General features: G+C 35.1%; 5 protein-coding genes and 4 pseudogenes across 7 annotated transcripts; 3 read left to right on the plus strand and 6 right to left on the minus strand.

Moving 5' to 3' along the window:
* Positions 1 to 7,985: 7,985 nt before the first annotated feature.
* Positions 7,986 to 9,333, plus strand: LOC143591137 (myb-related protein 330-like; annotated as a pseudogene).
* Positions 9,331 to 11,270, minus strand: LOC143591146 (25.3 kDa vesicle transport protein SEC22-1-like). The gene is made up of 5 exons (XM_077071445.1): positions 11,101 to 11,270; positions 10,856 to 11,016; positions 9,920 to 10,063; positions 9,684 to 9,751; positions 9,331 to 9,546 (listed from the first exon to the last, which is right to left on the minus strand). The coding sequence occupies exons 1-5, from the start codon at positions 11,268 to 11,270 to the stop codon at positions 9,430 to 9,432; spliced, it is 660 nt and encodes a 219-aa protein (XP_076927560.1). The 3' UTR covers positions 9,331 to 9,429.
* Positions 11,271 to 15,505: 4,235 nt separating this feature from the next.
* LOC143591157 (remorin-like) lies at positions 15,506 to 17,977 on the minus strand. The gene is made up of 5 exons (XM_077071455.1): positions 17,726 to 17,977; positions 17,594 to 17,635; positions 17,303 to 17,390; positions 17,125 to 17,206; positions 15,506 to 16,073 (listed from the first exon to the last, which is right to left on the minus strand). Exons 1-5 carry the CDS (start codon positions 17,928 to 17,930, stop codon positions 15,879 to 15,881), a joined length of 612 nt encoding a protein of 203 aa, XP_076927570.1. The 5' UTR covers positions 17,931 to 17,977; the 3' UTR covers positions 15,506 to 15,878.
* Positions 17,978 to 22,363: 4,386 nt separating this feature from the next.
* LOC143592909 (low-temperature-induced 65 kDa protein-like) lies at positions 22,364 to 25,759 on the plus strand. Its single transcript, XM_077072695.1, has 6 exons — positions 22,364 to 22,439; positions 22,540 to 22,737; positions 23,195 to 23,533; positions 23,620 to 23,805; positions 24,817 to 25,599; positions 25,710 to 25,759. The coding sequence occupies exons 1-6, from the start codon at positions 22,376 to 22,378 to the stop codon at positions 25,757 to 25,759; spliced, it is 1,620 nt and encodes a 539-aa protein (XP_076928810.1). The 5' UTR covers positions 22,364 to 22,375.
* Positions 25,760 to 27,182: 1,423 nt separating this feature from the next.
* Positions 27,183 to 27,687, minus strand: LOC143592931 (actin-depolymerizing factor 7-like; annotated as a pseudogene).
* Positions 27,688 to 29,219: 1,532 nt separating this feature from the next.
* Positions 29,220 to 32,388, minus strand: LOC143592920 (uncharacterized). Its single transcript, XM_077072703.1, has 5 exons — positions 31,996 to 32,388; positions 30,801 to 30,942; positions 30,532 to 30,623; positions 30,309 to 30,414; positions 29,220 to 29,549 (listed from the first exon to the last, which is right to left on the minus strand). The coding sequence occupies exons 1-5, from the start codon at positions 32,293 to 32,295 to the stop codon at positions 29,365 to 29,367; spliced, it is 825 nt and encodes a 274-aa protein (XP_076928818.1). The 5' UTR covers positions 32,296 to 32,388; the 3' UTR covers positions 29,220 to 29,364.
* Positions 32,389 to 34,283: 1,895 nt separating this feature from the next.
* On the minus strand, positions 34,284 to 35,614 carry LOC143591168 (uncharacterized). The gene is made up of 3 exons (XM_077071463.1): positions 35,194 to 35,614; positions 34,790 to 35,116; positions 34,284 to 34,695 (listed from the first exon to the last, which is right to left on the minus strand). Exons 1-3 carry the CDS (start codon positions 35,267 to 35,269, stop codon positions 34,499 to 34,501), a joined length of 600 nt encoding a protein of 199 aa, XP_076927578.1. The 5' UTR covers positions 35,270 to 35,614; the 3' UTR covers positions 34,284 to 34,498.
* Positions 35,615 to 41,217: 5,603 nt separating this feature from the next.
* LOC143592940 (pectin acetylesterase 9-like) lies at positions 41,218 to 52,293 on the minus strand (annotated as a pseudogene). Its single transcript, XR_013146013.1, has 11 exons — positions 51,702 to 52,293; positions 51,437 to 51,519; positions 49,598 to 49,727; positions 47,559 to 47,758; positions 47,343 to 47,467; positions 42,285 to 42,345; positions 42,153 to 42,209; positions 41,993 to 42,070; positions 41,792 to 41,897; positions 41,557 to 41,705; positions 41,218 to 41,466 (listed from the first exon to the last, which is right to left on the minus strand). The product of XR_013146013.1 is annotated as a pectin acetylesterase 9-like (transcript).
* A 3,713-nt stretch (positions 52,294 to 56,006) lies between these two features.
* On the plus strand, positions 56,007 to 59,834 carry LOC143591180 (putative prolyl 4-hydroxylase 12; annotated as a pseudogene). Its single transcript, XR_013145611.1, has 7 exons — positions 56,007 to 56,293; positions 57,039 to 57,155; positions 57,231 to 57,288; positions 58,092 to 58,184; positions 58,559 to 58,616; positions 58,868 to 59,040; positions 59,139 to 59,834. The product of XR_013145611.1 is annotated as a putative prolyl 4-hydroxylase 12 (transcript).
* Positions 59,835 to 67,406: the final 7,572 nt, after the last annotated feature.

Here is a 67,406-nt window from a genome sequence, read left to right on the forward strand (position 1 = left end):
TCAAAACCAACTACCCCCATAACTTTTTCACACGTTAATATTTATTTTTAAAAATTGCATCATAAAAACGAACATTTTATTCTCTTTAATTTGAGTAACATATTGTTATATATCTTTAACTTTAAAAAATTAATATATTATGTGATTATTGGTTAGGATCGGCAACAAGTCGAATCAGGTAAGCCTGGGTCATGTGTAAAAACAAATTAGGGCCGGAACGAGTCGATGCAAAAAGAACTAATTTAGTCCAGTTCATGTTGGTTCGGTTTTGAGTCGAAAGGGGCCAAGTCAAAATATGTTTCGGATTAGAACGATGCAATGCGTGAACACCCAGCTAGTTTTATTAAAAACTCCAGCTACTCTACCAAACACGTAAATATTTCTAAAAAACTACAGCTAACAGCTACAGCTTCTAGCCACCAGCTACAGCTACCAGCTAGTTTTGCCAAACATACTCCTCATATATCTTTCTTAAAACCAAGGTAAACTCTTAAGAAAAAGTAATCAGGAAAATCAAGTGGGACGACTTAGTTTTATAAGTTTTGTTTATGTTGCATCTTAAACTTACCATAGGCCCTTTAATATGTTGTTTCCTCAAATTTAGTAATTTACCTTGTACACATCATATCTTTTATTGTTTGGGTTTGAACCCAGTTCTACAAGCCCCCTATCACACCTCTATCTAGGCTTAGGAGTGCGACTCATAAGTTGGTATCGTATTTGTAAATAATTCAGAGCTGCGTTATATTGCGGAAGACTTATAAAACTTTAAGGATCAAAAATGTAATTTATATATACATTCAAAAAGACGGGTATTATAAAATACCTGTTTAAAGTTGTTAACAAAAAATTACTTGTTTATGTTTTACAAACCACCATATTAAACTTATACAAAATGAATCCGAGCCATCGGATATTAGTACTTCGTCATTTCCAAGCTCTAACTTTGTTCACCTGCAAAATGTAATAAAATACGTCAGCAACGAATGCTGGTGAACACGCTTAAGCAAAAATATTTCTTTTACTTTATTACCCCTCGAGACTACGCCTACCTCGGCTCAACGTGGCTTAGGGATAACAAAGTCAAATAACACATTATAAATATGAGCCTCTACGCTAGGTCACCTCAGCAAACACCGCAGCGTTCGACTTAGTTAAGTACCCGTAAATATACACAACGGTCGTACTCCCTGCAGGAGAGCATCCTACGACCAAGGGTGGTGCGATCATGCCCATACATCGCATAGTACCACCTATGTAAGGATCAAGACATACGTATACCACAGCCTAAGGGCTAGGTTCATACCCTTTATTTATAACGGTTTTATGAACACATAGTTCATTGTAAACAATTTCACAAAACAAGTTGACTCATTTTAAAATAAGTAAAAGTTTGGGGGCGTATTCACCTTGTCTCTTTAGGATCGGCTTCACTAACCGTCCAAGGGTCTTTCCCTTTCTTTATCTCGCACCTATAGTACGAGTATAAATATTTGTTAGTCGGATACACGATCCGGCTTAAGACCTTTAGTCTTATATCTCAATCCTCGATTGAACCTTTAATTCAATTCTTATTTACTTGAAAACCTTTAGCATAAAAGTAAATTATAAACCTTTAGTTTATATAAAAACCCGACGTTTCTTCTTCTCCAAGAAACGTAATCTTTTCTTTTATTATTTAAGAATACTCTTTATTCATTAAATAAAATTTCATAACAAAGAATATTTACATATATACGTATTCAACAATATTCAATAATCATACTTTCATCTTTGTTTGTTATGTTTTCTTTTCTTTTCTTTTATCGAGGTATCGAGTATAACTTCGACTTAAGGCTTAAGCCTTGAATATAATACTAAATTATATTGAATTCGATATTACGCCTAACCTTAAGTGGCGTATAGAAACTCTAGGGACTCGAGCAACACTCCAACGCCACTTGAACTCTTTGGTCGTCAATCGATAACGCCAAACTTCAACTCTCGACAACACGCTTAACGAGATTCATTGCCATTAAAACAACACCTTCTTGGTATGTGGGTGAGGGTGGCACAACTTCGAGGAAACGTTATACACAAACGAAGAATCGGGACACGCTTTACGATGAAATATGGTACGTTTATCGAGGTGGATCGTGAGTCGGTTTCTCGGGGTTTAGAGAGAAGCTAGAGAGAAGTGAGAGAGCTGTTTTGGGATGTGAAAATATTAAATCCCGGACTTGCTATTTACAGAGCTCAAATTGATACCCATCGCGATACGCGATGGGTCCCTGAGCAAACCTATCGCGCATCGCGATATAGGTCTGCTGACTCACTGCGTAGACCTGCCATGTGTCGACACGTGGCAGGCACCGCCCCATGTGGCAACACGTGGTAGCAGTGTTGCCACGTGGCGATAACCAGTGCCACCGTGTGCCACGTGGCACACGTGACACACATTGTCAGACACCCCATCGCGATACGCGATGGGAGTCTCTTCTAACTAATCGCGTAGCGCGATGGGTCAGGAAAACCATTTTTTTTATTTTTAACCCTTAAGTTTTGAATTTTGGCAATTTTAGTCCCTAGACTTTGAAAAGTTGATACTTTGAATTCGAAATTGTCACGTTGTTACACCCACAATATGGAAACATTGCCAGTACACTACAAACGCATTATGGGTATATTTGATAAAGAGCTTTTAAAAGCTTTTAGTAGCTTTAAGCTACAAGCTTTTAAGAAAAAACTTAAATTTATTGAAAAATCTTGTTTGGTTAGAGTAGCTTGAAGCTTTTAAGTTAGGATAATAAGCTTGAAGCTAAAAGCTCAAACTAGTAATGTTTAGAAAAAGTTAAAAACTTTTAGTTTTACAAATTTTACAATTTTGGTACTTGAATTTCCATCACATTTTGTTAATTTCATATAATAATTACATATATAACTCATATTCAAACCAACTACCCCCATGACTTTTTAACAAACCATAACTTTTTTCACATGTTAATATTTATTTTTAAAAGTTGCATCATAAAAACGAACATTTTATTCTCTTTAATTTGAGTATCATATTGTTATACTTCTTTAACTTTAAAATTTTTACATATTATGTGATTATTGGTTAGGATCGGCAACAAGTCGAGTCAGGCAAGCCCGGGTCATGTGTAATACCAAATTAGGGTCGGAACGAGTCGATGCAAAAAAGGTTAATTTCGTCCGGTTCATGTTGGTATAGTTTTGAGTTGAAATGAGTCAAGTCAGAATAGGTTTCAGATTACAACGATGCACCGCGTGAGCACCCAACTAGATTTATTAAAAGCTCCAGCTAATCTACCAAACACCTAAATATTTCTAAAAAACTACAGCTAACAGCTACAGCTTCTAGCCACCAGCTAGTTTTGTCAAACATACCCTACGTGTATTTGGAAACATAGTTATTATTTTTTTATTGAGCCCCAAACTGTGGGTCTCGTAGTGGTCACTTACTTTAGCGTGAATACGGGTCAGCCTGGTGTGATGTCTAGGCGGACTATTGATAACAATAGAAAAACTAGTATACATCACATACAACTACGATCACAATGATTTATATTTAGAGATACAGTGGAATGTTAGCAGTAAATATTAGAGTTCACTATAGGTAGTAAATATTAGAGTTCACTAAAGGGAAAATTCTATAGGGTGGCAGTTAGACCTGCAATGCTATATGGAACAGATTGTTGGGCCATCAAGAAGGCACAAGTGCGGAAGATGGAGGTAGCAGAAATGAGAATGCTACGTTGGATGTGTGGGCACACAAGGCTAGACCGAATAAGAAACGTTGAGTTTCGCGAGAGATTAGGGGTGGCGAACATAGCAGACAAGATAAGAGAGTGGAGATTGAGATGGTTTGGACATGTAAAGAGAAGATAGACGACGAATCCTGTTAGATCCGTAGAAAACATTACTATAGAGGGGAGGAGGGGTAGAGGACGACCGAAATTGACTTGGGATGAGAGGATTAGGCATGATTTGATAGACCTAAACCTCTCCGAGGACATGGTTGAGGATAGGAATTCGTGGAGAAGTAGAATTAAAGTTAAGGATTTTTAGAGAGAATTGAATACCTTAGGGCTTAGACTTAACTTATTTAGGTCACATATCATAATGGTATTTCCCTTACATATATTATTATTATTATTATAATTATTATTAGCTTTTATATAGCTGTTAAACTGTGATCTTATTATTAATATTATTATAATTAGTAATAGTTTTTATATAACTGTTAAACTTTGATTTCCTTTATTTTGCTTCATACACATGTACTTAGAGCCGAGGGTCTCTCTGGAAGCCACCTCTTTATTCCTTTGGATAGAGGTACGGTGTGCCTACATCCCACCCTCCCCAGACCCTACTTATAGCTTTGCTGTCGGTGGGATTTTACTGGGTATGATTGATTGATTGATTGATATAGGTAGTGTATCCATCACATAATAATTTTGTGTTATACAGTAGATTAGCATATGATACTTAATCTTTTAATGTGTTATATTATTTACATATTTGATAGTCGAGTGATATCATTAACAAGACATTTTCAATCAGTCATATGAGTTAATTTAAGAGGCTCTTGTGACAATATGGTGATATTTGGTGCGTACCGTCCTAAACTTGCTGATGTACTATTGCTCTTTGTCAAGTTGCTCTTTTTCGTTTGATGTGCTATCATTTTCACATGTCCAAGTCCAACATTTGTAGTTCTTTTTATAGTATCACATTTTTTAATCATTTTTATTTTTTAGATTTTTTAATTTCACATGTTTCATAACTTATATTTTCTTTTTAGTTCACATGTTTCATAGCCTTTTTTATTATTATTTTGCAGTTTCACATTTTTCATAACCATTCTTTATTCTTTAATATTGTGTGGATTAAATTATTATAAGACAATGAGGTCTATGGACTATAAAAAGTAGTAGTCGATGTCTATGGACTATAAAAAGTAGTAGTCGATGTCTATGGACTATAAAAAGAAGTATCTTATTGGAGAGGCAATATGAGCCCAAAAAATTAAATGGATAGAATTCAGAATATCTCACTCAATAAACTTATCATAAGATCGATCTCAAAGAGGTTGATGTATATATGTAAATTATTATCTGGTGAAGACATGTATGTGAGCTAAAAAGAATAAGTTTGTCTTATATTAGATGCAACATGACTAACACTAAAGTAATGAATTAGTGTTTTGAGGTAAGTGAGTTAGAGTTATAAATCAATTGAGACGTTAAACAAATTCAACACGTTAACTTATACCGTTAAATAGGCTATTGGGTCGCATTTACGATACCTTTAGCAAAACAAAGTAGCTAGCCTTTTACCTTATTTATATTTAGTTAATTGTGACTTATTATTTTTAACTCTAAAAAGATGATTTCTTAAGGTGTCTTCCGATTTCTTAGAACATATCAATTAAATCATTAAAACATGACTAGATTTGTACCCATCGTGTTGTGACAGTGCATTAGATATTTTTATGTGTTAAGTTCGTTACGATACCGACACATAATTGATGGAAATCATGCCCAAGGAAACGAACATGAAATTTGATCTCATCCAATATGGAGTCTTTTTTGTTTATTATAATTTTTGGGGCACCAATTACGTAAAATCTAATAATCTATTTATACTAAAACCTTAAATTGAAAAAAAAGACACTATTTCTAGAAAACTGCCCAAATGCTCCTGCCGTACTAAAGAAAAATACCAAAATAAACTTACTAAATGATTCTAGACTCTTTTGCAAAACACCTCGTTTACTTTCACTTTCTTTCATAATGACCCTGTCAAGATTAACTTTCAATATCCGATAACGCTTACAGCAATAATGCTCGTATAGCTTATAATAAAAAGGATTATATTAAAAAAAATATATTATATTTATACTAAATTTGATGTTGGCGAGCTTTGTTACGATATTGCACTATAAACCCAAAAATTATGTTAGTAAATTTATTAGATTATATTATGACTAAATTTGATATAGGCATTATAACTTTTAATTTCTTAAGAGTATGATACTTCAGATTTGTCTAATCTTTTCACTGTCAAATATTCAACTTTGTTCATACGTATATATAGTTTGATCCAATTAAATCAAACGACTACGTCATTTGTTTGTTTCTTGATTTTATTTCTTCACTTTTTTCTCTTATTCTTTAATTTCATTTCCTTTCTTTCGTAATCTTGTGAAATTTAAACCTGCAAATTCAAAGATGAAACAATTAAGTATCATGCTATGCACTGTTTTACAGTTAAAAGTGTCGAATTTGTATGCAAATTGATGTGATATAAAGCATTAGCTCAAACTAATGTGTATTAGATGCTCATGTAGGTTGCCCTGTCATCCGAACGCCGCCCTACCCGTCCAACTTGCTATGCTTAATCCTAAGATACTTTAATTCGTATAATTAACTTTCATGTTTGTTGAGATAACACACTCAAGGTTCTAACTAATTGGTAGTAGAAATTAGTCACTATATATATTTAATTGACACATGAAACTTCACTTGAAATAAACTATGGCATACTTATAATTTAAAAGAAGTTGCAAAACTAAATTCAAATTTAAAAGAAGTTGCAAACTTCACTTGTTATAAAATCTAGTCACTCTATTAAATTGCCTCGTGAATCTTCAATAAAAAGTAGTTCATAAAAAGTAGTTCTTTCTAAAAAGTATATTACAATAGACCTTCAACTTAACGTTCTTTTAAAAGAACTTTTATGTATGTTTTACCCAAGTTCTGGAAATATTTCACTAAATCCATTTTTATTCTATTGCTCAATTTAAAAAAAAACTATAAATGTTCAAATGGGACATACATACTACAAATTTACTATAAAAACTACAAATACAAATTTAAACACTTAACAAGAGTTAAGTTACTCTCAAATGGGACATATAGAAAACTTGATTATATTGAATGAAACGTTTCTTATATCAGAGTACAAAATTGATGGGAATTTGTATACTTCATAGAGAATCATAACAAAAAACCAAAAGATATTTAAAAGGAATGAAAGAACTTTCTCTATTTCCATGTTTATTTTTTTCTCGTTTGAAAATGAAATACAATACCTTATTATTGTACTGCAATTTAAGGATTAGCATATTCGGTACGTGTACTGATTTGGGAAACACCAGTACAAAACATGATGTATCGTTGATACTATGTTTTAAGTTTTCAGTACTGGTACACTACCAGTATATTTTGAATTGTGCTTTCAATTAATACTGGTATCGTCGCATTATGGTACCGTAGTCCTGCCTAAAAAGAGAAAGCATGAAAAAAGCAACTCACAATTACATAAGAGATCATAGAATCTTTACTACATGCATCATGAGCATTCGATCGAACAGGGTTAGGGAGTCTCATCCAATGTTATGAAAAAAAGCGAATTGTATAGCTGAAGACAGAAAGGCTATGACTGAGACACCCGGGTGCGCAAGAACTAAAAGACCACGTATCCGGTCTCGGCAAAAGCCATGTCAACAAGCGATGATCCGCGAAGGGAAAAAAAGAATTCAGTACCGGTATTAAAATTTACGCTCTTCGGTACCGGTCTTTTCGGTGCTAATACCGGTCAATACAGGTACATTACCGATCTCATCCGTTGACTACATTACTACGTGAAAACTACCCTTGTATTATTAATACCAACTTTACTAGCATGTGTAGCATATATTTAATTTACTATTTTAACAAAATAAAATAAAAAAATAAATAAATAAATAAAAACCCGAAAAATGTTGATAAAAGGTCAATGAGTTCCCCGTTGATGCTGAAACGCATAAACAATTTGTATAAGATTTCCAAGAATCCATTCTTATATATATTTTTCAATAACATAGTACGTTGTTAAAATGCATATAAATAATTAATGCATGGCGCAATTATTCCCTTTAAATACCCAATCATCTACGGACTCTCATCATCAAATCATAAAACTTTTGATCTCTCTAGAAAATGAGGTGCAAGCTACCAGAAAAGCGAAAGGCGAAACACAAAAAGGGATTATGGTCACCCGATGAGGACCGAAAGCTAGCATGCTATGTCATGAACCATGGTCATGGTTGCTGGAGTTCTGTTGCCATTAATGCAGGTAAAATAATTACATTACATTAATCATCAAAACAAAATGACTTTAATAATCACATTTCCTTCTTTTAGGTTTGCAAAGGAACGGAAAGAGCTGCAGACTAAGATGGATTAATTATCTTAGACCAGGTTTAAAGCGCGGGCCATTTTCATCACAAGAAGAAGAAACCATTTTATCCCTTCATGGATTGTTAGGCAACAAGTAATTTACCACATTCATTTTAAATATTTTGTTATTGATCAGTTTAGATTTGATGCAAAGTGAAAGCATGAAAACTTGAAAAGATATTACGTACTTGAATAATAAACATTACATTTGGGTTGCTTTCCCAGATATTGTTTAATTTCTAAAATTCAAACTAACTGTTAATTAGCTAGAGAAATTAAAGTAGCAATTAAACACGTAAGTTTTATACAACACTGCACAATTAAGGGGAAAATATTGAATGCTGAAGTAGCTAGGAGCTATAATTTGTCACGTAAATTGGTGTATCGAGACATTTTGGTTCATTTCTTATGGCCCTCGTAACTCCACTCGTAGTGTAACTTGTGCACTTTTATGATGGGGTCTTTTATGCCTTGTTTTCTCCTGTCTAACTAGTCTAAGTAGGGAGTTAGCTAATGTTTGGTTTGGCTCCACATCGAGATTAACTTGATTTGATTTCTAATCAATGTTTTACTATTCAGGTGGTCTCGGATATCACAACATTTACCTGGAAGGACCGATAACGAGATAAAAAACTACTGACATTCTCACCTGAAGAAGAAAGTAGACAAATCGAATCATGTTCAAGTTCATCTTAAACTTGATAATTGCACAACCTCAGACATGACAAGTAAAGAACCATCTTCACCATGCCTAAATACATCCAACTTCACCAATAGTTCATCTAGTGACACGGTTCTGTTGGTTCCTCCAGTTTCCCAGATAAGCAACTTACCAAAACTTTTATTTGCCGATTGGATTAGCCTAGATGAGTTTCAACAGGATTTTGGCTTGTCAAGTGATGATCCACTTGGCCATGGTTCAAACTACCAATTAAGCACCATGGAGCATGAATGGCAACATGATAAAGGATCAACTGAGGACAGCAAGAACCAAGATTGTCTATACATGGGTTCAGATGGAAACGCGTTTCACACTCACATGACAATTGATCAACTTTTTGAACTTAATAATGGTGATTTTGACATAGATAATTTCATATATATGTAAGGTGTACTTCATGAAGAAAGAGTGAAATATCCAAATAGCTAAATACAAAAAGAATAAAGAATTGTTGTATTTCTACATATAAATTTATCTCCTTTCTCATGGTTCCACCATATAGCTGAACTTTACTTTCTCATATGCCTTCAAGCTGCTCCATAAAAGAACAAATGCAACAAAGAAGATGATTGCGATTGGTGTCCATTTCGTTGCAATAACCTGTGAACTCTAAGTTATCAGCTATCTTTGATCCTTGACAAAAATACCATCTTTTTCTACGTAAACTGGCCAGACGTGTCACTAAATGTTTATCTACGACAATGTGCCTAAAAATAATTTTGTTTTTTTTTATTTACCTCAAGAGTCTTCGAATCCCATACAGGAGAAGTACTTTTGTGTGCTTTCATCATCCTTTCCATCATATCTAAGGATTAAAAGTAGAAACATATATGTCACAAAATAGAGAGTATATACCAGACCATGTAAAATTAACATTTTGACTTGTTGATGATAGAATTAAATAGCAAGTAATAATAATAACAACTATGATGGATAAAAAATCAATGAGCCAATACATATTGAAATAAATTACCTGATCTCTTCCTCCGTTCAACAATTGTAGACATATCTTCAGTAAGAACCTCTAGTTCTAGTTTGTGGTCAGCATTTAGTTTTGACAAGTTAACCTGAGTCCTTGCATCCACATATTGTCTTCTGATATTGCAAATTGTGTTATCTGAGTTGTAATTTGTGAAGTAAATTAGTTAGTTACCAACTTACCATTGTTAAATAAATGAGTATCACTGATAGCCAGTTACCTATACTGGCACATTCCGGTGGCAACTATCAATGGAAAACCCCCAAAAAGTAAAATCATTTTTCAAATACCGTCTGATTTCAATAGTTTGTTTGCATCACCAACGAAAATTCCCTTGATAATCCACTGGTGTATGGGGTTGGATCTTTGATAAGAACCATGCCTATTCTTTTAATTATTATAATTTTGTACTAATTTCAAGATTTGTATTGATTTAGTATTAACTTCCTGATGATTTGTATTAATTCCTGTTAGTTTTTAGATGCTGTATTAATTATTTGTATTAATTTCTAGAATTTGTAATAATGTCAGATTTGTATTGATTTTCCTTAAATAAAATAATTAAACTTTCAAATTATTTTTATGATTTGGAATTAAATTACGCACGTAACTCCCTTGTAGATAGTGTATGCTCCACCGTAGAAGACATGTTGTGTATCGGAAAAGACTTGTATGCCACCGGAGAATACCTGTCGGTAATCCCTCGCTAAAATTTCCCAAGGCAAACCTCGATAATCCGCCGGCAAATAATTAATTGCCAAGACATATTACCGACATATCTTCACCAACGGATACTCGATTACTCGTCAGTATGACTCACTGACAGATTTCTCATATGTAACTGTCTATCAGTGATACTCATTTGTTTAATTACTAATGTACCATTTATTTTTAAACATCAAGAAAGTAGAAATTAAAAATGCTAGTTACCGAATTTGACAAAGGTGTATGGTTTGGTTATCTGGTTAACAAGTTCTGGATCAACCTTGTCAAATTCCTTTTGCAAATCTTGAAGATAGTAAAACGCAAGCTTCCTTGGATATGAAACATCACATAATGTGATGAAACAAACACCATTTCTTACCATGTAGCTTCATTAATTGGCATCACAACTCAGAATATATGTTTGCTACTTTAAATGGATCAAATTAATAAAAATGAAAAGTGTAACATACTTGAAGCATTGGTTATGGAGGAAGATGGTGGCAGCAGAAGGTGGCAACGCATCCATTGAGATTTCATGAAGCAAGAACTCTGCATGTTTCTTGTAAATAATATTATTGTCATCATCTTTGTAAATGGGTAATTCATCATGCATCCTTCCAATTATTGTTAGCTTCACCATATCTGATATTCTAGTGTATTGACAAGTGTGAGTGATATATAAAGTTTTAATTATGGGTGGATATATAGGAAGGTATGGGATGATAAAAGGTAAAAGGTAATGGAGTGGAAATGAGATGGAAAGAGAAGATGATGATTCCTTTGTCTTTTTGTGGTACCAAAAAACAAACTCCATACACGTTTTCAAGGAAACTTAGCCTCCAAGAATCATCCAAAGCAAGTAAAAACATATATTCACTTCATATTTGGTAATATATTTATAACTACAAATCCGAATCCACGCGTAATAATGGTCGGGTTTTATTTTTGATGGTGTTTTTAGATGAGTCAGAATTAAATCATGAAAATCAGTATAAACGGTTGATATTCGGTTTTATTATATGGAGTGGCTTCAAAAGCTATTAGAAAAAAAGAATATTAGATTATTACTTTCTAAATGATTAGTTGACACTTATTTACACTTATTGGTTTTAAAAGCTATTAGAAAAAAAGAAGAAGATTAGATTGTTACTTTCTAAATGATTAGTTGTGAAAATATATAATAAACCGGCTTGTTGACCACGCCATGCTTTACTTTTTAGACTTTATTGGATGTATAGAAAATTAATTCTTTATATATAGTTTTGAAAAGTTATACTACTAATTAAATTACTATATTGTTAAAGAGTTGCCTTTTGATTTTGTTGGTTTGAAACAATTAAATTATAATGATTTCTATGAGTATGAGTGTATGACACCTGGGTTGTCGAAAATAAGGTATTTTGTCATCTGAGATGACAGGAATTGGTGACAAGTCATCAAAGGTTTCCACTTTCCACAAAGCAGTACACATCGTCTCTTGATAGTAGAAGGCAGAAGGCTTCAACGGCCGTTGTGCTAAGCCACCCAATCGCCCGTCGACAACCTGTTCACCTTCACTTTATCTTCTAAACCTAAATACCCAATACTACTCCATTTTTTCTCATATGCTTATTTGAATGCGGTTCAATAACAACTTTTCGAATATTTTCCTGACTACCAACATATTTTCACAAAATTTCACCGAATTGAGTCAATAGCGAACTATTTTCATACAATAAGATGAAATTGCGGTTGTTTTTGTTGGTTTCCCCCTTTTTTTTCTATTCCAAATGAAGGTGAAATTGTGTGTATTGAAGTTTTTGTGATTTGAGAACAGCGATATATGTAAGGAAGGATAGATGTTAAAAGGAGGCAATAATTGAGGTTCCGAGCTGATCATCTTGATCTTTAACTCCTAAACAAGCACTTCACGAAGTCTCGTGGAATTTGATTGATTTATTGATTCATTTTTTTCTTACCAATCGTGTTGGTGTGGATATGGAGAATTTAAGCTTTAATGGTGTTTCAGTTGCTTCAAGTTGGGATGACAAGGAAGATGCATTACCGTGGTGTTTGGTCGGCTATATGCATAGGCTATTGTTGCTTAGAAAATGGATTCGCTATCTCAGATCGCGGATCCCATGTCTACCATGTTCTCTCAAATGATTATGTGTAGTCCCTAGGGCTGTAAACGAGCTAACGTTATCATATGAGACCTTGTTTGTGTTCGTTCATTAACCTATTGTCGGACAAACTGACGGTACACGAAATGCCATATCTATATTCGTTCGTTAAGGAATTGAGCATGTTCTTATTTGTCTTCGTCCATTCATTATTTTCGTAAACTAACACAAAATGACACTAATGGACACTACCTATTGTCGGACAAACTGACGGTACACATGAAATGCCATATCTATATTCGTTCGTTAAGGAATTGAGCATGTTCTTATTTGTCTTCGTCCATTCATTATTTTCGTAAACTAACACAAAATGACACTAATGGACACTTATCAGTGTCGAAAGGCTAATCAAAATATTTATCAAATTCTAATATTGCTTTCTTTTACTAGCAAGGGCAACTAGGACGGTCTCTATAAGAAATCAGTGGAAATGTCAATCAAAAACATTTATAAAACCCTGTCGGGAAGAGTATTTTATATAACAAAAAGGAGCGAGTATTTTGAAGAACAAAATACAAGAACAAGTTTTTTCATAATTTTTTTAAACATTATATTATTACAGTTAATTTTACTTATAATTAATTTTTTGATAGCTTTTAAAATATAAATGTCATAGAATTTCGAATATACCGTTGAGACGTGACTTTCTTTTATCTATGTGCCGACATAAATTTTATTCAAACCGAGCCGAGTTAAATTTATATTGAACTAACATTGTAGGTAGGGGTGGCAATCTTGACCCAAACCCTTTCAAATGAGTCAGTTTAAGTTGTTTTAAAAGTTAAATGAGGTGCTGTTTGTTTTTTCAGAGGTAAAATGTCTGCAGTCTGCGGACCACATTTGCAAACATCTGTAGCAGAAGAGGTGGACCAAACCTCTGCAGTCTGCAACAAGAAGACTGTTTGTTTTTTAACGTCCGCAGACTGCTAAAATAAACTGAAATTTAACAAGAAACTACAAACTTTATTCAATAACAAACTAATAACAATATTCATCAAACCTAAACTTTCTACAAACATTATTCAACTATAAACTAATAACAACAATTCATCAAACCTAAACTCTTTACAAACTAATCGACTTCATTATCTTAGCTCTCAAAAGAACTATTGCTAACGATGTCAAAACCCCTATTTATCTCCTTTCCGAATTTAATATTTGAATGATGACGATATTGGTCCATCCATTTAACAATATGCCATCCATTAAACATCACACAGATATGCGAAAATGAACACCTCCAAATTAATTAATTTAAAATTAATGATAATATAATAACCAAAGCATCCAATCGCTATTTAAGAAAGAAGTGGTCTCGAAAACAAAGAATGCCACAAACCTGTTGGAGTGAAGCCGCGGATCTGTGGTGGAGAGAGAGAGAGAAGTCGCAGATCTGTGGTGGAGAGAGAGAGAGATGCGGCGGCGATGGAGGGTGGGAAGCGGTGAAGGAGGGTGGCCGGCGATGAGGGTAGAGGAGGCAGGTGGAGGAGTGGAGGGTGAAGCTAGGGTTTAAGAGGAGAAGGAAGGTGTTGTCATGAAAAAAATAAGAAAAAGAGGAGAAGAGGTGGGAAGTGGTTTGAACAATGCTTCTAGGAGAAGAGGACGCGCAGACGTTTTTTAATGAAACATCTTCGGAAAAACAAACACACTGCAGAGCCCAATGTCTGTGCGCCTCTTCTCAGTGCAGACAAAAGAGGTGGAGAAGTGTTTTTGAGGAAAAACAAACAGCAACTGAGTTGGTTTGGGTAAAAGGTTTTAACTAAATGGGTAAAAATAGGTCATTTGAAATTCCATCCTTTTATTTTCGGGTCAAAATGGGTCAACAAGTTCAAAGAAATGGGTCGATGTGGGTTAGTGTCCTAAGGAAATGTGACAAGTTTCGGATCGGAACGGGTTTTCGTACAAGAAAGGTTTCGGCACGAAACGGGTTTCAGATTGGAACGGGTTCGCTTCAGGTTTGAAGCCAACACGAGTATTCACCCGTGACGTGTTGGGTTTTGGTTTCTTTTGTTTCTTTCTGGTCGATTCCGGACTCGTTTTTGTTCGTTTTTTCAGTTTTGTTTTTGTTCGGTTTGAATTTTTTTAGTTTCGTTTTGATTGATTTTTTCGATTTTGATTAATGTGGTCCGGTTTTGGCTTTTTGTTTCTTTGTTTCATTTTCGTCGATTCTTTCGGTTTCGGTTTGATTCTATGTGGGTTTTTTTTTGTTTTTTTTATGGAACGAGGACACGTAGGAAACATTTTAGTGTTTTTACTTTTTTTATTTATGGTTTATATTTTAAGTTATAATTTTTTTTATTATTTTTGAATATATTTTTGATGGGTTTTTGATTATAATAGAAAACCTCTCAAAAAAAATTCAAAAAATAATAATAAAAAAGTCATAAATTAAAATATAGAATAACCTCTCTCATCTAATCGATCGGTGAAGGATGTCTTTGAAGATCATCTGGTCTGGCTTGTTACCATTAGTTCCTCTCTCTATAGAAAATAAAAAAAAAAAAACTAAAATGTTTCCGCCGTTATTCTCGTTCAAAAAAAAAACCTCAAAACCCGGTTCAACCCAAACCAAAACAACCCTTTTTTTAATTGACCCGTTTTGACCCAAACTCATTCTGACCAATACTTGTTTTGACTCATGACTCATTTCAACCCATGACTCGTTCGACCTAACTCAACCCATTTGCCACCTCTAATTGCAGGTAATCACTGGAAAGTATAAAGTATTACAGTCATTTTCAGTGAAAAGTAACGGAATAATTGCGTGCCCCTCATATATTCGGTTTATAAATTATCGGCGTGATCCATGTTTCGTTGTACCTGGACTCAAAAGTCCGAAATACCCCATCTAGAACTCAACACAGTCTCTACCCAACAGAAACTTAAAAATATATGTAATAAAACTGTTACATGCAACTTATTTATTATTAATGGCTCATATACAATCTGATGATATACATACAAATGCACACGTACTAAATATTGAAACATTAAACCAAACTACTCAGTAACAATATAAAAAGCACACATCAAGAGATTAACAAAAATCAAAGGCTTAACACAGTTGCAAATTCATTCTACCAGCTCTATATCCATTTGAGTAGTTTCTTCGGAGTTTCTCCGGTGGCCCGACACTTAGCCGCCATCTCTTCCGCCTTGAGAACCTCTTCTTTGCATTTGGCTTCGGTGAGGGCCCTCTTTTCTTCTGCTCTTTTGTGGACGGCAACAATTTTGTTCTTCATCTTTTCTATATATTGGGCTTTCTTTATCTCAAGATCTTCCTGGAATTTAACCAATTTCAATTTCTAGTTATCATGTTTTTTCGGCTTTTAATTTGTTAGCCGAGTTTAATATCTATTTAAGCTACAGTAGAAACTCTATAAAATAATACACTTAGGATCACCAAAATTTATTAATTAAAAGAGTTATTAATTAATCGATAAATTAATAATTATTAATTTATATATTAATTAATATTTTATTAATTTATAGTAGAATACTTAGTTTACAATTAACAACTTTCAAGCTTCCATTTAATTATTATATACAATGCATGTATATCAAATGAACGGCCCAATTTGAAAGAAACCTTCAATCTTCCACATTACTATGCTTCTTGTGTTTAATATATCACTTTATGGACATTAAAAATATTTTCTATATAAATACAAGATCAAAATAGGTTAACACAAACAAATCATACACACAGCATGGCTTCCCATCTTAAATGTGTGAAAAAAACAACAATAGGTTAACACATTGAACAATTTCTTGTTGAGCTATGAGAAAACAACACCAGAAGTTCTTACCATGCTAAGAAAAATTAGAGACGAGATTCAAGGGGAAATTGATATCAACAAAAAATAAAAGACAATTGAGTCATTTTGCAAGAAACCTTCATAAATCATTCATGTAATATGCTATATATAAGGAATTATTGATTTATATTTTATATGGGGTCTAAATAAATTATCAAAAATGTATTATCTTATAATTTTAGCAAATTATTAATTTAGCACCCTATCCCCGAGTCGGGACCGGCAAAAAATATTATCTTAGAGAGTTTATTAAATAATCGAGTATTAACTTATCGAGTTTCTACTGTATTACTATTTGATTTATTCGTTAAAAGTTTGTTTGTTGGTTATTATTCAATGTTTAATTTATTGGTGGATTTATTATTAGTTGGTTAGAATTATCATTATATTTTCAACCGAAATCTCTCGGTATAAACAAATTTGGTTGTCAGTTTTTCATTGCAAGCGGAGATCATGTTATTCACCAATATCGCTTTTCTATACATTTGGATCCTTTCAAGTTCAAATACGTTACCTCGAACTTTTTCAGCTCGGCTTCTAGTTCGGCTTTCTTGCTGATTTCCCATGCTTGAATGGAAGATAGCTTTTGTTGAGCTCTATTCAATCATTAGACATAAACTTTTGTTATAAAATCAAGAACTTTAACAACCAAAATTTATGTTCATTTCATAATAATTTAGTCGTGTTCTTACTTGTTCTGGGCCTTACACTTCGCGCTTTCTTCCCATGTTTTAATAAGTGCCTCTTTCTTCTCATTAACTACCTTAGCAAGAACATCATCTAAGAGGGAAAAAAACAGTTTAGTCTAGTCGGGAACGTCTTTATTGATTTAAAAAAAGCCCTCGCTTTAGGCTCCCAAAATAATTTTTAAAGATTACTATAATTACATTTATTACGAAATTAAGAGCCCTGATTTTAGAGTTTGTTTTAAGCCAAAAAAAAATGTTAACTTGTAAACTAGAATATAATCAGTTTAAGAGTACCTCTATTGATAGAACCCTCTTTAGGTTTCTCCTCACAAACTTCTGCCGGTTCAGTCAATTTATCAAAGACAAATTATTTCGCAAAATTTAATAGAAGCTATACGAAATTAAACAAGTTATTGATTAAGTTACTTTCGACGATCGCCACAGCTTTAGAATCATCAGTAGGTTTTTCTTCATGAACAGGAGGTTCCACGGTGACCATGGCTTTCTCATCCTCCTTCTCGGCTGCCACAGGAGACTTAGGCGGGCACTCGGGGGCTAATTCGACCTTTGTCACTTCTTCTACCGCCATGTCTTGTTGAATTACGAGTAAACTGGATTTTATGAAAGACATAAAAAGATTCAAAGTGTATGTTGGAAAGGATAAAGAGTGTGATAGCTATATAAATTGCTGGATTTGTGTATTATTTTATATAGATGAGCTGAGTTGGCAACTTGACACAACCCTCCTTATAAACAATTAAGAACGGGTGCTTCTTTTGGCTTCTTGAAATTTCTTTTTATAATTATATATTTTTTTAGAATCTAAGTGCAGTTGGTTTTCTCTAAAGTAGCATGTCACTTTTAGTCGCTTTCTATGTTTTCATTAATTAAGAGCTTGTCATGCTATTTTATTAAAAGACTACATCTTAATCAGTCAATATTAAGTGTTTCGTTCATCAGAATGATACGTAATGAAATTTTACTTTTGTTACTTCACATGTGTTCATAACCCTCAATTTGTTACTCGCGCACCTGCTCCTTCACCCACCACCACCTCCTCCTCCTCCTCTACTACCAATCACCACCACATCGACGTATTTAACACTTATTGGCTCGGAATCTCTTAGCCATTCAGGCTTCTAACATATTCAACATTTATTGATGTAGAGGTTGCCAAACAGCCTCGAGGTAACTTTAACAACTTTATAAAACTTCAATTTGATGGTTAGGGCACACGTTGTAGCTTTCTCTTTCTCCACTTCAATTTCAAAATATCTGATTTCGGGAGGTTGCTTTCTGGTCTTACGCGACTTCAAGATACCAATGGGCAAAAGTTCCCGATTTTTCAACTCATTTCCCGATTCCAAATCCCCATTATCACCCATCATAAAACAACCACAACCTCGTCTTTCTGTTGAGGAAATTGGTACGACTTGAAATGGTTTTAAAATAAATAAAAACCTCACAACCGTTTTATAGTCTAATAACACCTATTATTGTTTTAAAATTATTTGGTTTTATATTAAACACCTATCAAAACTATTTATCCTAATACAAATATTAAAGCTCACATCAAAACATAACCCTTTAATTATATATCTACATGATATAAAACAATGGGCTCATATTAAAAGCAATAATAATCGTCACCAACTCATCAACTGCTATTCCAAGAAAACACAGAGAAGCACGTAAGCGACTAATTGTATAAAAGGCACTTGAGGTATTTGCTACTTTGCATTTCTAACCCGGTAGTTTTTTTCCTTGCAAATTACCCATTGTTAAACCGTTTAATGTCACTAATGATACACCAAATCCAGTTGAGCTTCGATTTAGATATCAATTACGATGTAGATTAAAACAACCTTAATAAAATATAGTATATTTGTTTCTAAATGATTAAACCAGTGATTTTTCGAATAATCAATTAATGAAATTTTGATGTTCCATATAGACCGCTTTCTGATCGACTGATCGTAACATGCTTCAGCCTACAAAAGATTAATATGCTCCTGGAATATTATTTAAATTTTCAGCCGTTATAAATTTTGAAAATTGACAAGAAACATATACCATAAATGATCGATTGCAAGGACGTTGAAAATGCATGAAAAACTTGTCATGTACCTTCAAACTTAGGAGTGTTAAAGGAGTCACAAACCATTTATAAAAGAACCTGTGACACAACACCCCAAACATGTAGACAATTACCTTGGTGGTATAGTCTAGTTGTCATGTCCAAAATTGGTTCATTCAGTTCTCTGTATTCGAATTTTACCTATATTCTGAAAATTGCTTATATATTTATTTTTATTAAGAACTCCCTCTGGACATACATATGTTCTTTACTTCTTTAGTTATTCAACTGAAAAATTAGAAGAAAAACAAAAGATAATTCATGGGTGTCAAATTTGAAAATATAATCAAATGGAGACTAAATTTAGTGGAAATGAAACTTACAAAGCAATGGACACGTGGACAGATAAAATTTGGGCTCTGTTTTTCCAACAGAGTTGGCGCCCTTTTTGGCCGGTAAATAATCCACGTCAGCACTAGAATTTGTTTTGATGGAATGACAAAAATGGAAGCATCTTACAAGTTCTAGAAATTTACAATTAAGGGTTGATGTCACACACATATCATTTAGAAGCAAGCAACACAAAAGAGGGTTAAAAAGTTATGAAGATGAGAACATGCAATCACTTTCGATTTCTGGTTTGATTACTTGAAACACTTAGATGATGTTTGTTTTTTGAAATAATCTATGCGGGAACTCTTTTGTTTGCGCCGCACAAACCAGGCGCAAACATGAGCTTGCAGAGTGTTTCTTATAAAAATATATGTGCAGACTCTTCTTGATGTAGATATGGCTAAGCCTCTTCTTACCTTTTCTAACCTCTTTCTAACTTATAAACCATCGTTCTCCTTCACAGGCTCTCAACCCTAGCCACCACCATCGCTCCTCCACCGGCCTTTGCCCCTCCAGGCTGCATCGGCTGTCGCCCTTACCACCTTAATTGGTGATAATAATGTTTAATAAGCTACATAAACATAGATTATGTTGATCCTACCATTGACCTAAAGCACGATCCATGTACTTACTCACCAAACATCTTAACTAAGCTAATTCGAGTGTACTGGGCACGATCAGGTGGTGTGTTATAAACTATCTATCGGATTAACACATTCAACAGAATCAATCGCAGTAAGTGATTATATATATCATGCATATAATAATCACCTCTTCAAATGCTTAAACATGATTATTACAACTATTACAACTTGCAATTCAATGATCGATATAAGTATTCAATTAGTTATGAAAAACATTACATATATTGATTTGACAAACTTAGGGCATGGATTAAATAAATTCTTAAAACTTGTCATTTTCCCTATTAGGCTAACTATGTTGGAATCAACAATTAAATAATAACCCTTTCACATAAATAACATACGCAATCACAAGAATATATATTTAACGTATTTGTGGGCTGTAACAATTCAATACCAATTCTAGTGTGGCAGCACCTTTGCGAACCCTCGGAAACAACTGCCGTCAAAACAAGTGCCGAGTGCCGATTTACTTTTTCATTTTGGGATGGATTGGCCCAATCTTGTATAGTAGGCCCATTTTGATTTATGCTGTGGTCTTCTGTGTTGTCTAAGAGATCTTATGTTTCTAAATCCAGCCTCATAAGATTTTCCGTTAGCCCAATTATTATTATAATTATTAATTTATTACTATAGTATAAAAATTGATGGTTTGATGTGACAAGAGGCCTAATGGTTCACCTAAAGTTACCTGATTAGTTCAATTACGGCATATTAGTTAGGTGTGTAAGGGATTCTTTATTTTATTTCCTTACAATTTTTCGTTAAATTAATAAGTTATAAAAGTGTAATTTCTAAAACTTTTCATCTCACAATTTAAGCAATCCCAAACATCTAATTACTTCTAAAAATGTTTGTAAGTTATAAGTTGGGGAAAATAAGCAATCCTAAACACCCCTTATTTTAGTACATTGTTGATACGGCTGCGCATCGGTTATGATCATAAAATGTTGGTTATTATATATATTTTTTGGTTCGTCCTGTTTTTTTATATATGATAGTTTGTTGTGTTTGCGCTCATTATATACCGTTTGTTTGCGACAACACATTTTTTTCTTTATTTTTTTAATGCCATAACCTTCTATACTCGCTGAGTTTGCGTCGGTTTATGATCACAACGCGTATGTTTAAGTTGTCAAATCAGTCTGAGCGAACCACTTTTGGTAGCTTTGGCAAGCTTGATTAATAAGACTACATTAGTCAAATTTCTTTTTTATATTCTTTTAAACGACGAATTTTGTGTGTTAGGTTATCGCACTTCTTAATTTTAGAGAGCGCTGTTGCCCACTTTGGCCAGCCTATGTTGTCTTAACCGGACCACACCGACTTCAGAGTTTGCCTTGGGCATTCTACTGAAAACCATACCGCCGACTGTCATTTAAAAGTCATTATACCATCACAAGAGCAGAACTCTCTAGTGTAACACACAGTGGGACGAAAACCCAGGTAAACTTGAGATTCAAACTAACCACCATACAAGACCTAACTTATATCCTTCACTATTATAGTCTATCGAAAATAACACATATATATATATAATATATATATATATATTAAAGATTAAACTAGAGTCTCTGCTAAAGTCACAAATGAAGGGAAGGGATTACTACTTTTATTTACTTGTTTAGGAAAAACTATTTTTGTTAGTAAAAAATAAAATATAATGTCCGACACCCGAGAAATTGGGCACCGATCGAACTGATCTCTGTTTCCACCGGAGTTGACCACTACGTCAACACCCATGGGCATGCCACGCGTCTACTTTCTTACACGTGTCACTCCCGTTATGCGTCATGGTTGCATGCTAACCCCAACACCACGCCGCTCTTTCTTTTGCATCGACACTTACCAAATCCCATCTATATATCCTGGATTCTTCATCATCTTCTTTACACAAAACTAAAACTAATAATATATATAAATAATTTATTTATCTTATCGTACATCGTACGTTCAAATCAAATGGAATCACAGTTGCAGCACACTCATGGCCGCCACTACGACGATGATAAACTCCACCACACCGGTAATTAATAATAACTAACTAACTCAACAAATGATGTTTATTTAGCTGACTTGTGTGTAAGATTGACCTTTTTATATATGTTTCTCTGTTTAACTCATAGATCATGATCATCATGAAGATGAGCATCATGGAGAGAAGAAATCTGTGATCAAGAAAGTGAAAGAAAAGGCCAAGAAAATAAGAAACACAATCACCAAGCATGGACATGGTGGCCATGATCACCATCACCATGAAGACGAAGACGATGACGACGATGATGAAGAAACAGTCGAGGACCCTGAAGTCCATGGTGCACCAAGTATGTCTTTAGTTATATTCTATCGTCATTCTTAATCTATACACTCTAATGAAATGCTACAAGTTTTGTCGCTTGTCAATCCTACATTAAACTTCACATTTTTTTAATAAATTTATATTAGTAAAATAATAGTTACTATTTTTAAATTTATGCTTCAAAATTTGTTAATTTAATAATGATTTTTTTACTTTAATTTTGTTTTAAAGACTATTGTACAAAACGACTGTATTAATAGTATTTAACGGGTTTATTGTTTCTCGTATACTGATTATTTATTTAATATTTTATTTTCAAGAATTACTTGTGTTTAATATTTTATTTTCAAGAATTACTTGTGTGTTAGTGGTTTATTGTTTCTTGTATACTGATTATTTATTTAATATTTTATTTTCAAGAATTACTCGTGTGCTACTAGCACACGGGCTCAAACTAGTTACTAATATATATGAATTTGCGGTGTATGATTCAGCTAGGATTGTCCACGGTGGTCTAGGAACCAGTAACCTGCCACAACCAAAAGGTAAATTGGAAAGGCCATCGGTTATGGCGGAGGACCGTTACTCGAATCCAGTGACTAGCCATGGTGTGCCACCACCCCACGTTTCTACTGGGGCGTATGGCACCAACTTGTCTGAACCATCGGGCCGCGGTCACAATCAAGTTTATGGTCATCATGAAACAAGTCAAGAAAAATGGAGGAATAAAGTTGGACAACCAATTGGGATGGAGGAACAACCATTTGCACCCAACCCAACCAGGATGACCACTCCTGTTGGTACCACTGACCATTTATATGGTATAACAAAAAAATACAATTCAAAGTTCTGGTAGTTGACTTTTTTTTTTCTAACGATTTGACTGATGTGCTCTTGCATTTGTTAGGAACGAGAGTTCTACCACCCGAACCTGCTTTCAATCATGGTGCGGGTCAAGATGTGAAGCAGGGTGGATTGAGGGGTATTATTGGAAAAACGACTAAGATGGATCCGGATCCTAATGCCCCGAGAGATCCATTAACTTTGGACCCTTCAAATTATGGGTCTAAAGTCACAAATCCGACCCATTCAGGTACAATTCGACAAGTGCAAACCGATAATTAATCGCGCCTGGTTATGGGCTTTTTATCAGCCGGATGTATCTAACCGGGCCAGGTTTGGGTTTTGCCGGCCGAATATATTTAAGTAGAGGTGCACAGATCCGGTTTTTCAAATAACCGGGTTCGGGTATGACCGGGTATTGGAAAATCGGGTATCGGTAATAACCGGGTAGGGTTCGGGTCCGGGTATTGCTTCTAAAAACCAAACAACCAAACCTTATGCATCGGGTTTGGGCCCGGTATAGAACCGGGTATTCGGGTCCGGGTATTGCTTCTAAAAACCAAACCCTATGGATCGGGTTTGGATCGGGTTTAGAACCGGGTATTCTAAACCGGGTATTTGAATACCCTATTTTTGGGTATTGAAAAAAACCATTGTATTGAAAAAACCTTATTTGTGGGTTTTTTGGACCTTTTTCCGGGTATTTATCAGGTGTAGATTTGAATTTTTTAAAATGTTACACTTTTTAGGGATCTTTTACGGGTATTTTTAAGGTATTTTTCGGGTATATACCGGGTATTTGAAATACCCGGTTTCGGTTTGGACTTTTTTCCGGGTATTTATCAGGTATAGATTTGAATTTTTTAAAATGTTGCACTTTTTAGGGATCTTTTACGGGTATTTTTAAGGTATTTTTCGGGTATATACCGGGTATTTGAAATACCCGGTTTCAGGTATTGGAAAAACCCGGTTTCAGGTATTGGAATCAGTTCGGGTTTTCGGGTATTACCGGGTACAAATCGGGTCCGGTTTGGGTTCGGGTTTTGGTACCGAAATGCATACCCTATCTAGGGTAGAGTCGGGTATGGGTTCAAGTATTAAAAACCCGGGTATTAAAAATACTGGTTCCGGTTTTTTTTTTTTTTTTTTCGGGTCCAGTTCCGGGTTCGGTTTTTTTGTGCACCCCTATATTTAAGGGTTCTATCCTGCCTATTGGCAGGTTTTGGGGCAACATTCTTATAATGAGGTAATTATTGTGCAGGTGGCAAGGTAGCCGAACTCTCACAACTTCTACACTCATTCGACAAAATGGCCGTTAAAACCGAACCGAAAACGTTCAATCCAAACCACCCCGAAAACCTACCACGTGACACCCTAACCGGAAACCCATCAAGCCAGACTAGCAGCTATGCCGATAAAATATCATCTTCAGCTTCCGCGGGAGCTGATAAAGCAGTAGCCGCGAAAGACGCCATCGCCTCCAAGCTCTGGTATTCAGACCAAAACCAGACCACAAAGTCTCACGAACCCACCAACAATTCAACGTATCCTACGGATTATGCACACAAGATCACGGACAAGGTTACCGAGACATTAACACCAGTTTACGAGAAAGTAGTCGATGCAGGAAGCTCGGTTATATCTAAAGTGCAGGGGAGTGTATCTAGAACCGGGCAGCAGCAAGTGCATGGTGGTGCGGACGAGATGGTAACCGACAAGGGGGTGTCTGTGAAGGAGAGTTTGGTCGAGACGCTGAGGCCCGGGGACGAAGATAAGGCGTTGTCGGAAGTGATAACGCATGCCTTGCACCGGGGAAGTGAGGAGGAGACTGGGAGGAAACATGAGGATAAACCAATGGGGACGGTGACCGAATCATACGAGGTTCGACGTCGGTTGGGGACTGATCGACACGAAGAGCATGATCATCAGGGTTCGGGTAATGTGATTGCGGAAAAGAATATGAGTGATAGGGTGATAGATGCGGTGGGTTCGTGGTTCGGTGGGAAAGGGGATGCGCCACAAGGAACTCTTGGAACTTCATATGGTAAGTAATTGCTAGTACAATAACAACAATAATAAATACTAAGTTTAAACATGATGGAAACATGTGTTATAATGTTAATACTAAATTGTGGGATTTGTGGTTTGATGTAGTGACGGATGAAGGCTTGTCGAGTAACCCGACCGGTGGTCGAGAACGATGAGTGAAGTATTGTTATGGTGTCGAGTACTAGAGTGTCTTTCGTTTTGTTTTATAAAGTTGTAGAAGTTGGAGATCTATAAAATGTAATGCAAGTTGATGATGGTAATACAGGGTTAAATGTTATGTTTTAATGTCACAGGAAGATAGCGATATACTGTAACTTTTTATTAAATTAAATATATAGTGTTTTGAGGTGTATATTGCAACTTTTTATTAAATATTTTACAATCTTGATCGAGTCTCTTTGAAGTATTTTCAATGAATTTGTTTTATTGAATGTAATTAGTAATGAATTTGTTTTGATCCAAAAGAATAATGTGGTTTATTGATCTTAAATAATAATATTGTATATTGATTTTAACAATGGATTTTTCAAAGGCATAAGCATGGTTTTTTTTTTTTTTACATAAATATTGTATATTATGGGGATTAAGTGATATTATGGGGATTAAGTGAACCCAAGACTTATCAAATTTATATTTAAACCATCTTATTCTATTTTGGTTTTTCCCACATATCGTATTTGGTTTTTCCCACATCGTATATTATGAGGATTGATTGAATTCTGGACTATTAAGTTTATATTTAAACCATCTTATTATCCCATTAAAGTGGGAATGACAAGGCATATTATCATCCTATTAAAGTGGGAATGACTAGCCATAAGCTTGGAAGCTCTTGTGGGGACTACTAAAGCTAATGTTAAATAGGGATCGTACATGTTTTTGGTGGTTGTAAAACGTAAGATAAGAATATATCAAATATCATGTCAACGATAAGAATATATCAAAGATCATGTCAACTCATGTATGTTGTGGAACTGCTCTGATTTACGCACTATCAAAGATTCAAGGTACATGATTGATAAAACATTTTATTATTATAAGAGAAAACTAAATCAAAAGCTCATTGTAAATAGTCTCCATCGATCACCGTATTAAAGCGTTTTATCTAAGCCTTATGTATGTATGTGTGTGTGTGTATTCCAAACTTGATGACCAATATATGATCATACTAATCTTTTTACAATTAGAAAACAAAACCAACTTAAGTATTATATTCATTGACTCTTGAATATCGTCTAAAATTACCCCACACTACTTCTACTTCACATCACGGAGCCTCGACAATTAAGGAAAGTCGTGCAATGGAAACCTTGTCCTTCTCACATGACTAGGCCCATGCATTCCTGAATCTCAATGAGATTTGACAAAAATGCACTTTTGTCTAATGGTTGTTAAAAAATGGTTCCAACCTAGAGAAATATAGAATACATATGTCGATAAATTTACAAGGATAAATGTACATTTTTAAACTCTAATGAGTGATAATTTGTTTACAAATTCTGGGTCATCAATTTTTTAATCACATTTTTTAGTACATAGACTTTAAATGAACAATTAAGGTGAAAGTAAGCTCTTATATTAGATTGCTCTTGATTTTACTATGTCGAGACTCATCTCACTAGGATCTGTTGCTTGCAACTCTACCTGAATCCCATCCAATTCTCTCTTAAATCTGTCCTTGGAACTCGCATATACGGATATACCATCTTCATTCTCACCTTTGATGTGTCTGGACACCTAAGATAAATCATTATTGTGTTTTATTGTATTGATTCGATAAATACATAAAAACTAAAATAACAGTGTGCATGATGTCAAATTATGTGTACCATGTAATGAAGAAAATCTTGATCTTTTGAACATTTTCATCAGTAGTGAAATCAAAGTCAAAGACGGCATAGCGACATTCATTAGCTGGGAGAGAGTTCGTGAAATCTTCGTAGCTTTGATCAGGACCACCAATCTTGTCAATCGTCACTTGTTGGTCCTCGATCTTGAATGTAACAAATCAGTAGTTCCGTTTGGATTTTAACTCCAAAAAACGCAACTTACAATCATCATGAATAGCCATTCCAGACGAGGCATTCGCCTAATCCACAAATCATTACAACATACCGAGAAAAAACACATGGCAATACATCCCAATTCATATAATTGGATTGTGATGAAAATATTATCAAACTATGAACATGATTATATATGAAGGAATACATACCATGGTTTGTGGAGTAATTGGAGAATTAGGTAAAGATTAGAAATGCAAAAGGAGGAAGAAAAGATGTGAGAAGATCCTTTAGATCTGAAAAACAATCAAATCTTTCTCAAGAAATTGCAATGAAATTATGGATGGAAATTGTCTTCAGCCTCTTGGTTCACCATTCATTTTTAATATTATGACCAACAAAAATTTAACTGTCTTTTTAATTTTCAGATAGTTGTTTCTATATAAAGTTGTTTTTCTTAACTTAATTAGCGTATCGTGTATAACCTTCAAGGGTCGACACCTTTGAGTTCTTGTCATAGATGTCTTAAGTTTGAATTCAGCTTTTACTTGTTTTCTTTGTACGTTTGACAGACAAGTTACATGTAAGATATAAGATATAACCTTAAGGGTTGACACCTTTGAGTTCTTCGATAGAGGTCTTAAGTTTGAACTCAGCTTTCACTTGTTTTCTTTGTATGTTTGACGCACAAGTTACATGTCACGTATTCTTATTGGCTAAGAAGACATTAGAAGGCCGGTAAGTTTAATTGATTCTAAAAGAAGAAAAGTGTAAGAGAAAATAGTAGATTCAACTATTGAAAGTGGTATGCTTATTGAGCCTAGATTATAAAACCTATGAAAAAACTAAAAATTATGAAGACCCTAAAATCTAGAGGTGCACAAATCGGGTTTTTTAAATACCCGGGTTCGGGTATAAAACTGGGTTCGGGTATGACCGGGTACGGGTATGATCGGGTATTGGTAGTAATCGGGTCGGGTTCGGGTAGGGTATTGTCTCTAAAAACCATCCCTATGCATCGGGTTCGGGTAGGGTATAGCACCGGGTATTCTAAAACCGGGTATTTGAATACCCTATTATCGGGTATTGAAAAAACCCTATTTACGGGTTTTTTTCCGGTATTTTTTTTGTATAGATTGGATTTTTTAAAAGTTTACACTTTTTAGGGATATTATTCGGGTATTTTTAAGGTATTTTTCGGGTATACATCGGGTATTTGAAATACCCGGTTTCGGGTATTGGAAAACCCCGGTTTCGGGTTCGGTATTACCGGGTACAAATCGGGTTTTCGGGTATTACCGGGTACAAATCGGGTTCGGTTCGGGTTCGGGTTCGGGTTTTAGTGCCAAAATGCATACCCTATCCGTACCCTACGGGTAGGGTCGGGTACGGGTTCGGGTATAAAAAACCCGGGTATTAGAAAAACCGGTTCCGGGTATTTATTTCGGGTCCGGTTCCGGGTTCGGGTTTTTTGTGCACCTCTAATAAAATCTAATTATATTGACCCTAAAATATTAGATGATAAAAATCATAACCACAACTCACATCAAAAATTCCAAACAGCCTCCAAAGGTCTCAACATCACACAAACAGCCTCCAAAGGTCTCAATGTAAAATGTAACAAGTTGCAGAAGTCAAAACTATTTATATAAGCTCTTGATTTTGATGTGCATTTTACACATTCTTGAACACGTTAAATACCCAAATCTAAAAAGAGTTCAAAATTGCATCCACAAACAAGATTGGATGTTTAACCTTTAACCAACAAAGTTAACCACTTTGGTCCCCTGTTTCTTCTTTGATTTTGCGTTCGGTTCATCAGCATTAGTCACAGACTTATTCTTCTCTTTACCATTATCCATCATTACGAAATCGTCTTCAAGATCATCACCGCTCATGAATTTAGTCACCTGCCCTCTCGCCATACTTTCTATTCTAGAAGCTAAGATCCATAAAAACAAGTACATGTGTCAGCAAACTTACTTCTTTTCTAAATGTGTTCATAGTTTAAAAAAGCACACTCCCAAAAACACGAGTGTGCGTAACGTACATGAGGCGCACGTCTATGTAAAATCAAATTAGCTTTATTTGCAGCTAGATTGCTTATCTCACACTTGTTTTACATATCAACTTAACTATCAAGTAAACAATTCATAATATCTTCATCCCTTTGGCTGTTTTTACATATAAACCATTAAACCTTCCATGGGCCTTAATTTTGACCCATGACTAGAAGTGTAAACGAGCCAAGCCACTCACTTGGGATTGGCTCACTAAAAACTCGAATCGAGCAGAGCTTAAAAGAGCTCAAATTTAGAAAACCACCCTTCATGACAAAGGAGGCTGAGCTTTCGCTTATCAAGCTCGAGTTCACTCGCGAACCTGAACAAGCTTATCAATAAGCTAACTTTTTTTAATATATTAAAAATATATTGAAGATATATTTATATAATTATACAAAAAACTATGATAAAATTAACTAAATAGTATATCACTATATCTCAGACTCTTTTACACCCCTAACCATAACTACATGACTCTGAAGCGTTTTCCTAAGCGCCTCATGTCTCATGCACCTCTTTTTAAAACCAAGATTATGTGTTGGTTGCAATACTAAGTTATGTAATGTCCATTATGCCCATTTTTGTCTCAAACATCACAAACAATAGACTATTGTAAACACTTTGTAAAAAATTCTTACGTCTTTTGTAAGCCTCCTCATTAGACATGCCAGAACTCCTAATGCCTTTGTCTGGACAATCTTTTGCCAAATGTGTGACACCGCCACATATTTTGCAACAACCACCCTGCAAAACAAATTATTATAGGTCAATTAGATCATAAACCTAAAAAAAGATAATAAAACATCACCTCTCTTTTGCTAACACGCCCATTACAAAGGTAGAAAAAAACGACAAAGGTACCTTAGGATAAATTCCGTGAGCGTTTTTAGGACAATCCTTACTCAAATGTCCTTGTTCTTTACAAATAAAACATGTTGCAAATTTTGTCCCCCCTGCATCATTGAATATGTTAATCAAAAAATCATATTCAGAATCAACTACCAAAACATTAATAATAGACTATTGAAGCTTTAAGTTGTAATAACTAATAACTAGTTTCAAGACACACTCAAACACCCACTAATATGCATAAATGCAAATATTTAAGGAAGTGAAATCAAGCAAACTACCATCTTGAAGAGGCTGGAGGCATGAAGCAAGAGAATGCCCAAATTCTCCACAATTATAACATAACTTCTTGTCAATGTTCTCCTCATTCTTATCAGGGCAGTTTTTGAGACTGTGACCACGCTGCCTGCATAACAAACATATCTGCCAAGCACAGCATCAACAACTATAAGTTCCCAAAATGTAAGACATTGTAAAAAATACCATATTAAAGACCACCCTGAGCAACCAAAAAGGTACTCATTAATATGGAATTGAAATAAAGATTGTTAAAATCAGCATATAACACAAATAAAAATGCAATCTTGAGACTTTCATGAAATCTTTTCCTTTAATAAAAAAAGCATATAACACATATAAAAATGCAATCTTGGGACTAGGGCTGTAAACGAACCAAACTGAACAAGGCATTGTTCACATTAGCCTGTTAAGCTTTTATCAAATAAGCGAACGGTTCACAAACACCTAACCGGACAAAATTTCTTATTTGTTCACTAAAGAAATGAACTTGTTTGTGCACGGTTCACAAACACAAGCGAAAGAACACAAACTAACATAAACAATGTTTTATTTGATTTGGCTAACCAAGAATGGTCGGTGCCAACGGTTTGGTCCGGCTATGAAGTTTGTTTTGGTGTTTTTTTTTCAACAATCATAAACATAAGTTAATTTACATATAACTTAATCACAAAAATACTCAAATATATTTTTTTCTTATATTTAATAACTTTGCTTAAATCTATATGATAAGATTGATAAAATAAAAATAAAAAATATTAAAAACTTTTAATGAACGAACATAAACAAACAAACATTAACGAACATAATCGGACAAATTATCAAAAGTTCACAAACACAATTGAACGGACATGGCCTCTGTCTGTGTTCGTTCATATAATTAATTGAACAAAATTCCTTGTTCATATTCCTTCATCTATCTATTAAACGAACAAACATAAATAAACTTCCCACCAACACTCAGTTCATTTCCAGCCTTACTAGAGACTTTTTTGAAATATTTTTCTTGTAAAGAAAATAATAACATATAACACCAATAAAAATGCAATCTTGAGATTTTGTAAAAATCTTAGGGGTGTTTGGATGCAGGTTTTAAAAATCATTACAAAGCTTATAGTTATAGTGTTTGGTAAAACAAACTAGAATTAAAAACAAAATACAGAAAGAAGCAAACAAAACCTTGTGTTTTTCCCACTGAGCTTTCTCTGGGCAGTTCTTGGCAATATGATTATCCGCTTTACAAATAAAACAGCTATCACCGGGTCTCATTCCGGGTATTCTAAGCGGGTGTTTTTTGCTGCTGGGTCTTTTGGGTTTATTCGGGTCATTGGGATCCGATTTCTTCCGCTTAAAAGTACCCTTCTTCTTCTTCTTTTTCTTGTTCGGGTCCTTTGGGGCGGTTGGTTCGGGTTTGGGAAACTGTTCCGGGTGGTCTTGCTTGAAACGTTTGCGAGCTAATCTCTGCCTTTGGCTCACCATGTTTGATTCAAGGAGGCGAACAGAAACAAATAAAGTAAGAGGGTTCAGGGTTTTGGAAAAGCGGCCCTGTTTTGTTTTCTACGGAGCCCTAGCGAAAGTGAGATATAATAGTTGTGTTATGCTGTTAGCGATGTCTCACTCTTACAAGGCTATATCGTTTTAGTCGGATCTACGATGACTTGAAGTTTAGTGTGGCATTACTTTAGGAAATCACATCGTTGACTGCCACTTAACAGTTGTTGTGCCACTGTAAGAGCAAAACTCTCTGGCATAACACATGGTATGAGAAAAACCCGAGTGGGTTCGGGATTCAAACTGACAGCCTCACAAAGCTCATATCAAATATTTTATTGTCGTAATCCATCAAAAGTGACACAAGTATGGATCAAACTAAAGTTTTCAATGTAGAACCCCTAAAGCTTCTACCACTAGGTCATACATGAGGATTTTTATATAACTATTTTGTTATACATTTGTGCATGTAAAATTAAATTATTTTTTTAAATGTATTTATAAAACAAAGTAACAAACAAAAGTATTTTTAAACTTTTCACATTTAGCAAAGGCTACTTGTAATTTTTGGAGATTGCTACTTGTAATTTTTGGAGAGTGAAATCGATGGTGGTCATGAATTAATATCTATCGGGGTCTATTTTTTTATGTTTGATATTCCTTAACTACATTTGAATTTTTGATTTGGGTCTGGTGGAGTCACTTAATGATAATCACTTGTCGTTGCAACATGTAAAATAATGGATACCGTCAAGGTCGGCTCCGAGAATTGAAAATAAAAAATTTGGTCGAAGATAAAAAATATTTTAGGCCTTAAGTAAAAAGAGTTTTTGTTAAGTTTAAACATTTTACTTGTTTAATTGGTTTCCTTGATTATAATTTGGGTTGTTTAAAAACTAATGTAAAGAAATAGATTTAACATGTTTCAATTAGGACTAGAACCAATAACCTTTTGGTTTGAACTTGGGAGTCATACCCCTTAGCCACTAGACCAAGTTAATTGTTATGTAATTGAGTTAAAACATTTTGCATACATATAGTTTTTCATAAAAATACATATAATTAAAAAAAACGAGCCTAGCGGGTAGTCGGGCCTATATTCGTCGACTACTCTGCCATATGCCATGGCCGGCCTTGAATACAATAAGGTTTTGAGGTAATTATAACCACGAAAAGGTAACGCAACATTTAATAACATTTTGGTTAATATGGACCAGCTACTTAGTAGAGGCATATGTTCATTGGATTGAGGGATTCTCATTTCAAACTTGGGCAATAAAAGTAATATAAGATTATTGGCGTAACATAATAGAAGAAACATTTTTCATTAAAAAAAACAATTAAAAAGAGCAACTGAAATATTTAATCGAATTTGAAGATCTTTCTCTTTTTTGGTTTGGCTTCCAATTTGTTAAAGTTGAATCTTTGCGATGAATATAGGTTATAATACTTACATACTAACAACACATGTTTTTTACGTTTAGTAGTTGATTATGCTTAAGAATCCCACTACTTATGTAGTTAGCATTAGTGAAGTTGTATCTTGATCATCTAGAGTATATGTGATTCTTCGGTCAACTAAAGTCAAACATATAGTTGACAAGCCGATCTCGAGTAAACAATAATTATAAGTTATAAGATTATAGAGCAACAATATAAGAAACGGTTTAAGCCGTTAAAATAGTCAAGGCAAATTGAACTTCTTGTTCAAAAAAGAAGACAAATCATTACCAGAAAAGTTAAAAAGCTCAAACATTTGTCAATAGAAGCTTAACATAGACATAAGTGATAAGACATGTTATGAGAAAAATTAAAATCTAATAAAGCGTTAGTTAAAAAATACAAAGAAACTGATGTTTCTTTATCATGCAAGGAAATAAAGCCCATTGGATAAATCCCAAGCCAATTTTCATGAGTGTATAGTTTTTCTTTTAACATGAATGCGTACCAAAATTCAAATGACTCCATCAAGTACATTGGAAGTGTTTAGGGAACTCTTACTCAAATCATATTGCATTAAAAAACAAACAAACAACAAAACTCTTACTTATTTATTGGTCTTTCGTATTTGTATAACTACACGCCTTTATTTTGTATACATAATCCTTATTTTAGTATAAGTATAACTAGCAAACTCGCGAATATCATATATCAAATACTTTGGCTCAACTTATTCTAGCATAATGTTACACTAGTAAGGAGACGGGGCTATGGCCGGGGAACCATCAGCCACAAGTTCGAAAGACGGGGCCAGGGCCGGGGAACCATCAGCCAAAAGTTTTGCAGGCACTGTCGGTCCGGGCGCAACATAGCCCGAGCTCCTGATCTCACTCATCCCTCTTCTCTTATTGTCTCCATCAGTTCGGCATAGGCTCGGCAAATACACGCCTATATCATATAACAAATAGGAATAACTCTGGTCAACAAAAGTCAAACATATAGTTGAAAAGAATATTAGAAATATATAGACTATCTAGTTTACCTTCACCAACAGCAAGATTGAAATAAAGATCAACAATGTTGGGGCAACCGGTGTAACATTGAGTCGAGCAAAGTTTTTGCATGAACCGCGAGTCAAGAAGTGAGTCTGAAGAGATTCCTAGAACATTGCGGTCGAGCCCACACGACTCTACGCATTTGTCGCTTTCTATCCAGTTTGTGACCTGATCAGTATCAATTTGTGAGGTACTGCAAACAAACACCTCTTCACCGCTCCTTCGGACACTTTTCTCAAGCACACAACGCTTCCCACTTGAAGAAACCGCAAATGCACATGAATCCTTGTTCAAGTTCTCACACGCGATGTGACCTATATACATAATGACGTTTGACAAATAAAGTTTCATTTATATGTAAGTATAACATGAAAAGGCACGTTAAAGTTACCTAGGGTGGCTTCGGCCAAGAAGGCGAAAATAACAGCACAAGCCAAAAATATCTTGAATAGATTGAAGGAATCCATTGTTAATAAAAACACAAATAGCTAGTTAGAAAATTTTATTTGTGTTCTTTGTAACAATCTAGTGAAGGTAAGGTGGTTGAGTTTGGTGTTTTGATGGTACCTATTTATAATAATACTAAGGCTTGCCTTGGCTTCCACCATTCATGGCGAATTCATAGACTTTTTTTTGTGTCATGTAGAATTTCTCAAGCAACGACTTTTATTTAGTTTGAAACTTTGATTTTTCCGTGGATTGAATGTAAACAGTGAAACAAAACAAATATAGCTAATGTATAAAAATTTGTTGAATGCAATGTTACAATGGACTTTGTTTGGTGACAAATGTGTAGAGTTGGCACGTTTAGGTTGACAGGTTTGAAATTGATGAATTCAAACATATCATATTTATTCGTGTAAATTCGTGTAAAAAAACACCAACCCATACAATGATGAAAGTTATGTAACATATACATCGATATGTGTAATATGTTAATCTAAATTGGTAAATGGGTTAACGGGTTGTTAACAAATAGATTCGTAAATGGGTGGGTTAAAATTATTAGTTATACATAATGTTTTTTTCATTTCGAACGTGTTAGCATTTAACTCATTTATTTAATAAATATATGTTTTAAAAGTTTGTAAAATGAAACAGTATATAAAACTGCAATTCCTTCATACAAAGAATACTTCTCAAATTAAAAAAAAAAAACCGAAAGGAGTCACTTCTTGTGGAATTGTCCACACTTCATTCCATTTCGTGTTCTTTTCGGTGACCTTATAATTAATTGATTAATTATTACTTGTTTCTAGATAAATAATCAATTGCATACTTGACTTTTATTCTCTTTTTTTAACAACCAACTTTTATTAAACAACAAAAGGAGACTAAGTAACTAGCCTTCACATAGTTACAAACACCAATAATATCCAACTAGTTAACAAAAACTACACATTCTATACCACTTCAAAACAAAAAATTACACCACTCTTACCATTCTATTCCCGCCATTTCCTCCTATTCTTTAATATAAGGCGAAAAACGTTAAATGTCTTCTTTTAGCTTATTGATTGATACTATTGTCTTACTAAACAAGACATGATTTCTCGTCTTCCACAAACACCATCATGCCATGAGTATAATCGAGTGGATTGCCTTCTTCCTTCCATCTTGGGCCCTTACATTGGAATGTTCTTGAATAGATCTCTAACCATGAAAGCATAAAACGGGTGTATACTACACCAATTACTTATAAATTGCCACGTGATTGTCGCCACATAACATGAAATTAGCACATGTTTCACTGTTTCCATTACTTCCTCACACATAGGACGTACTTTGATTTCTTCAAACACCCCCGTTTATGTAGCTCATCCGATGTTAATATTTTTCTCATTTCCGCTTTCCACCTAAATATGGTATAATTAATGATTTTTTATTAAACTAATGGTGTTTGATTACAATATATTAAATCTATATTAGAATAACTTTGATTACATGTCCACCAACCGCTTTCTTCCAACTTAATTGACGGGTAACCAATTCTAGTCGACTTGGTTTGTGAACACTGAACAAGTCTTCTTGGGTGACCGACCCTTAAACACGTTAAAAATTAAATACATTAATCATAAATGTGAGTGTGTGACTAGCCAAGATTGACACATTGAATTTAATAACTTCAAACTGCATACAAATGAAACATTTTTTTCCTAAAAATGTCACAACTATATAGTTTTGATTTTAATATGGATTGGAAAAAAGTGCCATGATAGTATTAAATTTTAAACAATAGTTTTTTGAACTTATTTTTTTTTCAGGTTCGAATATTATATAATAAAGTCGATATTATATATTTTTTCATGTTTTCCAAATTAGATTTTTGAAACAAATACTTACATTAGTAATAATATTCTTGTAATCTTATAGTCAAATTTATAACATAAGTATCGTTTATCATTAATCAAATTCCCTACACAAAAGTTTCAACTGTGACCGAATTGAATAACATAGGTCTTATACTCTCGGTTTTTATTTTCTAATGGTAAATTATGAATGAAGGAGCACTATTGCACTTCCGCAACAAGAAAAAGGATTTTCCTTCGAAGGTACTTTTGGTAAATTTTCTTTTCCAATGTCTCGAACCCCTAACCATCCCAAGAAGAAAAGCTTTTGAAAATCTTTCATGACCACCCCACCGAAGTGGTGATGGCATCTCGTACTCTCGTTAGCATATTAATTTTTTGTTGCCATTTTGTTTTAAATTGTCATTTATCTTGAGTCCAACTAACTAAATAGTAAATACAAATAAAAATGGTGGAATTGATATAAATGTCAGAATATATGAATCTAAGCTAGCCTAACTATACTATTAAAAGAATACATATTGTCTGCATGTCATTCAACTAGGCACAACTAGGCACTCCACTCCACGATGCCAAGTTTACAAATTTTCAATTTTACAAATTTTTTTTCAATATCAATCTTTGTTTAATTAGATCGATAAAATAAAAAATATGTTTTTGATGAACTCAATACATTGCTTTTAAAATTTTTGTGGCTTACCAACTCATCTAAGATGATTTGATTCTTACCTTCTATTTTCCTTAATAGGTGTAGATTTACAATCTTCAATTTTAATTTCTTTTAAAATACAAATTATTCTTACTAATCTATGTATTTTAAGAAATATGCAATTACTCATTCCTTAATATTCATTACGTAATACATTATAATTTATAAAAATATAATGCTCATTACAATTTATAAAATTATAATGTTCATTATGTAATTTATATATGTATATTTTACGTTTTCCATATTTTTCACCTAGTTTTATACGAGACACTAACCTAGTACAAAAATAAAACATGTCAGGCTCATATCACTGTTGCATCGGACTCAAACACCATACTCGTGTCGTGATATTTTTTCTCCAAAATGTTAGGCAAAAGTATTCTTTTCAAAGAGAATAGTATTTAATCAGAAACCAATGGTAAATAATAATAAAAAAAAAAGGTTGTCAAAAAGTATGTTTTTGTTTTCTCATTTCTTTGCCGTCATCAACGGCGCAAAAGCACGCAATTGTTAGGTCTCATGCCACATTGGCACATTGATTCTGCTGTGTAATTATGACCATTACTTTACTTTAACATATAAGTTCTAAAATTATCAATGACATGTCTCCATTGTTGAACTTAAAAGTGGGTATCGAGAACAACCACACACATGTGAACCAACTTACGAACAAAAAGAAAATGAGATCGATATATGCAAAACAAACTAACCTATCCCAACTTACAATTTGCTCGAATAGCTTTTTTTATTAATCGACTAACAAAAAGAAACAAGTTCGATGCAAAACAAACTAACGTGTCAAGCCTTATATATGCAAGTACTTAGAGAACTTAAACCCATTCTAATTTTAATAAAATAATACCAAAAATAAGAAAACTTATCAACCAAACTTGGCTTGATTTTTCCTCAAGTCCCATTTGATTATGATTTACTCTAAACCGCTCATTCGAGATCCAACTATACCACCCTTATATGTGAAACAAATATTGTTTATTTTTTACATTCATGTCATGTTGTATAATGTATAATGAAACATATGACGACATGCCAATATGTCACTTTGTATAATAAGAAAATAATTTTTCTGCCAAGTAATTGCAATTATATCAATCTCTATTTCACATTCTTTTAGATAAAGTACTCACTTATAAGTTATAACCATATATTTTGAAAAGTCCTAACATTTTATATTTTATGAAAATTATATAAAAACTAACAATTTTTAATACATTATGCATCTATACACATGCTATATTAAATTACATTTTTATTTAGATACGTGAAATAATCAACTATCTAATGTACGTATCTTTGTGTATCTTCAGCAAATATTTTTGAAATGTATAAATATAATGTACTTCTTAAGGCAATATATAAACAACACGATACAACTTTCGTACATAAATAAAACAAAAAGGGTTAAGTTATATACACTTTAAGAAGCATTTTCTATCAAATCATCATTACTTTTTTAAATAAAAAAATGTGTAATGAATAATATCTCTTCAATCATTATCACTTCAATTACATATGATTTTGTTATAAAAACGTTCATGCCTTGATAACACCCCATAATACCTTTAGCGACGGTATAGGGTTTTATCCACCCATAATACCTCCTAGGCCCCTATAATGCCTGGTTACAAATAGATAAAAATCTTTTATATGTAAATGATTCTTGTAGGAAGGCCCATTTTTTCAATATTGTTCCTTGTTGGGCTGGTCTTGACAGTAAAATAAGCATGCAAAGCCCATCATATTGTTATTTTTAGACAATTTTCTTTTAAGCGTTACCAAAAAGAATTGTTAAATGATATCGTCCGATCTTTAGTTTAATGATCCAGAAGTTGAAAATGCATTAACATAATTAAAAAAATCACATTATTGAGAGCTAATATAATGTTGTTCAATAGATGACGTTTGGATTAAATATTAATATCTGCTACTTAACATCACATAAAAATTTCCATATGTACAAACAAATGCCCTCTAGATTCAATTTACGTCCTTGCAATACAATGATGCATCAGGAATGGGATCTTAGTTACCGGTGTTTTTATAACTGAGCTATGTAATGCACCCGAAAAAAAAAAGTTCAGATAATGTTGTACAGGGCCGTCTCCGAGAATTTAAATACCTCGGCCGAGCCAAAATAAAAAGGCCCATATAAATTTTTTATTCACTATTGTGCATGAATAAAACTTTTATCGACCGATTATAAGCAGAAACCATTCTAAGCATGTAATTATCTCATAAACCATAGCAAATAACCTTATTTTTAACACCAAAAAACACATATATATGTAATATGTATAAAAAAGTTTGCGCCCCCGAAACTTATGTGCCCCGGCCGATGGTGCAGCTCGCACACCCTCCGAGCCTCCCATGATGTTGTAAAAAAAAGTTCAGATAATGTTGTAAAAAAAAAGTTCAGATTTGCATTCATCTCATTTCCACGTATATTACCAGTAAATCTCCTTGTACATTGTTTCTATACTTCTATAGTTCTATATGTTGTAAATAATATCAATCGTGGTAGTTATACCATGTAGCGGTCAGCATATAGGTAATTACAGAGTGATCCAATAGGTATGTAACGAGTATATATACACCTATGCATTGTGTTGCAATAATTTTTTATAGAAAGGCGAACATCAATTTTACTATATTAAACTTTCTCGCTCTAGATTACATTTTAAAGTGGTATAGAGTTTTTATATTTCAATATAGGACCAACACATTTTACTTTCTCATTTGAACAATCTTCTTGTTCTTTTACATGTTAGCAAATTATTTCTACGAGTTTTCGACACCTGATTACAAGACAAGTAACAAGATTGACGGATGTGAGCAGTGATGAACTCTCTACTCGTGTTAGTTTAATAAATTGGTGTTTAAGCCTTTAATATTAAGATTGGCAAAAATGACAGGTAACGGACCCAAATGTATTAATTTATTTGGGTCCAAACATTTGGACTTGTTCTAAGTTATCTATACTTTGAACCAGCGTGCGTACAATTCGAGGATGCACGATTAAACTCATGGAAAAAATGATTAATAAAGTATTCAAAAATTAAAAGAACATTCACTTTACAAACATTTAAGCGGGCGTCTTGGATTATGTTTTAAAATGATTATATCATTTATACGAACATCAAATAATCGCAACTGATTATACAAATAATCGCAACTAGTGTTTGGATGGGCTCTGACCCATTTGTTACGACGATCATCGGATAGCACAATGTTTAAAATTTCTGTTAGACAAAAAGCTGATTATTTGTATAATCAGTTTTGTACATATTATACTCTACAAAAATAATCAAGTGACCTTACAGAAATGAATTATCTAATCAATATATGGGAGACTTCAGAATGAATGATATGAGCTAATTTGTAATTACTATCTAATCAATATATGGGAGACTTCAGCTAATCATTTTCCAGCTGCAGGATAACTTCTGAAGTCAAAATGTAAATATGTAATTGGTATAATTTTGATTTTATATTTGATGGATTTGATTTGAGTATGCTACACAGGTCCAATGAGATTATGACAGGTTGTGTCACATGGATAAGTACAATCAACCTTCTTAGAAACATTTCTTCCAAAGTACCAGTCACCAACTGATTCTGCAATTGTCTGGATAACAGTTGAAAAAAGAAATTTTAACTTTTTTTATTAACTCGAATCAATATTAATTTTATACTGATCAATTAAACTTTTACGAACCTCATTGTGTATTTGTGGGGAGTCCGGTGCAAACCAGGTGTCTTGAGACTCACTTTGGCAATGAGCAAAACATGAGTTTATAAAAACGCCTCCTCTCGATGAATTGAACAAGAATGACCTCACAGCTGTAAGCAATTCTATCCGGAAAGCTAAACAAATTAAAACAAGATATTAGACGTAAAAATAGATGTAAATAACAGATTCATAAAATGATTATTTTATTAAAATCATGAACCATGCAAAAGGCGGATTTGGTTCGGACGACATGCATTTGGATTAATTTTGCAGTGATTCCAAAGCCCATGTATATCAGCTGATGGTGGAACTAATATGTGGTGAAACTAATATGTGGTGAAACTGTAAAATGAAAAGAAAAACAAATCAAATGAAATTCAAAACAGTATTAAAGTAATTAGACATAATGAAATTATCTTACCTGGTATACATCATAGGCAGAGTTTAAGATGAAAAGCGGTGGCGTTATGTATTTTAACAAGTACTGTGGGAAGATGCACTGTGAAACATGCAACAAGTGTCAAAATAATTCTCAAAATATCAAGAAAATTAAAAAAATGGTGTTATGTATTTTAACATACTTGTTTGGGATCACTGGTAGACTTTGTGCAGTTCACATCCAGGTTCTTCTCTATTCCCTATCAAAACTTATATGTTTAACTCACCTGTAACAAATATATAATTATAGAAAATAAGTATTGCAAATAATGTACCTGTAGAGTGACAAGTTGCTGAAAGAAAGTTCTCTGGCTATGGTACAAGTTTATATCTGGTCTGTGTTAGACAAGATAGACAAGATATTATTCCATATTTAAATAATGTCTAATTGTATAGGGTCTAGTTTGTATTAGTCAAGTCTATATATATCTTGTAATCTCCTTATTATTATAACAATTATTATTCACTCTAATTAACTTGGTATCAGAGCCAGTTATTCCTAACCCTAATTTCTGCAGCACAAACCTGCCGGCCCTACCTCTATTTTTTTTCCCTGATCACAGATTAGCAGCCTTGCTGCTCTCTTCCTCCGTTGTACCACCCCTCCAATCTTCCTCTTTCTTTATTTTTCTAAAACCAATTACCTATGGCCACCCTCACTGCTTTTGATCAAAAAGAAAAAGCAATCCACAACTCCCACAAGTTTGGATTTACCCTCAACTCCGATAGCTACAGTTCCTGGTTATTGGTTATTCACCCGTTCTTAGTCACCAATAATCTTTTTGGTTATATTGACGGAACCATACCCTGCCCTCCAACCACCATAACTGTTCCTGTTCCTGCAGACCCTCCCAAAGATAATGCACCTGCACCACCACCCGAATCCCAACCCAATCCACAGTATCCGATCTGGCTTTCCAACGATGCACACGTTGGTATGCTCCTTATCTCCACTATCTCTGAGGGCGCTTTACATCATGCCAGAGGCACTCTTACTGCCCGTGACCTTTGGCTTGCCCTAGAGCGGGCCTTTGCACCTCACACTTCTTCCCGAGAATATACCTTAAAAACACAACTTTTAAGAATTGAGATGAAGGCTGATGAAACCCCTACAGCATACCTCCAACGTGCACAGGAATATGCCTCTGCCCTAACTAATATTGGCGAACCCTTGAAAGAAAAAGACCTTGTTATGATGGTTATTTCTGGCCTACGTGACGAATACCATGGCGTTAAGACCACGGCCCTTACTCGTCAATTTGCTTACAACGAACTTCATGCCGTGATTGCTGATCACGACTATATGCTTAAACGTTCTGCCCAAGTTGTTCCACCTACTCAAGCATTCTCAGCCATGGCTCCATCTTCGGCTAAACCCACCGGAGGCAGCCCTACACCGCCATCAGATGCGGCTGTTCAGGCGGTTCAACAATTGGCGGCCCAACTTGGTGTGCAACTTCGGTTGCCATCTCAGCCCCAAGCCTTCTACACTAACCGACCCGACAACAATCGCTTCAACAATCGGCAGGGTAACAGTCGTGGACGTGGTAGCTCTAATCGCTCGGGTGGCCCTAGTGGTGGAAATCGCAGTCAATTCAGTTGGGCATCAAATCAGAACGTAGTTTATGGATCCTGTCATAGGTGTGGCATAGGGCATCTCCCCACTCACTGTCCTAATCGGGACCCAGCTACTGTTCGCCCAAGACAGCAGCCATCGGCTAATTTTGCAGATACCAGGTCATATGCTTCTTCTTCTTGGCTCCCGGACACGGGCTCTAGTCATTATGTTGCCCCAGATCTCTCTAGTTTTGAGCATTCTGATGCATATCATGGCGGTGACAACCTCCATGTTGGCAATGGTAAGGGTCTACCAATTTTACATATTGGCTCATCCACATTTAATTCCCCAAACCATACCTTTAATCTTACCAATATCCTACATGTTCCTGAAATTAAACAAAACCTCCTTTCTGTTCAAAAATTTTGTCGTGATAATTATGTTTATTTTGAATTTCACGATTCTTTCTTTTCTGTGAAGGACAAGTCTACACACACTACCCTCCTCACGGGTCCAAGTAATGATGGGCTCTACTCGCTTCGGCTTCCAAGACAACAAGTTATTTCTAAAACTGCCTTTTCTGCTCATCGTGCTTCCTCCAACATTTGGCATCAAAGATTGGGACATCCTCATCCTCAACTTTTGAAGTCAATGTTGTCTTTTTATCATTTACCTTTGAATAACAATAATTGTTCTGTTTCTTTTTGTGAACCTTGTTCTATTGGAAAATCATCAAAATTACATTTGTTATCTTCTACTTTTAAAAGTACACATATTTTAGATTTGCTTATTTGTGACGTCTGGGGACCCGCCCCGATTCCATCTAGTGAGGGTCACAACTATTTTCTTTTGTGTGTAGATCACTTTTCCAAATTCATGTGGATTTTTCCATTTAAACATAAATCTGATGTCTATAATATTTTTAAACAGTTTCTGGTTATGGTTGAACGGCAATTTCACACCAAACTTAAACAGGCCCAAACTGATGGGGGTGGAGAATTTCGGCTCTATCCACCTTCTTTCAATCATTGGGCATTCTTCATCGCCTTTCTTGTCCACACACCAGCGAACAAAATGGTGTTGTGGAACGTCGACACCGACACGTGGTTGAAACAGGTCTCACTTTACTTGCTCAATTTCATGTGCCACATCGTTTCTGGCATTTTGCCTTTGACACCGCTGTCTACCTTATTAACCGCATGCCTTCACGCTCCAATTCTTCTCTCTCTCCCTTTCAACATCTTTTTCGCCATCCACCCGATTACTCCTTCTTAAAAGTCTTTGGTTCACAATGTTTTCCCCACCTACGTCCTTACAACAGACACAAAATTGACTTCCGCTCCACTCCATGTGTCTTTCTCGGATATAGCTCCCATCATCATGGTTATCGGTGCTTTGACCCCGAAACCGAGCGGACATACATTGCCCGACATGTTCGCTTCAATGAACTCTGTTTTCCATTCAAATCTTCTCAACTTAACAATCTTCACTCTCCTTCACCCTCTCCCGACCCCTATGTCTCTATATATCCCAATCCACCTGACACCGATGACTTTATCCCACCTTCCGTACAACAAAATACCACATCTACGGCTGCTGGTGACCCACCAGACCAGCCTTCACCAGCTGCTGTCCCAGCCTCCCCAGCAGCGGGAATACCTGTCCCACCTCCTCCACCACCTCCTAGGCCTCCCCTAATTCATACCTACCATCGCCGCCACAAACGACCCTCTCAAACAGCCACCGAACAGCCCCAAAACAATAACAAACCAGTACCCAAACAGCTCCTCGTCCTCGACCTTCTAATCTTCGGCCCAAGCCAAAACCTACTACACCCTACAACATATCATCCTTTACCTCTTCTACCATCGACCCTAACACCGAACCAGCCTCCTTTACTATTGCCAACACTTTTCCTCAATGGCGTCAAGCTATGGCAGATGAATACTCGGCCCTTTTGAAAAATGGCACATGGTCACTAGTTCCTCGTGTTTCGGGTTCTAATATCGTCGATTGCAAATGGGTTTACAAGATTAAACGGGATCCAAAGGGGACGATTCAACGTTATAAGGCTCGGTTAATGGCCAAAGGGTTTCGACAACAACCGGGTATTGACTACAAGGAAACATTCAGTCCTGTGGTAAAGGCAACCACTATTCGTATTGTGCTTTCTTTGGCAATCACGCAAAAGTGGGCCCTTCGTCAGTTAGACGTTCAAAATGCTTTCCTGCATGGAGCCTTAAAAGAGACTGTTTATCTCCAGCAGCCACAAGGCTTTGTGGATCCTCACAAACCGGATCATGTCTGCTTACTGCACAAGCCTTTGTATGGGCTTAAACAAGCCCCACGTGCTTGGTTTCATCAGCTGTCTTCCACCTTACATCAGCTTGGGTTTCGAGGCTCCAAAACCGATCAGTCTTTGTTTATTTACACCTCCGAGGCCACGGTACTTTATATGTTGGTATATGTTGACGACATCATAATTACACGTAATGATCCAAAGGCTGTTGATGCGGTTGCCACCTCAGTCGAACTTACCCTATTCAGGATATGTGCAAACTTTCTTATTTTTTGGGTATTGAGATTGTTTCCAAAGGGGCAGACATCATTTTATCTCAACAAAAGTATATTTGGAGCTTCTACAAAAAGCAGGCCTATTGGACTCCAAACCCTTCTCTTCTCCAATTTCTACATCAGCAAATCTTGCTTTAGAGGACAATCCACCATTTGCCAATCCGGCACGCTATCGACAAGTTGTTGGGGCTTTACAATATGCCACCCTTTCCCGTCCGGACATCGCCTTTGCAGTCAACAAGGTCTGCCAGTTTATGCAGTCTCCGACGGAGAATCATTGGTCCGCGGTAAAGCGTATTTTGCGGTACTTAAAGGGTACTCTCTCCCACGGCTTGCTTGTTCAGCAGCAGTCTACTCAAGTTATCCATGCCTATGCAAATTCAACCTTCAACAATCTGTCCGCTTTCTCAGATGCTGACTGGGCCGGGTGTCCAGATGACCGTCGTTCCACGGGGGGATTTGCTATCTATTTAGGGTGTAATCCTGTCTCGTGGTGTGCTCGTAAACACAAAACTGTCTCTCGGTCATCTACAGAATCAGAGTATAAAGCTCTAGCTGATGCAGTTTCAGAACTCACTTGGATACAATCTGTTTTACAAGAATTACGGGTCCCAGTTCGCTCAACTCCTACATTGTGGTGTGATAATCTCGGAGCCACATACTTATCAGCCAATCCGGTATTTCATGCCCGCACAAAGCATATTGAAGTTGATTTCCATTCAGTTCGTGAAAGAGTCGCTAGAGGTCAACTCTCAGTACAATTCATCACTACAGATGATCAGATTGCCGACATCTTTACAAAGCCTCTGTCTACTCAGCGTTTTCTCTTTCTTCGATCCAAGCTAAGAGTCGCTTCCTGGCCTTAGCTTGCGGGGGGATGTTAGACAAGATAGACAAGATATTATTCCATATTTAAATAATGTCTAATTGTATAGGGTCTAGTTTGTATTATTCAAGTCTATATATATCTTGTAATCTCCTTATTATTATTTACAATAACAATTATTATTCCCTCTAATTAACTGTCTGCAACCCAAAAATCATAAAGGTAAAAAAAATCACAATAGAAGCGGTGCTGGCAATTTAACCCGCTTGTTATGGGTTGAAGTTTATCTCAAACGGGTCAATTATTTAATAAATAGATTAAAAAAAAGATGCGGATCACGTGGTTCAAAAGAGAATTAGGAAGTATATAACATACGAGTCGAGGAAGAATCCAGCATCTCCTAAACATTTTACTGCTGTAGTATTTGGTAGATAAGTGTTGAAGTTGTTGCAATGTAAATAAGATGCTAAACCCCCAGCCGAACACCCGGAAAGCAATGCCTGTAATGTGTTCATGAACACCATATTTTAAATGTATTGTAGATAATTGATATTGTATTGAAGTATATTTTGAATTAATTTATATTTATACCTTTCTAGCGAACCGCAAGCCTTTTGGTAAAAGGTCTTCAATAATTGCTTGCCAAATCCGTTGGCCACGGAAATGAAGTACTAATGTCTGTTATTCATGTTAAAAACTATAAGCTATGGCCTATGGGTATTAGAATAGAGATAACAGGAAATTGAATGCAATACAGTATCTAAGCTTCACACGATTCCAGTTGTAAAAATCTGCTCATGTTAGTTTAGTTTCTTGTAGTTTTTGTCAAGTTCATAAATGTAAGAACATGACAACCAGTTAATTAACTTTAATTTATGTATTGTTTATATTACTTTATTTATGTTTGATGTCACATTGATATATAAAGGACTGCATTTGAGATGCAACAGTTTAGCAAAGTTATTGGCAAGTGAAGTAGTGTGATGGCCTTTATGGTTTATTAAAGGTCATGTTATAACTATACTATCCCCATTTGATTTCACATCATTGAACGAGACAGTCATTTTGACCAAAAAAGTGAAACCTTGAAAATTTATTGGACGGTATGGCTATTTGAACAATACACGGAGGTTGTCTTGACCATAAGGGGCCAAACTTTGAAAACTATTGGTCAGAACGACCGTTTGGCCAATATTCAGACGACCACCATAGACGGTCAAACTCTAAATCTTTTTGGTCAGAAACGGTCGTCCAACCTCTATCCAGACGGTTTAGATGTGACGGCTTAGATGTGGTGAATGCATAGCTGGCTTTTTTATATAAATCAAGATTCAAAATGGCACTTTTGATTATAAAATGGAAATTTTTATATATTTAAAGCTTGATGTAGTTTTCTCAAAGAATGTGTTTGAAAGATGATTATGTCTGAACTTTTCAATCCCATGATATTCCCTTAACAAAAAACTGGTAACAATCATGCCAGATGGACTACAAATTGAACCCTCAAGTAACATTGTTGTAAAAATTGACAGTTTGTCATTTAGGGAAATGACGTTGGTACCCTTCCATTTGTTACTGTACATAAGAAGAAAGTTTAATAGTGGTAGGGTATTATTGATTTTTGGGACTGCCAAAAGTGGGGGTAAAGTAGGAAAGGTATAGTGGGAAGCACGGGTGAAAGCTGGAACAAGACATGAAGAAATCCAGTAGCTGTCAAAAACAACTTAACACGTGAAAAAGACAACAATAACTTGGGCTGGGAGCACATGCTTACCAGATCTAGTCTTACAACAAATCAACAATGGTCTATGTTTTTAAGTTTGTCCATACTTGGATTTCAATCATCTTGGTCTGATATATTATAACTCGATTATTTTCTGTATTAGTGATATTATATACACTTTAAAAAGGAGACACATGGTGTGTTTTTATATTTATATACAAAGCTTGACAAAATTAGTTTGGTTCATGTCAAAACAGACCTTAGGTCGGGTCAAGACGTGTTCTAACCAAAATGAAGTCATCATGAAATGGGTCCTTTTAGGAAACATCAAAATGGGTTCCCGAGCTATATTTGCCTTTATGGTGGCTAGTGGTGAAAGATGGCGGTAGTGGTGGAGGTGTTGACAGTTGATGGTTGATTGATACGTTTGTCTACTTTAAGTGTCACAGAGACAGGAAGTCTTACTAATATACTTATTGATTTCATGGTTAATTTGATTAGTTTAACATATTACTGTTAAATCGTTATCATCTAGTGGTTGATAGAGACGTGTTGGAAGTGTTAAGGTTGTTAGAATATGTATTTCAGCTAGATGTACACTGACAATGAAATTTGCTTTCAAGTGGCTTAATTGACAATGATTCCAAAGTAGAAAAGTGACACAAAATGAGTTTGATGATTTTGGGATTCTTGTAGCAATAATCATTTTGGTATGGTATTAATATTTTTATATTCATTTGAACGTTTTAAAAGAAAACAGCCATCCATACCTATTGGATGTTGTCTGTAGTGTATATCTCTACTGGAGTATTATATTACGGAGTATTTAATTATCATAACGATAACATAAACATATTTAATACAATTATAAATTAGCAAGAAAATGACTATAGGAAAAGAGCATTACCAGGATTACGAGACGCGTTATTACTAAGAATGCCTGAGAAGGTCTCTAACTTGTTCATGAAACGTGTAGATCCTCGACGGGTTTGGGCTCTCTCTGCACATGATTTAATATCATTACACCACCCGCCACCCTGTTATTAGATAATTCCACTGCATGTTAGCATGATGTACATATCATAGACCCTACAATCCACATGCTAAACTCTGAAATCAAATTTATTAACTTGAAATAATTAAACTGAATCATAATATACTTAGCTTTAATCATAATGTTTAATGCAAATAATTAATTTGTTGACCATTTGTAAGATAAATTAATGTGTTCCTCCAAAACACCCAACATGCATAAGTGTTAGGGGAATTCAGTTACTTTATGTAATATCATTTTAGTTTTATTATTCTTTTTTTCATAAGACAACTGATATTTGTATAAGCTTACTTTATATGCATGCACTATAAAATCAAACCAGTGAACCACAATCCGAATGAAATGGAAATAACTAAAACAAGTATTTAACTCGTATTAAGTTGGATTTAAAAATGGTACAACCGGTTGTAAAGTGAGGTTCAACCGGGATGACTATTTTACCCTATAGTTCCATATAAATCCAACTTCAACTCAAAAGATAATCCAAAAGTATATGGATCCATAATACAAAAGTTCATCCATAATCAAATAATACTCTAAACAATAATCCAAAAGCAAAAGTTTATTTTGGTATATGAAACGTTGGTTAAATCTTTGTGATGGCAGAAGGTTAACAAGGTTAATTCGTAGCAGGAGGTAAACTATGAATGTATGGCTAATCGTAAACCAATTCTGCAAGCCTCAACTTTCAATTTTGTTTGAGTGGTCATAGATCAACCAGTTTCATCCTAAAAGATGTGGGCCACAACTTTCAGTTTTGTGGAAAACGGTTTTGGGCTAATCCGTCTTACTGGTTTAAACTAGTATTTCATAAAAAACCAGCAGTTTTCATACTAATATATACCAAAACCCAGGTACAAAAATACCGTTACCAATTCAGAATCCGGTTTAACCGGCCAGCAGGACCGGTTTTATCATTGGATTACTAGGGGCTAATTATTTAAAGCTTTAATTATTGTGCTATTTAAAGCTTTAATCAAACAACAAGAGCTAACGTCTTAGCTATGGATTATAGATGGGGGCACCACAATATATCCATATTTTGAACATTGTTCTAAACAATATTCTATATTATTAATACTTACCTACCAATAGCTTACAGTCTTGTTACGAATTTAATTTTTATTCGTTAGGACCTTGGTGTACCATGTTGGTTGAACATGCATCAATAAATTTAAGAAGAATAAACTACAAAACAACTAAATCATCATTTTCTACGTTAATTAGGTGGGTCATGTGGTTGTTCTACTTTTTGGCCCCTTCTGTGCAGGTTGAAAAGCATGTTACATAGCCCCATGTTGAACTCATTTTCTAAATAATAATCATAATGTATAAAAATATGTTCCAAAGTGTAAATTATAAATTTAAACTTTTCAAAAAAATTATATAATATTTTGACATTATTTATTTATTATTTATATCCGAAAAATGAAAACCAATAATATAATATAAATGAAATAATTTATTAAATAATGTAACGCAACTGATTCAGTTTCCGCTGTTACTGATTTGAGTTTCAGTTTCACCTGATGTAAATAATGGTTCGTACTCTACTTTGACCATTAAAGTGAAGTCAAAGTATGTAAAGTTAACTCTGGAATAAGTGCAGTAAAGCCAGATAAGTCGAAACAAAAAAGCCAAGTTTAAACAAATATTCGACTTATCACCAGAAAAAAGAATTAAAAAGCGTACCTCAAATTGCAAAAGCCAGCTGCGTGCTCCGGCGCCGAATCCACGGTGTATATGATACGCCGGTAAACTTCCGTCCAAGCAATCTGTATGTATATAATATAATATAATATAATATAATATAATATAATATAATATAATATAATATAATATAATATAATATAATATAATATAATATAATATAATATATATTCATTATATTATTCATCTACAACACGAAAAACAGATTCAAATTATTACAAAATCGTATGTAAATCTATTCACGTACAAGCTCCAATTGCAGCAGCCCTACGGACTACAGTCATGTTCACCAGAAGACGATCGGCGGGATAAGCGGACGTTACTGCGCAAGTTAGCAACACCGCGGCGGTTACGAACACGATCGTGATAACGTGCGCCATTTCTGGTTGTAAGCTACTAGTCATCTTTTATTATGAAAGAAATTCAAATCTGAAATGAATCGTATGGTTTATGAGTTGCGTCAATGTGAATGCAGGCTTTTATTTTATGAAAGAAAAAAAAGGTTTATAATAATTTATCAAAATGTTTAAAACAAAATTTGACTTTTTGAGAAAGAAACGAAGAAGAGAGACGAATGTTTGGGTTTGGAATCTGGACGCACGAAGAGGAGTGACGAAATATAACCAAAACATAGAGAATGAGAGATAAGGGTGGGCCCACGACGTGATGTATTGGTGGATGTATTGGGCCCACGACTATCGGCCCAGCTGTGAAGAAAGTCAAATGGGGTCCCGTGTTCGGTTGGATTTTTGCGGTTAGGCTAACAAAATTGCCAACCAATGCGCTTTTTCTATGAATTGAAATTGAAGCTATGTCGATGTGTTGTTAATGTAATGATTGATTATGTGAGCCCAGCTTCATTGAGCTTGAAAGTTCGTAACTTTTTGGGTGAACTAAATTATATTGAGAAAGTTTGAATCAATCAAGCTTTTATGGGTTGAAATAAACTTAAGTTAGTTTGAACTTTATACAAATTGGTTTTACTAGTTGGGGTGTTCGTCGGATCGGATAACGGATTATTCAGGTTATTCGGTTCGGGTTATTCGGATTTGAAAATTTTCGCACCCTATCCGAAATCCGATCCGATCCGAATTAGGAATATTCCCTTCCGATCCGAATCTATTCGAATTCAATTCGGATCCGATTCGTATAATATCCGAATAATCCGAAATAAACCTATTTTTTTGTTCCTAAAATTTAATAGTTTAGAATCACAATAAACATACAAACCGGAAAATACCACTAAAAACATATTTTTTATTTGGATTAAACGGATATCTGAGTAATCCGAACAATCAGAATTTTTTAAAATTCTTTATCCGAATCTGATCCGAATTCGAATTAGTTATTCGGATACGCGGATTGATCCGATCCGAATATCCGAATAAGAATTCGGATCGGTTTATTTGGGTTTCGGTTCGGATTTCAGTTTTATTCGGATTTCGGATTTCTTGAACACCTCTATTTACTAGACTTGCAAGACTAAACGAGGCTGTTATTAGTATAAATATAATAAATTGTGTTCAATATAAGTAATTATATATGTCGTATATAAAATAAATATATTGATACAAATAAAAAATATAAGATGAGCTCTAGCTAACTATGCCCGAGTTTGAAAACAATTGGGCTTTTGGGATATAAAGTTCAAAACGAAAACTAATTTTGGTCTTATCCATTAACTAACTCAAAAGTAAAAGTACAAGATAAGCTCAAACGTTTGTTGATGATGATAGGGGATTTGATGTTAGGTTTGGCCATGCGTATGAAACGAAGATGCTCATTTCCTATGTATTATTATTGTTATTTTATATATGTTTTTCTTTTTGTATTCATATATGAATAATTCTCCTCTTTTAGTATATATGATAATATAGGTCTTATCCATTTTTTTCCTTTGATATTAATAATATCGTACGTCATTTAAGATTTTGTATGGACAAAATGATGGAGAATGGTATCATTAAACACCACCCTCATCTCACACATGACGTGATGAACCTGATCACCATCACGCACATCATGAAAGCCTCACCCATTTTTTTTTGCCCAATCCCCTTTTCTCTTTCTTTTTTCTTTTTTCTTTTTCGTTACTTTTGGTTTTAAAATTATATAAATAAATGGAATTATGGAGAATGATAGATAATTATGTATAGCATAGGTTAAATGATGAGGTTAAGTGATGGAGAAAAGACTGTTATGATACTGATATGGCGAATAATGAAAAATGAATAGATTAAAACATATTGTATAACCTAAGAAGATATGTTAAAGGAAAAACAAATCTTCAAATTGGAAGGAAAAGCCGTATTTTAAAATTAACTTGTCTATAAAATGTTTCCAAAAAATTATTGTACACAAGTCTTTGCGGGAAACATCGTGCCGAGCATGCTTAGCAAAATTGTATGAATCAAAAGTTAGATTCATCATCATGGATTCGCTAGCACCTTGTTATATCAACACATTCATCTCTACTCTAGGCAAAGTTATAACCGAATATGCCACAAGCTCGATTTCAAGGGCAAAAACAAGATGAGTTGTTTTAAACAAAGATCATGAAGTGGCCCATAATCAAACTCGTAACTACTTTGTTGTGGAAAATAGCACCGGGGACCACTAAGATTCATGCGTGCCCAAAAAACATTGATTACCCTTTATAAGCCCAAACTTAACGCATCACTTACTAAATGGGTTGTGTATAGATGTCAAAGAACAAATAAATTTGTAAGAAGGCAAACATGAAAAGCTAAATTGTTAATAAGCAAAACTTGATGACTCGTTAAGGGAATTGAAATTGGGATCATCCCTTCATCATTTTTAGTAAATATTTTCAAACAACCTGTATTGCTATATATATTTTTTAGAGACACTTATTTAGGGAAAAAAAATCCCACTTAGCCTTATCTTTTAATGTGGACATGCATGCTACAATATACGGATTTTCTTTTAGCATGTTGTAATTTATTATAATGGTACTCAAATTATTACACTATGGTTGCCATGCGTGATTCGTCATTTTGTGATCCATCGACCAAAGTGCTAGCCAATACAAGTATCCAAAGATTTTCTAAAAATATTTTGGTGACTATATATTATGAATTATGTGGTTTCCCCCTTTCGTCACGTTCTTTTTTGTACTTCTGAGTTCACTTAGCTTGTTTTATTTTGATCCATTATCACTTTGTATGTTTAGACAACTTTTATATCGAATGATAATATTACAGAAAGATCAGATAATCAAGATTCCTGCAAAACAACAATTAGGGAGAGCGAATTTTGGCAAAATAAATTTTCAATCTATTTTCTAGATGTATTATCAAATTCCATCGGTTGAAAATGGGCCGGATTGGGCTTAGTGGTTCTGATCGGTCGTTAACTGGCCCTGTCCAATTCTAATTTCTACTGATATAAAATGTTGTAAATTAAAAGAATTGAATGTTTTTAAACAACTTATATATAATTTAATTTTAAAGGATGAATTATAGTTAACAAAAAAATAATTAGAATTTTTTTAGGAAAGACAAAAAAAAATAGGGGTGTGCATAAAACCGAAAAGACCGAACCGAAATTGGAAAAACCAAAAACACCAAACCGAATTAGAAACCGACTATCCGGATTTGAGCTTTATCAAAACACGAAATATTGATTTTGGATCAGTTTTATGTTTTGTTAAGAACCGAACCAAACCGAGATAACCAAAAAACCAAGAAAACCGTAATAACGGAATCATAACCATTTGGTTTCAACATATGATTAATAACTAATATGTTTGATTTCTGCATATGGTAATAATTAATAATATCGGTACTTAAAAGTATTTTTGTAACAATTGTATGTTTTCCCGCTTCTCTCTTCTAAGCATAATGATAATGACAATTAGTGTTGAAGGTTCGTATTTACTTTTTTCTCTCTCTCTCTCTTTTTGGTTTTATGTGGGATAATTGAATCATTTACTTCTCATTGTTCTTCATGATAATCTATTGTCGAAAGTTTGATATTGGTATTAGATATATTTCATTTTGCCATAGATTTTGTTTGTTCCAAATTATAAAGTAATGTGATATGGCTTGTTTTTCTTGATTTATACTCCACTATATGAAATGGCTGATCCAATCTTGCAGGGTTTCATCAAAAATGTTTTGTCAGAGAATGATCTATCAGGTGTTGATTTTCAGATAAAAAGGATGTGGAAAATGGTATCAACCTAACTTATGGCTCGCAGAGTTCCATCATTATTTTATACTCTCATGAATAAGTCAATAAACCAAGGTACTTCAAAATATTAATATTTTGTCATTTAAGCAGTCCGCATTATTAAAAAAAATTAGCGGGTTATCTGTTAGTTAATGTGAAATCACTAAAGAAAAATATTTTCAAAGTTAGAACTGTCTGTATACATTTTCTTAGTCGAAATTAGTCCGACCAATAGGTCAAAATTATGATTATTGTTAAAATAAAATTTCCTATTTTTTATTCAAACCCATACAAAATACAGGGTTTTTTAAAGACGTGACATTTTTATTATTAAGTTTAGAACCGGTTTTCTGGCCTGGACCGGGCCAAAGAGTCCTAGAGTAGGCCGAGGTTAAGTTTGGCGTTGTGTTGTTTCTGTGATCCGTTTGTTCATGTGATTTGAATAACGAACACTGCAGATTGCTGGAAGCCTGAAGAAGGCTTCATATTTATTTGAACTAAGGCCACTACCCAAATCTTGATTCAACCATATTTCACCTTCCAATTTTGTTGACACTTAGCCCCTGCATCTTCCATGGCGACAAAACCCTCATTTCTTATTATTGTGGCGTTTACGTGCTGTTGTTCGACCCTTATTTCCGAAAGGTAACAACCAACCCATTTCATTTCATCTTTTATTTATTTTCTTCAGATTGCATGCTCTTATTTTGGAGCCCTAATTTGAAATTGTGGGATTCATTTTCAATCATTGAATCATTTCCATTATAAAGGATGACTCCACCCTAATGTGTGTGGCCTGGGGTGCAAATCAGCTGCGCCGAGCCCGAGCACTCTCGGCTCCTTTTGACTTACGAGAGCGGGAGCTTGGGCTTGACTCGTTTATTATTTTGATAATTAGTTTATGTACATTTTTAATTATTTCTATATGTTATGAGAAAAATCATAAAGAGCCCAAGCTGGGCTCGAGCTCGTGCGCAGTATACTTTAAACTAGGCAAACCTCGGCTTGAGCTTCGATGTGTTGCGTGAAATTAATGTGTAGAAGTCTAAGAGAGTTTAAACCTAAAAATACACTAGGCTCAATAACAAAACGAGCTTTATTTGAAGCTCGGACTCAATAAGGCGCGTCTTGTTACAAGCTTCTTAGCGATCCAACATCTAGTAGCTCGCGAGTGGCTTGGCTCATTTGCGCCCCTATCTAATGTTTTGCAACCCTAGATGTTAATATAAAAAAAAGCAACAGTAATCATGTTTATGTCTACAATTTATGACCAAGCAAAGACTGTCCTAGTTAAATAACTACAAACTATAGCACAACTGTTTTGAGATTATGAAAAGAATTTACTTGTATCATGAGGGCTAATATGGTCTTGTTTCACTTGCTGTCTTAGCCGGAAGATACCGAGGACCAAAGAGGTGATACAAGATAATGTTATACAGTTGGGGCGTGCACGTCCTCTTAACACAATTGACCCTTCACGGGTTACCGAACTCTCTTGGCGACCAAGGTCGGGTATTTACACGTGCCATTAGTTTGTCATTTTAGAGAAGCTATTGACATGTGTATGTGCTTGTTTTGATAGGCTATTCTTCTACAATGGCTTCTTATCTGATGAAGAGTGTGAGCACCTGATATCTTTGGTAAAACACCCATTCTTATATTTGTTTGGCCCTTAAACTATCAAGTAAAATTAGTTATTATTGTAGCCAATATAAAAATTGACTTTTACACCAGTTATCATATGAAGATTAGTGGGTCAACTGTTATGACGAATGTAGGAAAGATCATGTACTTTGGCCCAGTATAAAGGGCAAACTGCATATAAGATAACTAGCGTTGAACAGAATCATTATAAAGTTGCTTAACGTTAAATGCTTTTTAATATTCTGGCTGAATAAATGTTGATTACCTGAGTTAGAAATGTGACTAAAGTTGGTTACACTATTATGCAACTAGCCGTAAACTTAATAGTAGAAGGGTGGTCAAATACAAGTAAACTTTTTACCATAGTTATTAAAAGCCCTCGCTTCTTGCACCTAAGCCCATTTTCCAGGCGAGGCCCAATATATGCACTTCTAGTTTCTAGCCCCCCGCTTCTTGAAGTTGACGACACCTCTATTGGTATTGATGTCGGATCAAGAACAGTGATCCTTTGAACCTTTACTATTTATTACTTTTTGAGCTTTTGGTTTTCATGTTTTATACATATTGGTACCTTACTTTGAGCATTTTGTTATTCAAGTTTTGGAATTACATTTGAATCTTGACTCCTTTAGAACTTTTGATTCTAAACAGATGATATTAAATATTATATAATAGCTTTTGTTTAGTTTATATGAAGAATTGTATTATTTTTCTAAGCCTATGCGCCTTGAGTGCGTGTAGCGCCTTTGATAACTATGGTTTTTACCATGTTGTGTTACGAGTATTTCTTTGATTATAGGGAAATGACAGCAAGGACAAATCTGGTGGAAATAACTCAGCCAATGCCATGGTACAGAGTACAAATCTAGACATCTCTTTAAAATCAAATTAAGTTAATCTTTTTTTAATCTTCATTGTTATTCCTCTACAAATGTTAAAGAAAACAAGTTTGATGTTTGCATAGTTGGTTTGGTTACCGTTGGGAATCATTTTTTGTAATCTTTTTTCTTTAGAAAGACCCAAGAAACCCTTCATGTCACCTAACAAAATAATTTTGACATGGAAGAGGCGTTTTCCCATCATATGTTATAATTTCTGTTACAATTTGATTGATAACAGGTTTAACAGTTGGCTAAAAAGGAAACAGGTGGAATAGTTTGAAAGTCACCAAGTGTTTTTGTTACATTCTAAACTGCTTTAAACAAAAATGGATCATTATTTTAAATATTCTAAATTGTATTTAATATTTTTTTTCATGTCATTTAGGATGAAATAACTGCAAAAATTGAGGAACGGATTTCGGCGTGGACTTTTCTCCCCAAAGGTCTTCTCCGTTTATCATTGTTCTTTTCCATTCATGGCCTGGTTTTAGTTTCTGAAAAAAAGGTTCCTATATAGAGAAATAAATCATAGAAGCAACTCTACTTTTTATAATAGTTCTTAACTATTATATTTTAAAAACTCCATTTTCATGTATATGGATTAATGCAGATTTTTGTCGAGAGTAATCTGAATGTATTTTCATATCATCAACATAGACTATAAATAATAAATCTACTGTTAACTATATTACAGGAAATGGAAAGGCATTGCGTGTTTTCCATTCAGGTCCCGAAGAAACTAATGGGACCCACAATTATTTGCGCAACTCGTCCATGTGGCAAACCGGTGAAAGTGTAATGGCAACAGTTGTAATTTACCTTTCAAATGTTACACAAGGTGGTCAGATCCTCTTTCCTGTTGCAGAGGTTAGACAAAAGCAAGCTATCTATTTATTTTACTTATTTTTTGAAAATAGAAATTAATGCAAAATAAGCTATTTATTTTTCTTTTTTTTCTTTTGCAGTCAGGAAGACCAAAGAACATATGGTCCCACTGTACAAACAGTAGTCAAATAGCAAAACCAATCAAAGGCAATGCAATTTTATTATTCAATCTTCATCCGAATGCTAGTTTAGACCCAAGCAGTTCACACGCCAGGTGTCCAGTTACCGAGGGTGGCATGTGGTGGGCCACAAAGATCTTTGTGGTGAAACCTGTGGCCCCACCGAATAAAGAAACAGGCGGTGATGATGACGATGGTTTATGCACAGACGAGGATGACAGCTGTCCACAATGGGCTGCGGTTGGTGAGTGTGAGAGGAACCCAATATTCATGGTGGGCACTGCTGATTATTACGGGACGTGTAGGAAGAGTTGTAATGCTTGCTGATATATTAGTTTGAAATTTTTTTTTACTGATGTCTGGTTTTATAGGCCATAAATTTGGGTGGGGGTGTTTATACATCTGGATCATTTTTTGTGTCATTTGAGATGCATATTCTGGGTATTATAATTTTTTTTATCAAGTTTGTATATTCATAATTGTAAATTTTTAGATAATTTGGTCTTGATGCTTCAGTATTGGATTTTGTTAGTTGGTAAGTCTTTTGGTATGTATAAAATAGAAAGATAATATAGTTAACTGCACACAAAATGGGATTTTCAAATGGTAAAATGGGTATCTAACCATCTATATGTTTTTATTTTTATTTTTCTAAGCATAACCGAAAACTCATTTGGAATTTGGCATGTATTTTACAGATTTTTTTTTGTTACTTAAAATTTTAAATGACCGAAGTATCACGGTTTGACAAAACTGAGTCCAAATTTATAGAAATAAAAATCCATTATCTTTTAGTGCTATAGTTTTAAACGTACATGTTTTGATAAAGTTGACATTGGTTGTTGGACGGGTTATAAAAAAGTTTTCTTGTCTACCGACAACAATTAGAAGATTCAACTCATGTTTTTCTTAATTAAAAAAAAAATACTTATCTTAAGAAAATTCCCTTAATTCTACATTTTTACCTGAGTGGGTATGTATAAGTGGCATAACACATTTTCAGAACACACCAAAAAATAATCGAGTCACATCATCGATTCACACCAAACATATCTTCAACATATGTGTTCGTGTAGGAGTCGATCAATACCAAATATGTGGAATTTAGGTGGTAGTGGTATGGAGAGTTGATAAATTTGGTAAGTGAAATTACGTAGAAATGGTAGCCTAGTACGTGTGATCTAGTCCCATAACCAAAGTTATTGAATAATAAATACATACTTTATTTTAATTTTTGTACTTTAGTTTATTTTGCAATGCAATGCAACGCAACAAGATACAAATCTAACTTAGCATGAGGCTTTGTTAGCTAGTAGTTTTTAATTTATTCATACAATATTTATTTGAGTTGCTACCTCTCGATAATGGTATATGTATGTTTAAGTGTAACTAGCTAGGTGTAACGTGTTAAAAAGGAAGAAGGAGAAGAAATAGGAGTGTTTTGTCAGCTTAGACTCTTAAGAGTTGTTCAAATTAAGATTTTGCTATAATAAGATAGATGTTTATATTATCATGTCTTGCATACATACTTAACTAGTTGCAAACCTTTTTTTTTTTTTTTGTCCTCTCCAAATATACCAATCAACCTTTTTTTTTCTTTATTTAATTTTTAATTACTTCACAGCGCACTAGTTAAAGAGTTGGTTATTTAATGATTTTCTATCTCTGTAACCTTGACATGACATTTTAACTACCACTTTCTAATTAGCTCACAACATATTGCTTTAGGGGATGGGTGTGGCATTGACATGGGAGGCAATATTGATTTTTATTTTTATTTTTTGAACGGCTAATCTGGATTACAAATGGGGCATTAACCCACCTGATTATCTCCGTTTCACCATTAGAAGACGGTATTGATAACCAATGAGATTTTAATTCCTTTGCATCCTTTATTATATAAAGTAATTAGACTTTTTTTTTCAATAAAAAAAAAACTAAAAGAATTTACATAAAATCCAATTTTTTTGGTTGTCCAATAAAACATATTTCATTTGGATTCCATATAAAGACTTTAAACGAGCTAAAATGAGTTCAAGTTTGAGAGAGATAGACTTGAAGATTCTAGGCTTAATTAAACTTAATTTTGAGTTAAAAGGTTTCATGTGATCGTGTTTGGTTCAAATAGATTGAAACTCGATTTAATAGATAAATCAAATAGATAAAAAAAAGATCAACAACTATGTTGAATAAGAAAGGTTGATTTAACCTTCACCTAAACTTAGGCTATTGGATGTACATACCATTTTGCTTCTCAATTTACACTGCCACCTCAACGTCATATCATACCCCACTTTATTTAACTTTCTTTCACAATACTATGTAAATGGTCACCAATTTATCAATTCTCTATATTTTCAAATAAAATTAATAATAATATATATAACTAGAAAACATTAGTTTATAATTAAAAAAAATATGAATGTAAAATTAATGATAAATTATACTTATGTATTTTGCCAAACTTACCAGTACAAACACGTGCCAAATTCGTTTACGGAACCAAAAGTTATATTTTTTTCAAAACAAATTTGTTTTCGTTAAAATTTATACCGGGGTATTCATGAAAAATATACAACCAAACCTATGTATTTAATTATTTTTTAAAAGTTATAAAAACAACTTATTAACTAAAAACTAATTAACCTACTTAAATAATTTGAATTGGTTAAAAAGACATTATAATTAAAATATTAAATTATAACACTCCACTTTCTTCTCAATCTCAACCTACATCATCTTCTCTGCCTAACCACTCAACCACTATCTTCTCAAAAAAAATCATAACTTTTGTGGACGTCTCAAGATTTTGAAGCAATTCGTCATGTATAAAAATCGATTATTTCATATGGGTTTTCTATTGTTAATTTTGATGGCACGGGTAAAAAGTTAAAGGGAATGGATGATTTGAGCGGTGGAATGGTCAACAAAAATTCCACAGTTTTTTCACCGTTGGCGGCACCAAAACGATGGGGCTGGTGTTTGCCGGCGGTGCCGATGGCCAACTAGGCAGTTTGGGCGGCAAAGAAGCACCCACACCGTTCAGCCTTACCAAAGCACACATAGAAATCATAAAGATTAACGAATCAAGTCTAGAAACATTTTTAAATTTAGACTTGAATGTCACTCTTTGAATTTATTTTCATGAAAAAATCATCTAACTTTGTATTAAATTTAAACCATTTAAAAACCCCAATTAAAACAAATAATGATAGAAAAACAGTCGTAGATCGTTGCTAATATGTTACCTAACATAATAATTTCTTTTGTAGTGAACAACTGAATGACAATGTAATATTATTAAAAAGTTAGCAAGAAGCTAGATAATTAAAAAAACTAGAGCGAATTAAAACCAACATTAAACAAACACAAATCATTCCAAACTAGATAATTAAATTTCACTTGTTCTTCACCCAAATAAATGAGTTTGCCTTAATTTTTTCGAGCCTTTCAAACAAACCACAATGTAAAATTTGCCCCATTGTGTTAGTTTTGGTACCATTAGTTTACTCCATAAATTGAAGCCTTAATCATATTTCAAGCATTATGTTTGGTTGGAAGTAATGAAATGAAGAGGGAATGGAATGAGATCATTACCATTTCTTTGTCTTGTTTGGTTAATCTATGAGAATGAAATAAATAATTACTTAATGTTGTATGGTATCCAAATTTTTTTTATAGGAATTGAATAACCCTTTTTCTTTCTTTTTTGCAAACTCGTATAAATAATACATAGATATTACATCAACATAGCAGGTAGGCGGGCAACAAGCTGCGCCGCCACCCCTTTCTGAATTGCAAACCCTAACCTGCTAAAGACATACCTGAAACACCCCGACCAAAGGCGGATTATACATCGGGGCGCCACATATTGTTTCATTACTCGTGACACTATTGGGTGTCAATATTTAATAAATATATTCATTCGCGCACGCGCAACGTAAACACAAGATAACATAAATCAACATAAATCAATATATTATAAGGCAAAATATTCGAACAACAATAACTTGTCTTGATACATTTTAATCTAGGTCCAAAAGTAAAAACGTCCTACGTGTCTACAAGCTCCCAATGTAGCTACAGCAAACCTGAACATGTGTTAAAATAAAACGTCAAACACTTGCGTGTTGGTGAGAAATCAAGTTTAATACCATACATAGATAACAATAAATCTGCGCGCAACATGTGTATGTCTGGTTTTCAACAAGGGTGTAATCAGATCGGGACCAAGTCTAAGATTCATAGCTCATAGTCAATCCGTGCTCCCAATTGAGCACAAAAAACAAGAAAACTGTGCAAGTGTAAACAAAAGAGAAAATCATAAACGATAGTTCTCCCGTGTTCATCTAATGGTACCATGAGAACTGCGGAATAGACCGACAAGACGGTTAATGATCCACACATACAAATAAACAGCCAAAGCTACATCCTCAACACATGGGATACTGCGCGACTAAAGTTCATAAACAAGTTTAAGACTCTAAGTTTGTATGAACACATGAACATCCCAAAACATAAAAAAATAAAAAGGGATTAGGTACGAGATTACTCACTTGCTAAAGATGCGGTGTAAGATAAAGCAAGAACCAACTTTAAACAAGCACAAGTTAACCTATAATTAAAGATTATTGTTTTAACGATTGGTTTTAAGTCTTGATTATAAGTTAGCATAATTAATAAGTAAATTATTATATATAATATATATTACCGGAAAAGCAGGGCAGAACAGGGAGGAGACGAAGGCAGAGAGAGGAGGCGACTGAGGACAACGGCAGAGAGCAAAGGAAGAGAAAGATAATAAGTATTTGTGTGTGTAGTGTTAAGAAAATAGCATTATTATTTATAGGTAAACCCTAGGGAACACAATCCCTAGAAAAGGGGAAAAGATCTTCAACAGGATCAAGCAAAAGATAACAAAAGCAAAAAGGTTCCAAAAGCAAAAGATATCAAAAGATATGGCAGCTGCAGGGGACAAGGAAAAGCTGACAGGTAACAGTAAACAGGCATGGGAGGGTCAGATAAAGATACTGGTCAAGCATGGAAAAGCAGATCTCAAAAGATAATGTCAGTCACTTTTTCTGTCAACCAATGGGGTTGGTGCGCATGCTGCGCCAAAAGTGGCTTTTCTGACATAAAATAGGTCAGGTCAACAGCACAGAAGATAAGATATCAAAAGCAAACAAGCAAGTTAAAACAGAAGAAAGGACACAAGACAGCGCGAGAAAGCTGCGCGCGCGAGAGGCTGCGCACACGAGAAGATTGAGCGCGCGAGGGCGAAGGCAGACAGAACAAACCTTAGCGCGCGCCGCGGGAAGAACTACAAATTCACAGCGCGTCGCGGGAGGATCTACAATTCTTAGCGCGCCGCGCGAAGAACTATAGTTCTTAGCGCGCCGCGGGAAGAACTACAATCCCTAGCGCGTAACGCAGGAACAGTCAATCTTCACGCAGGCTTCCTTGTAAGGAGTCTGGCGCGTGGAGCTGCGCAGACATCCTTAGGCGGGAAGAACCAAAGGACAAGCAAAGAGAAGGGGGGGTTCAAGGCTTAAGGGCGGAACGGCGACAAGAGAGAGAAAGAGGCGGGACGGCAACAAGAGGGAAAAGAAGGCGGAGAGAAGAAGAGGGACGGGACGGCGGAAAGGAAGAGAGAGGGGCGGGGGGGAACATATTATTATTATTAAAAAGTAAAATATAAGTATAAATAAATATTAAATCATAACAGAAAGAGATCGGATTAGAGAAACGGGTACCTGGGTCGGGTCGGATCGGGCAGATGTCACAATACCCCTGCCCCTTTGGAGTCGACACATTGCTATGCACAACCCGTTGGACCCTGGTTAGGAAACGAATAGCTTCCGGTGCCAAGGAGCCAAAGGTATCAAAAGCCAGAGGGACAAAAACATGTTGGTTCTCTTCGCAGGCTTTAGCATGTTTCTCCACCTTCTTCGTTTCAGCCCTTTTCATTGCTTGTCCAGCTACAAACCCATTATCCCTCAAACCAGCTAAAGGAGATACCCCTGTGAGGTCAACACAAGCGTGTTTTCCCCCGGCCCAACCAAAGACGAGCAAATCTGCCGGTCGTAGAGTGGATCTCCCTTCCGTGGGGTCTGTAAGGAAGTTTACGGGGGCTTCCTTTTTAGCTGATATCCCAGCTCGCCTTAAGATGTTCTAAAGAACGTCCCGCACCCAATCTTGTCGGTATTTGAACCAAGGCATCTCATTGCAATGAACCGCATGCTCTCCGAATTTATCCATGCAAGCCTTACGGCATATTGGACATGTTTCGTCTTCTGGGTACATTGGGACCATCAAACGGTACTTAAGAATGGCCCTATACTCAACCGCAGACATGCTTTGGCCCAAGCCATCAATCGGGATAACGGTCAGAAAATCTTGGGCATGAGGACCTTGTAAGCATTCAATAACCGCCTTCTGTCGGGGGGACAATTCAAAAACTTCTCCCAGGCTCTGAGCGAATTTTGCCAAAAAGGGCATTCGCCAAAGTTTTTTGAGGCTTTGGTGGGGCGGTGTCCTTATTAGAGAAACCGCCAATGTCAAAGTCTGGGAGAGCGCCATTTAGGCGTTCCAGGGCCTGCACGTAGTCTGAGTCCAGGTCGACAACTCCGCTATTCCTTAAGATGTGATTCTGTAGCTTCCAAGACTGAGCCCTCGCGCTACAAAAGCGTAAACTCCAACACCATGAGCCGAAAGAAGGCCTAAACCCCCCAAGCGCATCGGTAAAGATGCAAGTCGCCACTGAAGATCACCAAAGAACGGGCCTCCACATACAACTATGTCTTCGATGGCTTCTCGAAGCCCCTTATCAAAACAGGATACCGCACCATCCATCATATGGGGGTGGCATGTTCGTAACCCAAAAAGCAACTTAGCAACCCCCATGCAAGACCTAAGCAGGAGGAGTTCGATATGGGGATCCCTAAGGCAAGGTAAGAGTTTCATAAGATCAACCGCACGAGATGCTCTCCGCCTCGCCAACTCCTTAATAAAGTAGGGATCTTGACTAACAGCCCCTCCAAGGAGCTTTACCCCTCTCTCTGGTCTACCAATCCCACTAGGGAAAAGCCCATCTTTGACTTTCACCCCATTACACGCTGGCCAAAAAACCTCGGTTTTCTTAATATTAAGTTGCAGCCCTAATAATGGCCCTTCCGAGCTAATAATGTCTAGGGCTTTAGCGACTTCGTTGGCACCACCAATAATAGTCTCATCATCCAAGTACCAAGCATGAAATGGGAGGTTACAGTCATTTTGTACCCGGAGAACAAGAGGGTGTAATGCTAAGGCAAATAGGAGGGGCCCAAGGGGGTCTCCCTGCTGAACCCCAGTAGTAGCCCCTATACAGTCAACACCAACGTACAACCTAGCCGGCTGGGCATAAAGGAACTGGACCCATAGATAGATAGACGGGCAATGATGATGAACCTCCCGGAGAAGGGCTGTGCGGTCGACCATATTGAAGGCGTTGGAGAAGTCCACGGTAAGCATAGCTAAAGAACCGTCCGCGTGAAAGGAGTTAAGAAACCTGCCCCATTAGGGGTCCCTGCCCCAAATTGAAAGTCCCCTAAATACTGAGTCATTTCCTTCCCCACCATCTTCATAGCCACTTTAGAAACCAACCTACGCCATATAGCCCCCACAGCAATTGGCCGAATTCCATTATCCGACTTTAATAAAGGGGTAAGGGGGGCCGAAGCAATAAACTCAGCGAGCACCTTGGGGCACAGACCCCCAAGCCATAAGTTGACGACTTCAGTGATGGCTGAGAGCAGACCCATGGAAGTCACTGATCCCTCACCACTAAGAGCGTCCAACAAGTGTTGCGCCCGCATCCCGTCCCTCCCGCATGAGGTCCCTTTAGGAAATGAACGGATACATCTAAGCACATAGTCCCCATCCACAGAGAGAGTAAGCAGGGCGACAGAGCTAGAAGGCAAGGACGGAGGCGGCACCACTGGGTGTTTATCAATGAGGGCTTTCATGGTTGAATCTCCAAGAGGGGCAACCCCACTTGAGCATAATACCTTGACTGCAGCTGTGAAATGACCATCCCTGACTTTCCTGAGACATTGTTTAATATTAAGGCTGTTTTCAGAACCCTCATCCCCTACCACCTCTCTTTTAGAAAAAGTGCTACCCCCCATGTTATCAAAGAGAGAAAGAACCAAGTCAGCAAACCCTGATCTGCGTTCCTGCCTAGTGGAAGGT

The sequence above is a fragment of the Bidens hawaiensis genome, unplaced genomic scaffold (genome assembly GCF_021521415.1).
Source record: "Bidens hawaiensis isolate Kalapana, Puna unplaced genomic scaffold, B.hawaiensis_p1.1 tig00001685_1, whole genome shotgun sequence".
In the NCBI taxonomy this organism is placed as follows: Eukaryota; Viridiplantae; Streptophyta; class Magnoliopsida; order Asterales; family Asteraceae; genus Bidens; species Bidens hawaiensis.

What these genes read in the sequence shown, in the direction of transcription:
- LOC143591146 (XM_077071445.1), bottom strand. Translation starts at nt 11,270, where the DNA reads ATGGTGAAGCTAACAATAATTGGAAGGATGCATGATGAATTACCCATT. An exon ending in CTCCATAACCAATGCTTCAA is followed by an intron (nt 11,017 to 11,100) that starts GTATGTTACACT and finishes CAATTAATGAAG; the next exon opens with CTACATGGTAAGAAATGGTG. An exon ending in GGGATTCGAAGACTCTTGAG is followed by an intron (nt 9,547 to 9,683) that starts GTAAATAAAAAA and finishes TAGAGTTCACAG; the next exon opens with GTTATTGCAACGAAATGGAC.
- LOC143591157 (XM_077071455.1), bottom strand. Translation starts at nt 17,930, where the DNA reads ATGTCTTTCATAAAATCCAGTTTACTCGTAATTCAACAAGACATGGCG. An exon ending in AGAGGGTTCTATCAATAGAG is followed by an intron (nt 17,391 to 17,593) that starts GTACTCTTAAAC and finishes TTTCCCTCTTAG; the next exon opens with ATGATGTTCTTGCTAAGGTA. An exon ending in CCGAGCTGAAAAAGTTCGAG is followed by an intron (nt 16,074 to 17,124) that starts GTAACGTATTTG and finishes GTTAAATTCCAG; the next exon opens with GAAGATCTTGAGATAAAGAA.
- LOC143592909 (XM_077072695.1), top strand. Translation starts at nt 22,376, where the DNA reads ATGGAATCACAGTTGCAGCACACTCATGGCCGCCACTACGACGATGAT. An exon ending in TACCACTGACCATTTATATG is followed by an intron (nt 23,534 to 23,619) that starts GTATAACAAAAA and finishes TGCATTTGTTAG; the next exon opens with GAACGAGAGTTCTACCACCC. An exon ending in AACTCTTGGAACTTCATATG is followed by an intron (nt 25,600 to 25,709) that starts GTAAGTAATTGC and finishes GGTTTGATGTAG; the next exon opens with TGACGGATGAAGGCTTGTCG.
- LOC143592920 (XM_077072703.1), bottom strand. Translation starts at nt 32,295, where the DNA reads ATGGTGAGCCAAAGGCAGAGATTAGCTCGCAAACGTTTCAAGCAAGAC. An exon ending in CTCAGTGGGAAAAACACAAG is followed by an intron (nt 30,943 to 31,995) that starts GTTTTGTTTGCT and finishes TGTGCTTGGCAG; the next exon opens with ATATGTTTGTTATGCAGGCA. An exon ending in TGAGGAGGCTTACAAAAGAC is followed by an intron (nt 29,550 to 30,308) that starts GTAAGAATTTTT and finishes TATGGATCTTAG; the next exon opens with CTTCTAGAATAGAAAGTATG.
- LOC143591168 (XM_077071463.1), bottom strand. Translation starts at nt 35,269, where the DNA reads ATGGATTCCTTCAATCTATTCAAGATATTTTTGGCTTGTGCTGTTATT. An exon ending in CTTGGCCGAAGCCACCCTAG is followed by an intron (nt 35,117 to 35,193) that starts GTAACTTTAACG and finishes TTATGTATATAG; the next exon opens with GTCACATCGCGTGTGAGAAC. An exon ending in CAATCTTGCTGTTGGTGAAG is followed by an intron (nt 34,696 to 34,789) that starts GTAAACTAGATA and finishes TATATGATATAG; the next exon opens with GCGTGTATTTGCCGAGCCTA.